The sequence below is a fragment of the Ochotona princeps genome, chromosome 4, assembly GCF_030435755.1.
Source record: "Ochotona princeps isolate mOchPri1 chromosome 4, mOchPri1.hap1, whole genome shotgun sequence".
NCBI classification, from domain to species: Eukaryota; Metazoa; Chordata; class Mammalia; order Lagomorpha; family Ochotonidae; genus Ochotona; species Ochotona princeps.
The window spans coordinates 53,801,609-53,873,697 of NC_080835.1; the positions used below are offsets into that span (position 1 = coordinate 53,801,609).

Below are 72,089 nucleotides of genomic sequence, written 5' to 3' on the forward strand. Positions count from 1 at the left end.
GCATATTGAAAGATGTATACCAAGAGTCTTCTATCCTATAACAAGACGATCTCACCATACATAGATGCGTGAGTGGCTCTTCTAAGAAAAACGATGAATCATAACATTGGTCAAAATACATTAAAGGATACCAAATTTGTTGTGACACATTTGGAAGCAAGCCTCAAAATGACACTTACACAAGTGATATTAAGTCCACACAGATATTATTTCTTGGCCTTGCCAACTAACACCTTGCTTTGAGTGTAAAATACCAAGCATTATACATTTTCCATGTAGAAATAGTCTGCCCTCCAGAAACTGAGTGTTAAAGGGTCTGTGTGCTTAACATATATCGCGTATTATAAATTTTGGTAATGGGAATCATCCAGAGAGCTAAATGAAGTAAATTCAATATTTCAAATAGCTTCTTCACCTGTTTGTTTCTTCCACATAAAACCTGTTAATCCCTGTTACTGAGCAATCTATAGCAGGTACTGAATTAGGTGGTATTGGAACAATTCCTGATTCCAGAGAGCTGGTAGTCTGGCGCTCTTTCTCGTTAAGGAGTGGCAGTGAGTTAAGAAGAAAAACTGGTCCAGAATGTGAGACTGCGTGGTAGAGTAAGTGGTTTGGTTAGTGTGATTTGGCAGTAATACCTCAGAGTCTCAGCTTCTAAAGGGCAGGGAATATCCAAGATGCATTCGTTCTTTATCATTCTCACACTGGAGTCTGCAAGTATCACAGGTAAAGGCAGTAACTGGGTGTGGTGGCCCTGGAGGAGAAAAGAGAGAGGCCACAATGACAAACTTGGTGTGCCTTTCTGGCAACACTAGCTACTGTGAAGAGTGAAGTATCATTTCTATATAAAAAATTTTATTTTATTTATTATGGATGCAAACTTTATTTGTAATGTAAGTTGGAACATGGAAATACATCATGTTCCTTTCTTCCTCCTCTGCCATGTTCTCTGGTTTAGAGTTCTGTTGGTATCCCACCTCAGAGGGCCAGTTCAAGTCCCAGACTCTCTGCTTCTAATCCAGCTTCCCGTTAATGTGTCTAGGAGGGCAGTAAAGGATTACCTAAATGCTTGGGCCCCTGTAACCACATAGAAGACCTGGATGGAGTTCCTTGTTCCTGGCTTCAGTCAGGCCCAACTCTGGCTATTCCAGTCACTTGGGGAGTGAATCAGCAGATTAAAGAGATGTCTCTCTTTGTCACTCTACCTCTCAAAATAATCTTTTGAGAAAGTTGAGAAGCAAACTAGATGTCTCATTCTGTTCCTGTCTTGGTCACTTCACTCATTCTTGTTGGTTCTCTTTTTAGATAGTGGAATAAACAAAGAAAGATGACAGGGAGTGTAACAGTATGGTGAAAATTTAAAGTAACCAACATTGTTGAACACTAATTTTGTTTCCAACAGGGATTTTAGTCATCAAAGAACCATGCTTTTCTTTGTTTTAGACTTCTTATGGTTATGGTAAGATGCTAAGATTTCATCAGATTCTGTAATTTGAGTGTCCAAAGTGCCACAAAACCTCAAATGAAATACTAGGTCAATCGATGTTCATCTTGGTTAGTATGACTCTTTCCTAATAAATTTCTAGATCAATTTAAGAAAGAAAAGCAATTTCAGAATTGTAAAAGGTCTTGATAAATTAACATACAGAAGTGCCCAAAAACAAAATAATGAAATTTCAAATTACTTCTTACAACATCTTACTGTCAATAAACATAATAACAGAAAGTCTGTAAACAAACACAGCTTATGTATAAGTTTAAAGCATTCTGAATGAACAGTTAAGATTTGAGGTAATAGGGCAAGAGCTTTTCACAGTACAAAATGTAGAAAGGTGTCTAGGAAAATAGGGAGGTAGAGAGAAGATACAAAACTAAATTGATCCAAGAGGAATTTGGATTTTTCAAGCATCACAAGCATCAGTGGAAATCATCCCCCCAAAAAAAACCAAACAAAAACACCATTTAGCAGCAGTTCATAGAACAAGTTTTCCATTAAACTCCAGCTAACATCTCTGTTGTGTCAATTCCAGAAGTAATTTGCTTAATAGGTTTATTCCTACATGAAGATATTCTAAGTATCCAATCTCTCAGAACAGCTGCTGAAGTTACTACATCTAAATAACATTTCCTACTTAATACAACAGCTTCAAATATCATTAATGCTATACATCCTTTAGGATGAACAAAACTGTGTTTAAGTCTCAACTTCCCAGGTTACATGAAAAATAATACTCAAGTAGGCCTTTGGCCTTTATACTTTTACTAAAAATATACAAAAAAATTTCTGAGCTAAATACTTCTAGATATGGAAAATCAAATGTTATTTTTAGTGCTCTTAATATCATTTTTGTTTCAACTCAAGTGTAAAAAAAAAATGTGTTGGAAGGAAGGAAACCTAGAAAGGCCAGTGAGGAGACAGGAATGTGGCCTAGTGGTTAAGATGTTCGGATCCCATGTTGGAGTGCCAGGGTTTGCCGATTACAGCTTCCTGATCATGTACACTTTAGGAGGCAGCAGTGTTGGCTCCAGGAATCATGTTCCTGCCTCCCACATGGGACCTGGGCTGCTTTCCAGCTCCTGTATTGGAGCGTTTGGGGAGTGAACCACAAGAGAACTCTGTCTCTCTCTGCCTCTTAAAAAAAAAAGTAACAACAAACATATTTAAGATTTTTATTCCCTTAATATAAAATATTTTATATAGAAGATTTTATGCTAATTCTCACCCAGAAGTCCTCTGAGTCTCGCCCTCACTACAGATGAAGAGCAGGGCACAGCACTTCATAACTCTGAGCCTCACATGAAGTCTAAATGAAGAACTTATCATCTGCTTAACTACTGCAGCACTAGTTTCTCTTCTTCGAGTTAAATGATCTTATTCCTTTAACTGTTTCTCAGAGGTCTTACTTTCTTATCTCTGTTTTAGTCTTTTGTGAAATTTCAATGGTCTCCTCTTTTATTTCTACTCTGTCTCCTTCCAGGTTTTCACATGTCTGACACAACACCGTGGCAGGGACTGACTCCATCAGAGGGCTGCTTTGCCTCATCTCCTAAAACCTGGTTTCTATTTGGTGATTGCTCATCAGGCAAATACAAGGCTTGGTGTCTGCTCAGCACAACAACAAACATGCAGGGAGACAACGTGAAACACGGTGTATTCTATCTTTAAGGTGCAGGGTTTGCTCTGCACAAGAAGCATCTCCTGTGTCATTTTATGGAGCTTGAGACCGTTTGTTCATTTCTACTGTTAATTTTCAATTTATGTTTTGATCTTGTTATACTAATTCTTCCCCCTTTCCCTAAAGCATCAGAAAATCCTAGTTTTGTTTTGCAAACTCAGAGAGAATGCACTTGTTTCCATGACAGTTTTCAAAGAGAGAAAAATAGTTACAGTGCCCAGGTCTGAGACTCCCATTGGCCAGCACTTTTGTCTTCCGGCTGGCTTGGGCTGTCACTGAATTGATCTCTTTGGGAGGTGTGTACTATGTCAGGTTCATGTTAAATATCATACTCAGACTCAAGAACTTAGCTAGAATCAAATAATTCCCTTAATCTATGTTCTTTCAGGAGGCTTTGTACATTTTTATTGATTCTTGATATTGAACTAAATTTCTGAGATAAGATTCCAAACTTTATTTCTTTGATTTAGATGACTAAAATGCTGAACTGTATTAAAGCCCTCAAAATAAACCTGTTCTTTTCATAATAGAATGACAGTTAAGATATGGCTTTAGTAGTTATGGATGGGCTCTAAAGTCACTCCAGTTTCATTTCATTTCTTCACTCACTGAAACACAACTACTAAAACCAAACATATTTTGCATACATATAACATTGTTCATATCACTTTGTAGAAAATACACCATTTTCCTAAATTACACTCTACATGCTGTAAATAAAACAAAGTTTACATTTTTAAATAAAACATTCTACACAGTTTTTTTTCTCCAGTGCAAAGCTTTTGAAGACAAACTTATTCACAAATATGGTACCCTACATTTAGCCAGCTGTTATCTACAGTCATACACGATTCAGTTATAAAAAAGTAAGAAGGAACAAATGAACAATAGTGGCAATACAAAAATTTGAAAGTCATATTTGGATGATATCAGCTCAAACAGCTGTAACAAGCATGATTTCATGAGTGCTCTCATCCATTCAAACTTCATGTTATTATTTTTAGGAAAGAAATTCTCTAATGCCAATGCAATCTCCTAAAGGCAATCTATTTACCAGGATTATGTCTAAGACCCAGTCAGGACTACCTCCAACCAGTGCACATGCGCATTCTACAAACCACACTGAAAGGGTAATTGTAAAGGTGACTGTACTCCTGGAAGTCTGGAATCTCCAAAGAGACACCTGCATCCAGTTACCAGCAGAGCTCCTATTTCCTGAAAGACCAGGAGGCAGGAGGAGATAGGGATAATCTTGAAGCTTTTGGATTTGTGAGAAAGACAGCTACCTTCGAGGCATGCTGTCTTATTACTGTGTGTGTTGAAGTGATATGATCAGGACCACCAAACCTACACATTGTAAATTCCTGTCACATGCTTTCTGTTTTGTGTCACTGCTAGCCCCTAATCACGTACTTGTTCACTGTCACGCAGCTTTTTGATTGTTTTACTATAAAAACCCCACGGTTATTTCATTCGGGGTGCTTCTTTCTTATGGCAGGAAGTTGCCCCTTGGAATAGACAACAAAATCATCTCACTCGCCTTGGAGTCTTGCTCGGATTCACTGAACCCCAACACCACACAGGGCAATACGTACTGTGAGGAAGTTTAACAGTATGTCTTTGTCTTTTCAACAGTCCAGAATCTACCCAGAGCAACTCTCCTAACAAAATGTTTCCCCATTGGGAAAAAAAAAAGACAAATAATATCCATGTAATCAGAAATCCTAGACACCAGCAAGAGGTTAGAATAAATGGGACCTTGGTTTACAGTTTTTAGTGTTTCAGGGTATTTAAAACATGGATATTTTCTTTCTTGGTAAAAGCAGCATTATTTCAGCAAATACAGAAATATACATACTTACAAAACTACAATTCCAAAAGTTCTACTGTCAAATTTAGGGCTTATTTCTTAGTTTAGGTTTTTCCCTTAAAGGTTACAACTGACACAGTTCTAATGTGAAGATTCTTAACCCCAGCTACCTTAAGTTCACTTCTTAAATTTTAGATCTTTTTTATAGCCACAAGATTTTAGAATCAGCACACCCACTGGATATGAAGGAAGCACCTATACAGTTTGGAAGATTGTCCTTGATTCTCCGAAAATGATGATTTATATGTAATACACTGTTTGTTACCAGACCCTGAGAAGGCACTGAGAAACTTGACAAGAGCAATGCCACTAGAAGTGTTGCCACTATTGTTTCATGTTCAGTAAACATGTCAAACACAGTAAGTCCACACTGCACCAAAGGCACCTCAAACAGGTGCTCAAACTACATGAAGTCTGCTCTAAGCTGGAAATGCTACATATGCTATTTTCAATACTCTAAGTTAGTAATTAATATCTGAGATGTAACAATGATACTTTTCTATTATATGATCTTGGAGCAGTTTCTTGCTAATATCATGGATTAATTCCCATAAGTAACCATATAATTATGTAACATTTAAGCTCTTTTTTTTTTAACCATGCTACACACAATTACAAGATATGAAACTAAGCTTAATCACACTTTAATAAGAAAACTCACTTTTATACTGTCATGTTTCTATTACAGGAAGAACAACATTACTGTAATACCTCTGATGTGATGACTTTGAAGACGATAAAAAAAATCTGAATCATTTATCTCTAGGTTATTTCATTTGAAATTTATGCAGCACATTTAGTCACTTAACCAAAAAGGCAGAACATAAAAGGAAAAAGATACTTGGTTGTGTGGGATAGAGAGATGACTAACTTGGGGTCCAACACAATGGGAGCGCTCAGCTGCGCTGCTCTGTATGCCAGGGCAAGGACAAGGTGCATGGCAGTGCCACTACACAGAACGCCAGGTCAGTCCATTCTTGCTGGGTTCAAGAAAATTCTCAATTAGTGCTTCAATGAGTTTCTTCAGTTCTTCTTCCAGTAAGGCTGGGTCACTGGGGAGAAAAGAGGAAGAGTTTTTAAAGTTATTATTCAAACAAATTTTAAGGCTATGAAAATAATCTTTACTTTTTGAAGAGGGCACATACCTGAGGAATGATTGTGCAATTGGTAACAAAAGAGAAATGTATTCTATTAAAGCACAGACTCAAAAAATCAGCTTCAGGGCCCGGTGGCGTGGCCTAGCGGCTGAGGTCCTCGCCTGGAACGCGCCGGGATCCCATATGAGCGCCGGTTCTAATCCCGGCGGCTCCACTTCCCATCCAGCTCCCTGCTTGTGGCCTGGGAAAGCAGTCGAGGACGGCCCAAGGCTTTGGGACCCTGCACCCGCATGGGAGACCTGGAGGAGGTTCCTGGTTCCCGGCATCGGATTGGCGCGCACCGGCCCGTTGTGGCTCACTTGGGGAGTGAATCATCGGATGGAAGATCTTCCTCTCTGTCTCTCCTCCTCTCTGTATATCTGACTTTGTAATCAAATAAATAAATCTTTAAAAAAAAAATGAATCACAAAGGAGACATAATAGTAGGAGTTGATAGGATTATGATAAGTCGGTGAGTTACAGTCATTCTAACAATCTCTCCTAGGGGCTGGTATTGTAGTGCAGTGGATTGGGCTGCTGTCTGTACTGCTGGCAACCCAAATGGGCACTGGTTCAAGTTCTGACTGCTCCTAATGCGTCTGGGAAGGCAGCAGAAGTTCCTGGCTCCTGGCTTTGGCATGGCCCAGCCCAGGCCTTTGTGGCCATTTGGGAAGTGAACTAATGGATGAAAGACTGTCTCTTCTCTCCTTATGTAAACAAATAAATCAAAAAAATAAATTCAAATAAATCAACCAATCTGGGAGACAGTGGTGACGGCTCAAGTAGCCTTCCAGAAGCCATGCACTCACAGGCATTTGCAGAGTGATGGAACTCTGTCTTTTTCCCTCCTTCAAGTAAATATTAAACATTAAAGAAAAATAATCATCCTTCGTTTTAAACCAAATCTAGCACTGTCCAATTTGGTTTACTCTAAATTCTGCTCTTAATGCCTTCAGGAGGTGCTTCTCTTTTCCCTACAGGAAATGAAACCTTAATGCAGATAGGAGAAACAAGCACACTGTACCTTTGTCAGGCTCTGAGGGACATTAAAAAATCCCCTTCTCCAGAATAGTGTCCAATGGAGACGGTATAGGAGATACCATCTTTACTAAGGTTAGGTAGTCTCTGAATACAGTTATTAGAGTGAAATTAATTTATTTTCATAGTTCATGCCCTTAAAAAAAATGAACTGGGATGATTATGTCAGATCATACTACGTGTAGAAGATCAATATCTGACAATAGGCCAAAGTTTCCGTTGATCATTTGTGTTCATCATATAATAGTTAAGGCTCAGAGTCTCCTCAAACTGACATTCATTACATTTTCATATCTAATTTCAACTCTGTGGTACTGTACATATATCAAGAATTTATATCTCAATAAAGCCTTTATGTGTCTATGTAAAAATCAATTCTCACCTCTGCTCAGGGGAGGCGCACATCTCTGCATAATACTTTATCTTTGGCTCTGTCCCACTCGTCCGAAGAGTAGCAACGCAGCCGTTTTGAAAGGTGAACGTAATCATCTGGCTGTTTTTGCTCACAGGCAACACCTAGGCAAAGTACAGTGATAGCTTAATTACATCCCTTCCCATGGTCAAGGCTACAGAACACAATCCACGGCTAGAGCGTTATCTAAGGGAGTCATATTCGTGTAATGTAGAAAGGTGGATGTCAGAGGCAGGGGAGCTGGTGCACAGACATAGCACTTCTGTTAGGTGAGAGGAAAAAGCTCCAGAGACCTTCTACACAACAATACAAATGTACATAGTAACTACTGAACTGTACTCAGAAAATAAGACGTAAATTTTATACTGTCCTTTTTTTTTTTTTTTAAAGATTTATTCATTTTATTACAGCCAGATATATACAGAGGAGAGATAGAGAGGAGGAGCTTCCGTCCGATGATTCACTCCCCAAGTGAGCCGCAACGGGCCGATGCGCGCCGATCCGAAGCCGGGAACCTGGAACCTCTTCCGGGTCTCCCACGCGGGTGCAGGGTCCCAATGCATTGGGCCGTCCTCAACTGCTTTCCCAGGCCACAAGCAGGGAGCTGGATGGGAAGTGGAGCTGCCGGGATTAGAACCGGCGCCCATATGGGATCCCGGGGCTTTCAAGGCGAGGACTTTTAGCCGCTAGGCCACGCCGCCGGGCCCAATATACTGTCCTTTTTTAAAGTAACAATTAAAGATGTTTGAAATTTAAAGAACTATTAAAATTCAAAACAAGATAACCCTCATAGTGGTCCACAAATACCCCATGAACTGGACTCCTGCCACAGCCCAGGCATTGGCTGATATCTGTGACATAATGCTCTCCAACTTAACAATAATGTTGAACAGGAAGTCCTGCTGCCATTTCATGGACTGGGTTCCCAGAGAGTGAATGATGTGCTCAGGACAATCATCTGAGTGGGAGAACAAGAAGCGGAGCCAGGTCTCTCGGCCCAAAGTCCAAACTGCCTCTGTATTTGCCAAGCACTTCGCAGTCTATCAAAGGTCTCCAAAGAGAAGGGTATGCCTTCCAGAAGCCATGCAAAAAAACCACACTGGGGTACAGAAAAGTTACATGCATTTTTACATGAATTTTTAAAAAAGAAATGATGTTTTACTGACATTGAATATGTCTGTTATCACTGGTACTATTCCTAGTCCTCACAACAAGCTGTTAAAGTATCTCAGGGGGGTTTGCTGGAGGCTTATTTTGACAGAGCGGTTGACACTGGCACTTCTTGCCAGGTGTTCTAAACTCTGGTCCTCTCCTTGAGACCACCGTCTTGGACAGCAACTACCGCACACCACTTAAGATAGAGACCTAAGGCACAGTAGGTTAAGCCTCCACTTGAGGCATTGGGATCCCTCATGGATGCCAGTTCATGTCCTGGCTATTCTATTTTTGATCCAGCTTCCTCTCTCCTTATGGCTTGGGAAAGCAGCTCAAGTCTTTGGATCTGAGCACATGTAGGTGACTCAGAAGAAGCTCCTGGGTCCTGGCTTCAGATTGACTCAGCTCTGGCTGTTGCAGTCACTTGGACAGTGAATAAGCATATTAAAGATCTGGCTCGCCTTCTCTTTGCAACTCTGCCTTTGAAATAAAATTAAACATATCATCAAAACAAAAAACAAGACAGACCTTCCTTCTCATTTCACACGCAGAATATCAACAAGTCCTGCTTATTCTGTCTTCTATTTACCTCAACTTTGTCCCATTCTCTTTATTCAGGCCACCATCATCTCTGAGACCAAGACTGACCCAGGGATCCACCTGCTCTTTCCACCTGGAAGCTTGTCCCTGGAAACCTATTCACCATCCAGGCAGACCTTCTCTCCTCTCACCCCATATACCAGCTGCAGACAACTACATGCAGTTCTCTGAAGAACTTCCGAAGATGCCTTCTATTCTCCAGAACCCGCAGCTACTGCTCACAATTACCTGAAAGACCCTCACTGCCTTGTGTGCCTGTGTAGCTTCTAATCATACCTGAGAACTCACTCAGGAAAGTCCTCTAGCCATCCATGAGCTCTCAGCATCAGAGTGGGGGTCCATCCCCTCATGCTCTCCCTAGACAACATTACACATCCCGGGGGGCACCGATCATTGTGCTAACCCATTGCTCTTCACTAGTCCATTTCCCCAAGGTGCCTTTGCCACTGCTGCAGTCCTCATGTGTGTGCGCCTGCAGCATGGAAGGGTTCTCCTACACAAACACACTGATGAGGGACAGGTTGGAAGGAGGAAAGGAGAGAACTCAAAGGAAGCCTATGGCATTTACTAAGTAACCTTGGTGATAACAGCATCTGCACTAATTGCTTTAAAAGAGAAGAACAATTGAAAAAACATTTTGAACAATGAGTATAATAAACTTTAAGGAGAATTAGGAGAGTAAAAATGGCACTATGCCATCCATAGTAGATTAAGCCTCTACCTGTGATGCCTACATACTGTATAGATACCAGTTTGAGTCCTGGCTGCTCCTCTTCTTCGTTTTTTTAAGATTTATTTTATTTTTATTGGAAAGTCAGATATAAAGAGAGGAGGAGAGAGAGAGAGAGGATGACTTTCTGTCCAATGGTTCACTCCCCAAGCGGCTGCAATGGCTGGAGCTGAACTGAGCCGAAGCCAGGAGCCTAGAGCCTCTTCCAGGTCTCCCACGTGGATGCAGGATCCCAAGGCTTTGGACTGTCCTCCACTGCTTTCCTAGGCCACAAGCAGGGAGCCGGATGGGAAGCGGGCCATTGGGATTAGAACCAGAGGCCACATAGGATCCCAGCTCATGCAAGGCATGCTAGGCTACTGTGCCGGGCCCGGCTGCTCTACTTCTGATCCAGTTCCTTGCTAATGTGCCTGGGAAAGCAGCAAAAGATGGCCCAAGTCCTTGGGCCCTTGCACCCATGTGGGAGACCTGGAGGAAGCTCTAGGCTCCTGGCTTTGGACTGGCCCAGGTCTGGCTGTTGTGGTCATTTGGGGAGTGAACCAAATGAAGTGGAAGGAAGATCTCTCTCTCTCTCAGTGTGTGTGTGTCTCCTTCTCTCTCTGTAAATCTGCCTTTCAAATAAATTTTTAAAAAAACATTACACGAAAGACTCAGCATAAAATTAGAGAGAGAAAGATTTGATTCTTCCTTTTAGATAATTTACAAACACAGAAACATATACCCAAATACATGTATGTATGAAGACACAGAATTTCAACTGGGAACTAATTTTTGTCAATTGTATCAGTGTAGGAAGTGCATCTTTCTCAAAATACACTGTATCTCTAGAATCTTGAGACAACATGAGAATGCTACTAGAGTTGTTTAGAGTTTGAAAACTCTAAACAAAAGACAGGTACTGAGTAGCACAGCGGTAAGAGGCCAGTTAAAACATCTGTAGCCTTTGTCACATGCCTGTGCCTGATGACCAACTTGAAACTGTAGACAGGTCCCTCCCCTTGCTTAACAGCAAGCTTCTCTTAGCTGCCTAAATCGTAACATCTTATAATTATCATTTGCCTACTGCTGCATGGTAACTTGCTATCCCACATGGTTGCCTTTGCTTAAGTCTGCCAAACTGCCCTTTATGGATCCCTGATGACAGTGGACAGAACTGGTGACATTTTAAAATGGAAACTGGAGCACTGTTCAGATAAATTCTGATTGGAGAGTTAAGAGTTCATGGTAAGGTTAAGTGATACACCCCTGACAACCTTTCAGCAGCCTTCCCTGAACACAAAGGCAAGGCCTTTTACTGTATTTGCTCAAAGGACTTTCCTTGCCCCTCTCCTCCAGTGTTCTGTCATAGGTTTACCCAGTCGCACCCCATTTACATTAACTGGATGCTTTCCCAAACATTCCCCTTTCCTGAACATGGAGATGGATTTGGATTTTGTTGTTTTAACCTACCCTGCATTGATTCATACCTGCACTAGTAAATCTCCTCTTTCTCAGAGGATACATATGGTGTTTCAGTAACAGCAGTGTATAATCAAGTAGGTGGGCCTGTTGCTTGACAGAATTCTGGCTCTGGACTCCGGCTTCTTGCTAGTGCAGATGCTGTGAGGTAGCAGGTGACAGCTCCAGCAGCTGTGCCTCTGCCACCCAGGTGGGAGACCTGGACTGAGTTCCTGCCTTCCAGCTTTGGCCTGGCCCAGCCTCACCATCACAGGCAGCTGATGAGTGAGCCAGGGGACGGGAATTTTCTTTCTCTCAAATTAAAAACAAAGAAATAGGAAAAATAACCCCTTGCAAACAGGAACTTAGAGGAGCTCGCTGGCTGGTGAGTCCACACAGTCGTTGGGAAGGCAGTATACTCGGAGAGGGCACTGAGCAGCATGCCCCACCTCAGCTCCCAAGGCCTTGCCCTACGAATCTCTTCCATTTAGCTTTTTCTAAATCATAATCTTTGGAATATGCTGGTAACATTTTGAGCCTCATAGGAAATATTTTCTGCCTCTCGGCTTCTTGATGTCATGAACCATTATTTGGGAAAGAAAAAACAGGTACTTACTGATTTCTTATTTGGCTGGCTGCTGTCAAACCCGGTGGTGATGTCCCGTACATACAAAATAGCAAATCTCCCACAGAATTTTGGATATTCTTTTGGAGAATCGAAATTGCGAAGCCTTTCAAATATACTTTTTATGGTAGGTGGATCATAACACAAAAAATATGAAGTTTTTGAAATATGATAACCATACCTGCAGAAATATTTAAAGTGGAAAAATCAGATTGCAGATAACTCTTTCGATAGTCATACCTATCAAAGATAAGCCTATGATAATATTCTGTGGAAAGTGACATAAGTTAAGAAAAATTCAGATAGCTGTAGTTTTAAAAAAAATGACTGATGATTCCTCCAAAACAAATTTAGAAAGCGAAAGATAGGACACAAGAATAAAAGAAAAATCCAGCATGTGAAATAACAGAACTTACTTTTCATAAACGTTAGTCAGCTGCTGTGTCAATGTGACATTCATGGTTTCCAGGTAAGACGCCATTTCAGCGACAACCACGGCAGCACTCACCCCATCCTTATCTAAAACCGAAGTTCCACACAGGAAGCCTGAGGGGGCAAAGCACTTTCAGAAAGTGGCACACTGGGGCCTGCCCATCAGCAACTTTACAAGTCCTCTCATCAAGCAGGGCCTGGAACAGCTTCGGGACAGATAAAAGCCAGCCAGGCTCAACTTCCAGGGAACCCCTTTCCTGCTCTGTCGAGAGATGCAGCTACACACTTACAAGTTCTCCGTAGCTTTTACAAGTCAAATGCAAATCCAGAAGTTAAAAATTCCTCTTTATAAAATTACCAGATAAAAAAGATGCTATCAAAGATTTTGATATTTACTACATACCAATAGACTCCTCAAATGCAAAAAGGACTTCTTTTCCGTTTTCCAAGAGGTCTTTTATCCTGCTTCCAATCCATTTAAAACCTGGTAATGTTTCCTGGAATGCAGAAAAAGCCACTCTAGTTATGGTGAGAGAATCCTATCACTATACGCACATACTACCCTTACGCTGATCTTCTGATATATTCTTTGATTCACAAAGATTTATGCTGTGGTCGACATACAGCCATAAAGTGCCATAAGCACACTTCCACTGCCACTATTGATCACCTGCTATTTATAGAGTACTGCTTTAAGTGATTAATACTGAATACAAGCCAATATTTCTAAGCGGTGATGCATCCAGTCACAAGGTCACATAAACACACACAATGGCCACCGACTACTGCCTCAGGACTGTAACCTGTGCTGTACATTATCATCTTTTTTACATGCTCACAATTTTGCTGAAATTCGGACTAGGGCATTAACATTTATTTGCCTAAGATTATGTTGCTTGAGAGACGAACTTGGCTGTCCATCATACAGCAGCTCAGACCCTGTCCTTCATGCTGTGATTACGCCCACCATCCTAAGAATGCTTATGAAGATTTTTGTCTTCTCCAGAAACTAAAAGCTTTCACAATTTTAGTGACGCACTTTCAATACTATCATGGAACCAACTGAACCTTTCTCTAACACTGTGCTCTAACATGGGAAAAAAACCCCACCAAAGTAGTCATTCAATCTGTGGTAATTAGTTTAGAAAATTTGTATTTGGTTACCTACAGTTCGCTTACAGATAAGCCTTATTTCAGAGTCCACAGAATGTGCATGAGTTACACACTAATTCTGGAGTTTATCATTTCCAAGTTTTTAGAACTGTTCTTTTTTCTCTTTTGTACTCATTATGCATTTTTGAAAAACTTTATTTATTTTACTTAAAAGTTAAGAGTTACACAGAGAGAGGTCTTTCATCCACTGGTTCACTCCCTAAATGGCCACAATGGTCAGAGCTGAGCTGATTCGCAGCTGGGAGCCAGAGGCTTCTTTCAAGTCTCCCACATTGGTGCAGGAACCCGAGAACTTGGGGTGTCTTTGCTGCTTTCTCAGGCCAATAGTAGGGAATTGGACAGGAAAGGGAGCAACCAGGACTTGAACTGGTGCTCATAAGGGATGCCAGCTACCACATGGGGAAGATTAGCTTGCTATGCCACTACACTGGCCCTTCACTATACAATATTCTTGCCAAAGACACAGGCAAGGAAAACAGACTTGAATAAATATTATCTTCTATTTTTAAAAGCCTAAGAGTGAAAGCTCTGTTTCATAAAGGGCATTTTCTTTTACTCAGCTAATCAGTGTTAAAATCTGTGGCTTGACTCAAAGATATATGTCCAAAAGTGATATTTTCACTGCTATTTGGCAATAATGGCAAAGAAAAAGCAACAGAACTTGCATTTGTCAAAATAGCTTAAAAAAAAAGGCTATTTGACTGTCCAAGGTTCACAAAAATTAATAATTTAGGCTGAAGGTAAATCACTAATTCAAGACACAGAATTTCTCAGTATTAATTTCTAAGACTGACACTTCTAAGTATACCTAGACAACAAAAAATTACATTCCCTACGACTGACCATATCAACAACGTCATGACCCATGTAAAGAGTAAAAAGTTGGAACCATTTCTCTTTCATCTCTAATTTTAACTGGTAATGCTCAATGCTAATATGGCTAGGGGTCGTTTTGCTCATGTTCTTAGGGAATGGCTCTTGTTTCAATTTATAGTTTTGTGGTGTCAAATCTAATTATTCTTGCTGTGAACTTTATCCTTTTGCATTTCCCGGTTATTAGTATCTTTTTCAGTAAATTCCTGTGATTCGTTAATTGGTCATCGTAAGAGACTGATTGCCTGAAAACACCTGAGGTTGTAAATGTCCCTGACGACACTGTTTTTGCTACATCTCATGAGTAATGATGTTCTAGTTCTTACTGTAATTTCTTTAGCGCCACATGGGTCATGCAGTAGCATCAATTTCTACAAGAAGGTTTTTCATTTTCTTTTTAATCACTGTAGCGACACATTGGTATTTTTGCAGCATGTTCACTAACTTAATATTGATGAAACTTTATATTTTTCTCCCAGTTGTGGACTGTGTTCACTGGCTTAAGAGGATGTATACTTAAGGGGATATGTAGGGGCCCAGTGGCGTAGCCTAGTGGCTAAAGTCCTCGCCTTGAATGCACCGGGATCCCATATGGGCGCCGGTTCTAATCCCGGCAGCTCCACTTCCCATCCAGCTCCCTGCTTGTGGCCTGGGAAAGCAGTTCAAGGACGGCCCAAACCTTTGGGATCCTGCACCCGCGTGGGAGACCTGGAAGAGGTTCCTGGTTCCCAGCATTGGATCGGCGCGCACCGGCCCACTGCGGCTCACTTGGGGAGTGAAACATTGGATGGAAGATCTTCCTCTCTGTCTCTCCTCCTCTCTGTATATCCGGCTTTCCAATAATAATAAATCTTTTTTTTAAAAAAAAGGGGGTATGTATAACAGAAGATTGATATAATAGCAGAGACTGTTATGTCGAGATGTGGAGACAAAGTACATTATGTCTCTATGCATCCAGACCAAAGATGGACTCTCAGTGGAACAGTTGAAAATATGTAGACAGTAGGAAGTTGGGCTCTCTGACACTGTCCATGCCTACAATGTTGGGAAACACTTCAATAACAACACGATGGACTTTTGACTGTTCACGAAGGACACCCTTGTAACACTAGAGGGGAAATCAATGGGGGGGATCAATGTGTTGGGGAGAGAACTTGCGGAGAGAGACAGGGGACAGAAAATCCCAGAGCCTATGGAACTGTATCACAAAGCAATACAAAATTGATTTTAAAAAGATATAGAATTTCTCAGTCTTTTTTTTTTTTAAGATTTTATTTATTTCTACTGGAAAGTCAGATACACAGAGAGGAGGAGAGACAGAGAGGAAGATCTTCTGTCTGATGATTCACCCTCCCAAGTCACCACAATGGCTGGAGCTGAGCCGATCCGAAGGCGAAGCCAGGAGCTCTTTCAGGTCTCCCACGTGGGTGAAGGGTCCCAATGCTCTGGACCATCCTCGACTGCTTTCCCAGGCCACAAGCAGGGAGCTGGATGGGAAGTGGAGCTGCCGGAAACAGAACCGGCGCCCATATGAACTCGGCTCGTTCAAGGCGAAGACCTTAACTGCTATGCCATTGACTTGCCCGAATTTCTCAGTCTTAATTTGCAATTTAGAATATACATCTTAAGACTATGCTTAAGGGCTGGTGCAATGGCTCAACTGGCTAATCTTCCACCTCCAAGTGCTGGCATGACATATGAGCACCAGTTCATGTCTGGCTGCTTCACTGCTTATCCAGCTCCCTGCTTGTGGACTGGAAAAGTAGCAGAAAATGGCCTAAGTCCTTTGGACCCTAAACCTACACTGGAGACTTGGAAGAAGCTCCTGGTTCCTGGCACTGAATTGGCTTAGCTCCAACTGTTGCAGCCATTTGGGGAATGAACCAGTGGGTGAAAGATCTTTTTCTCTGTAAAATCTGCCATTCCAATAAAGATAAATAAATACTAAGAAAAAAAAGATACTGCTTGAAAAGTCTAAGGAATTGATGATACCTGCAACTTTCTAGGGGTGGAGCCTATGTTACTACTAATGAGGTCACAAGGAACCAGATTTTCCCAGTGCCAGTATACTTTTAAAAGATTATCTCATCTTAGTACCAGCAATTTACACACTAAGTGAGTTGGGGTCAAGGTGCCTAAATTACTAAAAAGATTACACAAGCAGAATGGGAAAAATGTGAGAATTATAAATGAAATCAGTGAAAATTTCTGTGGCGGTATCTCCTTAGCCCATAATAAGAGATTTGGAAAAGTAGCACACAGGGGCCAGTACTGTGGGATAGCAGGCAAAGCTGCTGCCTACAACACCAACAACTCATATGGGTGCTGATTTGTGTCCAGGCTGCTCTACTTCCAATCTAGCGCCCTGTTAGTGGCATGAGAAAAGCATCAGAAAATGGTTCAAGTACTTGGGTCCCTGTTACCCATGGGAGAGACCTGGAAGAAGCTACTGGATTTGACCTGGTCCAGTCTTGGGCATTAAGGTCATTTGGGGAGTAAACCAGCAGATGGAAGACCTTTCTCTGTCTCTCCACCTCTTTCTGTAACTCTAAGAAAGAGATAAAGAGAGAAAGGAAGGAGGGAAGAAGGGATTAACAAGGAAAAAAAGAAAAGTAGTACACAAATAATTTGTCTTACTTCAAAATGAAATCCTTCTTTAAGTGCAATTGCCTTCAGGATTTTAGAAGAGACTGTAGTGGCTAACATGTAAACATTCTTCACGTTAGCATTCGTTGCTTTGTTTTTCTTCCAACAATCAAACATCCACCACCCAAACAAAGCCGCCAGCTCATTTCCTGTGAAAACCTTCCAATGACCGCTGTTGAGAGAATATAAATCTAAAGCAAATATTTTCCTGACTTATGGAAACAATTTGATCTGAGACATACAAAAACTCAAAAAGATATCATGCAGGCTTTTTGAGAAAAACAAAGACTACTGATTCTTTGCTAATGATGCAGGGATAGTCTTAGGGTGGGAAAGGGCACAGTATCTTCAGGAAAATCATTACATTACTGCTTTTATACTTCTATTTAACGAGATGAAAATTATAATAAGTGTTTAAGCTTTTCTACATTAAGGACATTGATGGGCACAAATACATAACAACCCAGAGCGTCAAAAAAACATATTTACTGCTAAAAACATTGGGATATTTTACTACTTTGAAAATTAATATTTTCAAATAACATACAAGTAAAGGCAAAATATTTACAGTACAAATGAAGTAATAAATTAAGAAAGATAACATTATATGAAGTGTGACCATAATTTCATTAAAAAAAAACCATTCGGTATATCTCTAAATATTTGAGTAAAAGATACAGGAAGAAAACACCAAAGGATCAACTTTGGTAGTTATCTTGGGGTGGTGGGTGGGCTTACAGAAGACTTATGCTCTTATAGTCTTCATGAGTTCAGGCTTCTAACCAAGTAACAGACGGAACTTACTTCTCCTGAAGTTCTGCTGCTGCTAGCCGGTCTGCATCGGGGTCCGTGGCTAGTACAATCCGGGCATTTTCTTTCTCTGCCAGTCTCAGGGAAAGTTCCTAAAACAGTGACCCAAAAGATTGGATTGTCCTGAAGAACATAAATTAGATGCTAAAATCCCCAAATATTGGTACTATTGTACCGATGTGAATTCTACCAGGCACATATTTTGGCTAAATGTATATTAATGATCCAAGAAAGGGATACTTACCATGAAGATTTTAAACAAAACACAACCTGTGGTTCTTACATAATTTAAAAGATGTAAATTGCAATGGTTTCAGACTCCCAGAGCCTCACCAAGGACTATCAGTATGAGCACCAAGGACTACATCCCTACTGCCAAGGAGACCACGGGGAAATGGAGTGCCTTCGGAGACCAAGAACTCTGAGGTCACCCACCTCCATCTGGATCTACCACATGGGATGGAAGAAGCCCAGTTCCTGCTTTGCAGGATCCAGGGTCATTGGAACGACAACCAGGATCCCTGAGCGGTCCGCAGAAACAGAAGAACAGTAAACTTCCTTCAGAACTAGGGAGAGGAGCTTCCTCTGGCCCTTGCCTGCTTCCAACTTTGGGTCCCCACCCTCTTTTGTAAGGACCATCAGGATCGCTCCAGAAACCTCTCATAACAAACAAATGAACAAACAAACTAGAATAGATAGACAGAGAACAACTAGGAAAGCTTAGAAACAGACAGGAAGCGGTCAGCCGGGATGCACTTATACCTCACTGGGTGGGACACAAAGATCAGTTACTCCTCTCTGGGGTGATAAAGATTTCTCTGCACACCCCTCCCAAAAACGTTCACCTAAACTGTTGACATATGTCCTGTTAAAGTTATAGAGTTAGACTACCCGAAAAACAACCAGGTTCAGCAAAATCATGCTTCAATGCTATAAAATGCTAAATACTAACATTAAAATAGACAAGAGACAGCTGAATAGCAATCTATAGCCATTTTAAGGTATATAGAACATAGCTGAATATAAACCAAAATTGAAATGTCTATGAGGAAGTCACAGGTTGTGGTTGAGAACCTGCATTTCCCTAGTAACATATTGGTTAATCAATACCATGTCAATTAATGCCATAATGTTGTAAATGGTTGTAAATATTATGTTGGGTTTTTTACCTGATTGGGATGATATTCTGCTGGTTCTACCTTCAGACCAGAGATGGTCTCACCAAGAAGCCATTGAACTTACCAGGACAATAAGATGCTGGACTTTATGATTGCTCAAAACCTCCAATGAAAGAATCTCAACTGAATTTGAACTATGGAAATGCAACACGGTGGAGCAATCCACCGTGGGGGGGGGGGGAGGAGAGTTTGGGGAGGGGCGGGGGGAATCCCAGTGCATAGAAAAATGTGTTACATAATGCAATGAAATTCATAATAAAAAAAATTGCAATGGTTTCTGCTTTCGTTAATAACCCTTAAATTGTCAATGAATTCCGACTATTCTGATTATTAATAAATGATAAATAAGTTAAAATATTAAAAGTTACCAGCACAGATTCTCCTTCCTCAGGATTTGGGCATTTAACAGTAGAAAACTCTGGATCAGGGTCTTTTTGTTCTGGAACTGGAATTGGAGGCTTGAAACCAAACACTTGAAAAGCCATCTGTACGTAGTCATGTCCCACTCCATGAAAAGAAGTATGCACAAATTTTAAGCTGTTTTTTGAGTTTAATTCCCTAAAAAGTAAAATTGTCAATCAGTACCAAAAAGCTTGCTACTTCTCACATAATTTAAAATATTTTAACTTTCAGAAAAGAAAAAAAAGGTGATTAAAGTCAGCAGCAAAGCCCTAAGGTATAAACTATGGGATATTAAATATTAAAAAATTGCTAATTGAGCTGCACTCTTTGTGGCCCAACTTCCCGACCTGCACAGTAACCCTCAATATACTGTGTTGCTGTGCTAAACAAGTCCCCACTCAATCACATCTGACTAAAACCATCACTAAAACTGCCTAATTTATCTCTTTCACTTCCAGCAGATCTCCTGTTTCTTTACTTTTCAAGTCCAGCTCACATACCAAGGTGTAAAATTTCATTCACCTTCCTGTATGCCACGCGTGTGAACCTTACCTTCCAATACTTCAACTCCTGATTACAGATATGTACACTTTCAGATATGAACCAACACAGTTAACTATTGCTAGAGCGAATCTCACAAAAGGACTAAAAAACTTCACTTTCACTGGACATACAACAGTGTAGCAACCTTCCACCCCACCCAAGGATTTATTTATTTATTTGAAAGGCAAAGTTACAGAGAGGAGGAGAAACAAGAGAACTCTTCCATTTGCTGGTTCACTCCCCCAAATGGCCTCAATGGCTGAGGCTGGGCCAGTCCCAAGCCAGGAGCCAAGAGCTTCTTACAGGTCTCTCACGTGGGTGCAAGGAACCAAGCACTTGGGCTATCCTCCACTGCACCACCAGCAATGGGCAGGGAGCTGTGTCAGAGGTGGAGCAGCTGAGACTCGAGCCAGCACTCACATGGGGATAGCAAGCAGCATGACCAGCTCTGCCACAATGCTATCCCCCCCTCACACTTTTTTTTAAATAAGACATCTATTTGAAAGGCAGACCAACAAAGAGGGAGAGACACGGAAACAAGGATCTTCCATCTCCTGGTCCACTTCCCAGCTACATGTAACAGCTAGGTCTGGAAACTCCATTCAGGTCTCTCACGTGAGCGTGAGGGACACAAGCATAAGAACTATTATCTGCTGTTTTCCCCAGTGCATTAGTGAGAAACTGGATTGGAAGTACTATTCAGCCAGGACTCAAATCTGCACTCTAATATGGAAGGCAAGTGTCTCCTGTGGTGCAGTCTTAACCCACTGCATCAGGACATTTGGACATTTGCCCTAGGCAATCCTAATTGTAGTAATTTACACACACACACACATGCACACAGACATGCACACTGATTTTCTATTTCTTCTGCATTTATTAATTGTATTTTCTTTAAAAATTAATTATCCTTTATCAGCTACTTGATTAATCTTGAAATTTCATTCATATAGAAAAGCCAAATTAAGAGTCATGCATTCATCACTTTTCAGAATGAAAATTCAGAATCAAATTTCAGGATGAACAATTTTTAGTTCCAATTCCCAACAGTGACTGATGAAGTGATTTTGTAGTATTACTACCAATCATAGACTTTTAAATGTTTAATGTTTTACTTTTAAGAGATGAATTCATTTGAAAACCAGAGAGAGAGATTTTCCATTGACTGGTTCACTTCCCAAATGGCTACAACAGCTAGGTCTGGGCCACATAGAAGCCAGGAGCCAAGAGCTGCATCCTGATCACACATGTGCACCTGGGCCATCTTCCACTGCCTTCCCAGACATATTAACAGGAAGTGAGATGGGAAGTGAAGTACCCAGGGCTTGAACTGGCATTCTAACAGGGGATACCAGTGTTGCAACAGCAGCTCAATCCACTGTGCTATAACACTAGCCTTAATGTTTAAATTTATCCAGTAATTTTTTAAAAATACACAACTGTCCAGCTCTGGTTTGATGGAAGCCATCTTCAAATTGGTTCCTATATTCTTTTCATAAAAAGATTTATTTTTATTTTCATTACAAAGTCAGATACACAGAGAGGAGGAGAGACAGAGAGGAAGATCTTCCGTCCAATGATTCACTCTCCAAGTGACCACAACGGCTGGTGCTGCATCGATCCGAAACCAGGAACCTAGAACCTCTTCCGGGTCTCCCACACAGATGCAGGGTCCCAAGGCTGTGGGCCATCATCCACTGCTTTCCCGGGCCACAAGCAGGGAGCTGGATGGGAAGTGGAGTTGCCGGGATTAGAACCGGCACCCATATGGGATCCCGGGGCCGTTCAAGGCGAGGACTTTAGCTGCTAGGCCATGCCGTCGGGCCCTCCTATATTCTTTTAGTAAGACCCTAGCTTCTTTATGTTTAAAAAAGCAGAGTAGGTCCGGCACCATAGCCTAGTGGCTAAAGTTCTCGCCTTGCACACATTGGAATCCCATATGGGATTCATATCCCCGCTGCTCTACTTCCCATCCGGCTCCCTGCTTGTGGCCTGGGAAAGCAGTTGAGGACAGTCCATAGCCTTGGGACCCTGCATCTGCGTGGGAGACCTGGAAGAGCTCCTGGTTCCTGGCTTTAGATCAGCTCAGCTCCAGCTACTGTGGCCACTTGGGGAGTGAACCAGCAGATGGAAGAAATCTGCCTCTACAAGAAAAAGAAATAAATCTTAAAAAAAAAAAAAAAAAAAGAAAAAGAAATTCAAGTGCATTTCTGCTCCAGTCCTGTAATCAACAATTTCTCTAAACAATTTTGTTCCTTTTAGCAGGAGGTGGTATTTAGAAATCACAATGTGAGCTTTCAGGGTATTCATAAACCTTTCTAGTAACAGAAGTAGTATTTTAGGAAAAAAATCATTAATTTACACTAATCTTTCAAGTTCAAATTAAGAATTATAATTTTAAGTTTATCTTTCTTGGTTTTATCTATACTTACTGCTTATACTGAAATCTTAGTCCCTATTAACATTAACATAATATTGATTTATTTCGCAACACAAATTTGTGTATATATGAGGATGCTTCAAAAAGTTAATAGAAAAACGAAGATGTGGGCTCGGCAGCGTGGCCTAGTGGCTGAGGTCCTCGCCTTGATCCCATATGGCCGCTGGTTCTAATCCCGGCAGCTCCACTTCCTCTCTATCTCTCCTCCTCTCAGTATATCTGACTTTGTAATAAAAATAAAATAAATCTTTAAAAAAAAAAAAAAAAAAAGAAAAACGAAGATGTTTATTTTAGTACAAAACAATTTTGAAAGCCGCTTATTTTCATAATATATATTTTCCACGAATCTTTGATGACCTCATAAATATCTGTAAAATCATATTAATATGACTTTACAAACAGAACTACCAACTACAACTTGAGATTTCTGACTCTTCTTCTTTTTCTTTCTTTCTTTTTTAATATTTAGTTATTTTTATTGGAAAGGCAGATTTACAGAGAGAAAGACCTTCCATCTGCTGGTTCACTCCCCAGATGGTCACAACAGCTAGAGCTGAGTCAATCTGAAGTCAGGAGCAAGCCAGGAGCTTCTTCAGGTCTCTCATGCAGGTGCAGGGTTCCAAAGCTTTAGGCCATTCTCTACTGCTTTCCCAGGCCACAAGCAGGGAGCTGGATCAAAAGTGGAGCAGCCAGGACATGAACTGGCGCCCACATGTGATGCCAGCATTTGCAAGGTGGGGATTTAGCCACTGAGCCATTGCACCGGTCCCTCCTCTATGATTCTTTATCCATAGGATATATCGTACAAATTACTATATTATGAATTCATATGAAATCTCTGTAACTATGGCATTATCTTAAATTAATTTGCTAATTTATTTCTGCTAATATAAATGAACAAAGATAGAAAAAATTAATTAACAGGAAGATCAAATGATTTCTAGGTTAACTACCACAAGCAGCATTTCGCTAGCATCATCATCATTCACTTCTCATATTGGAAAGACAAGCAAACAGCTGACACCAGTACACCACTGCCTGCAACGCCAGCATTCCATGATAACTGCTCTACTTTGGATCTAGTTCCCTTCTAATATTCCCAGGAAAGTACTGGAAGAGGATCCAAGGGCTTGGAACCCTGCCATCCACATGGAAGATTCGGATGGAGGTCCAGGCTTTGTCTTGGTTCTGCCCTTCTGATTATGGCTATTTGGGGAGTGAACAGGTAGGTAAATGATCTCTGCAGCCTTTCATGCAAACAAATCAATTAAAAAAAAAAAGCAAATAATTGATAGCTTGATGTGTATACTTCTGAAAATAAGCCAGGGGAAAAAAAAACTAAATTCCATTTTGTAGGACAGGGAAAATATGCACAGCAAGCTACAACTTCTTCTAGGAATACTGCTAGCTATTTATGGTTATGAAATAGTTATAGAAACAGTAAAGAAGAAACTTAACTGAAAAAATAGATACACTTAAGTGTAATTTAACAACTTTATCAAGATAAAATTCACAGGCCATCCAATTCACCCATTTAAAGTGTGTAATGCAGTAGTTTTTACTATATTTAAAGTTGTTGGGCCCGGCGCTGTGGCCTAGTGGCTAAAGTCCTCGCCTTGAACGCCCCAGGATCCCATATGGGTGCCGGTTCTAATCCCGGCAGCTCCACTTCCCATCCAGCTCCCTGCTTGTGGCCTGGGAAAGCAGTTGAGGACAGCCCAAAGCCTTGGGACCCTGCACCCACGTGGGAAACTTGGAAGAGGTTCCAGGTTCCTGGTTTCGGATCGGTGTGCACCGGCCCGTTGCGGCTCACTTGGGGAGTGAATCATTGGACGGAAGATCTTCCTCTCTGTCTCTCCTCTCTGTATATCTGACATTGTAATAAAAATAAATAAATCTTTTTTAAAAAAAAGTTGTTAGTCTATTACCATAATCAATTTTAGAACTCTCTCTTCTTTCCCTGAAGAAACTTTGTACCCCATAACCAACTCCTCCAACTTTCCTCCTAGCCACAGCAACCAGTACAGATGTGCCAATTCTGGCTGGTTCACACAGACCTCAGTGCTTGTATAGACTGACTTCTTCCACTTACAATAATGTTTTCAAGGTAATCATTTTATAATATCTATCAGTATTTAATTTCTTTTTACTGCTAAATATTTCCCAGTATGGATATACCACATTTCATTTTTATATTTATTAGTTAGTGGGTACTTGGATTATTTTCACTGTCTATTACAGAGTAATCTTTGGTTATAATTTTACTATAATGAACAGACTACACATTTTCACCTATTTTCTTTCCTCATTTGCTCACATCATTCTAAGATAATTCTATCCTACATTCCCACTGGATACCTGTAAAAGCAGATCTTCTTTAGATCTTCCATGTATCTCCTGCAAATCTCCTGCAGAGGATCTCTCTTCAGTGGGCTGGTGTCCACTAAGTTATCATTCCAGGAACCGTTCCAGGGTTCTACACATTCTTCTATGCATTTCAGAATTTCTTTATCATGAGGAGATGTGATCTGAGCACCAGTTTCCCAATAAACCTAGATGACAGGAAAATATGGCCATTATTTCTAAAATGCTACTCAGACCTTTTCTCAGTGACAGTAGGGATTCTTGGTTTTGTGATTACCTAATGCAAAAAATATCAGTATGGGACTAATTTAATAACCAATGAAAGATATCAACAATAACAGTTCCGTTGGGGTTCTTAAATAAAATGATCATGTATTACAAATTTTAATAAGATTTATTTTTTATTATTGTTTTTTTATTGAGGAGGATCTTCCGTCTGTTGACTCACTTCCCAAGTGGCTGCAATGACCGGAGCTGAGTCAATTTGAAGCCAGGAACTCAGAGTCCCTTCAGTCTCCCATGTGGGTTCAGGGTCCCAAGGCTTTGGACTGTCCTTGACTGCTTTCCCAGATCACAAGCAAAGAGCTGGATGGGAACCAGCACCCACATGGGATCCTGGTACGTGCAAAGCAAGAATTTTAGCCGCTAGGCTACTGCACCGGGCCCGACATTTATTTTAATAACACATTACGACAACATTATAAAATTGTGTAGTAACCAATCAGACTCTTAAATCTGTGGCTGTATACTTATGATAAACTAAGAAATCATAGAATTATCCATAAAAACCTGTTGCTATTATACTCAACATGACAAGGAGTCCCCTTATGTACTTATAGAAGAAATCCTTTTTCTATTATAAATTAAAATTTAATTTATATCATATCAAACAAATTTGCATTAGGAAAGAATTTGCATTTTAATGGTCTATATCAATTGCAGTGAGATATCAAGATGCAAGAAAACATCATTCTAATAATTCACAGGCTCTCAGAGTTGGACAGGTCTCTGCTTACAGAATGTCTGTGTTGGTTTTTACCATGTCCTTGACATGGATTTCCTCTAGTGAGTATTCCAAATGAAGGAGACAATACATCCGAACATGCACTACGTACTGAGCTCTGTGCCAAGCAATGTGTACAGTAGACAACTTAAAAATTCTTGTTCTGTAAACACCAATTGCTAATAAAATAGTAAAACATTATTATAATGCATAGTGCATAGTTTAAGAATACATACATTGTTCAGTTCATAAGGCAAGAGGAAAAACTGTTCAGTAGAAGGACAAAAGAGAATTAAAACCCAAGTGATAATCTGGTGGGACTGATCTGTGGTTGTCTTTGGTTTGAGATGCTCGTGTGCAACACAGATAGTTGCAGTTGAGACCTCCTAATGACTGCAGAATCCTTGAAGTACTTCAGTCGTAGGAGCTAAAGTACTGCCACTTCTACAGAGAGACGGCAGGAGAATATATATCTTTCTTCTTAGGTTCTAGGTAGTTCTTTTTTAATTTCAAATCCTATATGTGATACAAACTGATAAATTAACACCAAAAGTGTTCCCAGCTAGTGAAACCCTTGAGGTTCTGGCAGAAATATAACCAACAAACAAAACTGCACCATCAGAGGGACACACCATCTGAGCAGGACCCTGAAAGATAAAGGCAAGCTAGCCGGCCAGATTTGGGAAGGAGCAGCCTGAGCAGAGGAAATTCCAATTACAAAGGCACAGAGGTGGGAAGCAGTTTGGTATGCAGGAGCAGCAATGTGACTGCAGTGTGCTGAGCAAGGAAGGGAAGGAAGGAAGCAGAAAGACGTGTGCTGAGACTGCACTAAGCCCAGAAATGAGCTTGGGCTTCACCTAAAGAATGAGAATGAGAAGTTATTGAAGACCTTTAAGTAGGGGAGTAATACACTTGAAAAAATGATCTGTACCTGCTATGGAGAACAGATCGTACGACAGAACAATGAAGGCAGAGAGAGATCAGCTAGGATTCCAGGGTTCAGGCAGAAGACAATAGTGAAAAAGGTAAACTTCTTCATCATCATTTTAGATGTACAATTTGTGAAACTTGCTAATAGATTTAACGTTAGGGGAAGAGACCAATCAAAAATGATTTTTAGTTTTGGTTTGAGTGGGTGGTAATATTTATTGACCCAGATGAGACTATTGGGTGAGGACCACATCTGGGTATGTATGTGGCAGGTTGTAGGGAAATCAAGACTTCCGTTAAGTAGGCAATTGGATACAGGAGTCTGGTGATCAGAGATGAGCTCTGAGTGACTATCCTTGATAGCTGACCCTCATTCCTTATAACTTTCACTTCCTTGGTTTTTATGTCAGCCTCCTCTGATCTTTCTTGTATCTACAGCTTCTCTTCTTCCTCTCTCCATTATAATTGATCTCTTTTCTTTTAGCTCTGTGCTATCTCTGGCTACTCATCCAAATACTCTTATATTCTCTAATATGTGTAGTGACCCATAAATGCTGACCCGATTTCTTTCCTGAGTTAAATATCCTACTGTCCATAGGACCCATGGATGTTTCAAATTTAAGATAAAAGTACTTCAAAAAGCTCATGAAAAATGAAATTTAAAGATTATTTTGGTACAAATTTTTTGAAACCCATGTACAGGTTTTTATAATACGCATTTCCATGAACTTTTTGAAGATACCTTATGTATCTGGGGTGGGTATTTGGCACAGTGGTTAAGACCTGTTGTAAGACATTCACATTTCATACCAGAGTACCTGGATTTGAATCCTGATTCCCTTTTTGGTTCCAGCCTCCTGCTAATCCTAGCAGGCAATAAGTAATGGCTCAATTCCCTGAGTCTATGTCCCCAATGTGGGAGAACGTGGAATGAGCTCCAGGCTCCTAGCTTTGTCTGTCTAGCTTCAGCTGCTATGGGTATTTGGAGGTAAGTCAGTTTCTCTCTCCTTATGTCTGCCTTCCAAAAACTAAATTACTCAATATAAACTAAGATGGAAAATCAACTGATCATGGCTCTTCCTTATCTCTGTGAATGATAATTCACCTGGCAAAACCCCAAATCCTTGACTTGTATTTAGTTCTGTTTTTCCCATTAAGACAGAACCCAGTGCTTGAAGTCCTCCCAAATAAGAAGAAAAACATGGAAAATTTGGACTCATCACCCAGAAGCCGCAAACACTGGTTCAGCCCTGCGCTGTGTTTGCTCCTCCAGAGCCACATTCTACCCTCTGCTTTTGCCACAGAGATTGACACATCAAATGGATCCTGCGGCCAATCGGAAGCCCTGGCCGGGGAAGAGCAGAGTGAGGTCAGAGTACTATTCCTCTGGCTCACTTTCTACAAACTTCCATTCATTCTTCATGCTCTGGTACCATACAGTTTTATTTCTGAGATGGCACAGCAGGTAGATATGGGATGAAATGGAATAGCAGTGAAAAATCACTGACGAGAATTTGGTAACTGAACATACTGAAAATAGGAAAATATACTTAGCATATATTACTTGAATAAATAAGAACTATAAGCAAGGGTCATGAGTCCAGGTTTACCTTATATCCATTGTCTTCCTTACGGTTGTGAGATGCGGTAATCATCACACCTGCAACTGCTTTGAGTTCTTGGACTGCATATGGCTGAAAAACACGACACCAGGATTCCATTGAGCTTCCTAGCAACTCAAACATCTGATATGAGATTAACTGTTTAAATAATAGGAAAGACACTAGGGTGTAAATGATCTAACACCTAATTAATTTTGGATTCACTGGGTGAAGTTCATTTGTAAATGATAGTGTCCAGCAATCATCCTGTTATGAGATCAAATCGCTTTCAACCTCTTTTTTTTTTTTTTAAGATTTATTTTTATCGGAAAGGCAGATATACAGAGAGGAAGATTTTCTGTCTGATGATTCATTCGCCAAGTGACCGCAATGGCCGGAGCTGAGCAGATACGAAGCCAGTGACTGGAAACTGCTCCGGGTCTCCCACGCGGGTGCAGGGTCCCAAGGCTGTGGGCCATCATCCACTGCTTTCCCAGGCCACAAGCAGGGATCTGGATGGGAAGTGGCGCTACCGGAATTAGAACCGACGCCCATATGAGATCCCGGCGCATTCAAGGCGAGGACTTTAGCTGCTAGGCTACCGCGCTGGGTCCTCACCCTCTAATCTTCTTTGGTTCAGTCCATTAACATTTTTTTTCCTTTTCAACATTTAACTAACACCTGTTAAATGCCAGGTACTCCACCAGAAATGAGTGGCAAATATGGTCATAAAATGTTTTAGAAAGTATCTCATCCATTATATTTTCCACTGATGTTTAGCCAACATTATACTTATCAAGACTGAAAGCTACAGAACACAGGTCTACTGTCTTCCGATAGGCTAATTTGTAGCCTTTATATACAGACGCACCTTACCATCTTCTATTCCAAATTAATTACCACGATGGATTTCCCCCTTTTCTTTATTGTAGCTATAATTTGTCGATCTTACTTTTACCTTCAAATCTGTTTCTCTCCTGCCCCATCGCAAGTAGGTAAATGATCAAAGCAATTTACTACTTTACTATGAGATTGGCTCAAAATCCATGTTTAATGAGAATCTGACTGCTAGCAAAAAAAGAAAAAACTTCATATTCAAGGAACCCTAAGAGATATTTTGTCATATTGCAAGTACATAGAATAAAATGTCGGCAGCTGCCACAGTTCAGAGAAGTGTACAACAGTTTGCCAAGACAGAAAAAAATGCTTGCTCATACTGTGTATTACATGACACAAAGCAAGTACCATTCACACTCTTGATACAAAGAAATAAAATACTTTAGTTTTCAATGTTTCTAATATTTTAAATTACTAAACAAATATTATTTTCACCATTTTCCCCTCTATAGAGAAAGATTCATGTGCATTTTTTTTATCCCAATAAGGCTCCTTTTAATGTTTTGGAAAAAGAGTTTAAAAGTTACAAAACAACTGTAATTGTTCCCCTGGATCACTGAGATCATTTTGCCTGGTTTTATCTGCACATGAATCCTAACAGCTCTGCACCACCACACTAAGCCAGGGCAGCGGGTAGTTCCTAATCTTAATTATAACTTCCACAATGCATGCACTGCATTTGAAACAATGGTGATTTGTGGACCTTTTTTATTCCTAATTTTATTAAATTGGGGTTCAGATATATGGCTTCATAATCAGTTCTCCAACATCTGCTAAGGTTTCCTTTGTGACTCTGCTTAATAATGAATGCATAGCCTGCTGCCACCGAATCCAGGGTAGACACATACCAGATCTAGCCTATTAACAAAGTCTTCAAATCTATCCGTAATCATATTTGTCTGCCTGATTAATCAATTCCTGAAAGAAAAGCATTAAAGTGTCCCATCATGACTGTGAACTTGTCAACTTTTATAAAGTTCTTAATAGATTCAACAAATGTTTGTTGACTGCAAATAAACTCAAAGCAAAATTTGTTTCCTTCCTTCAGTCCCTTAAGTCATTCAATACAGAACTATATTCATGGCTGACTTTGGGGAGTTTTCAAGAACAGTAAATCGATCACAAATACAACATACTTACTACAAAAGGTGTAGGGACATATCTGGAGAAAAGGTACACAGGAACATCTTTAGCCAGTAGGACTGCAGCAGTGAGCTTAGCAAGCCTAAAACAAGAGAGGTTTCACTTAGACCCCAGCTTCTCAAGCTTACAAAAACTCAATCTTCCATCAGAGTAACTTTCATACCATAATTATTCTGAATATACAATAGCTTCATAAATCAAATTCTAAAAATTTAACTATTTCATGTTCTAAACTTAAAACTAAGTAAATATGCTTTTCATTATAAAGAGCTTAACAATGAATGGAATTGAAATTTCAAATTCCACTTCTTCCCTCACTCACCTTTCAATGGCATTTACCAAGAAATACAATATAATGACCTACCGATTAAAAAAACCATAAAATCCAATTTAATTAGGACTACAATGAATATAAGTAACACAATTACTTCTGCCTGGAGTCTTCATGAAGGTAATAAAATTGTAATACAAACGAGGATAATTTATGGACTCTGAACATTTGAAACTTCTGTTTCTTTCTATAACATCTAAAGTTTATCTTTGAGATTTTTTTCTTCTATTTTTCATCTTGAAAATATGCATTGGCAAATGTTCACATTCCTACTTGATAATCTCCCATTTTAGAAACCCTATCACTGAGCCAAAAAATCTTTTTCCATGTTTTATTCCACATTCATCTCATCTTGGAAAACATTACCACTGTACCTCTGGCTGCTGCAGCTGCTGGTTACTTGACCCCGAGTGTCATACCCAACCACAAAGCCTCTCTGCTTGAAATCGGAGAAACATCTTTCAAGATATTTGTACATCCCCTGAAGCAGAGAGAAACACAAAGATTAGTCTCTGATGAATGCTTCCATTGGATATGGACTGAAATCTCTGACCTTCATGTTTGCCGTGTAGCTTATTGATTCCTGGGGGGCTGACTTAAACATCCATGTTTACTAAAGTGGGCACAAGGCTATTCAAGCCACAAATGTGAGATAATAAACAGTTTCTGGATTTTCAGACATATTTAATACTGTAAAAAAAATCAACTTCATCACCATTAAACACAACACAATACAGAAAACATTAGGAACAAAGGAGTGCATTTGAGAATTTGAAAAAAAATATATATTAAAAGCCAGTAAAAGCTGTGTCTTGCCTCACGGCTCCTGACAGCAGGATTTTGACCATCTTAGGCCCTTGCTAAATTCTGACTGAAGCTAACCAAAGGATATGACCTATTTATGACACAAACGTTTTTAATCAGCCACAGTTCTTAACGAGAGTATTTCTTAAAATATCTGGTCTATCTGTAATTCCCTCACTTTAAAATCTCTGAATAAAATAAACAATCTCATAGACTAGGAAAGTTTGCAGTCAAGGGAGAAAAAAATTTTAAAAATTTCATATCAAATTTATAACAATAACAAATCTTATGAATGACCTGTTAATTTTAATAAACAATTTGATTTTTAAAAACACTTCAAATTGTTATAGCCCTTTCAAATTTTTAAAATTATCTATCCATTTTTATTGCAAAGTCAGATGCACAGAGAGGAAGAGAGACACAGAGAAAGATCTTCCATCCAATGATCCACTCCCCAAGCGATCACAATGGCTGGATCTGCATCGATCCAAAGCCATGAGCCAGGAGCTGCTCCGGGTCTCCCACATGGGCTCAGGAACACAAGGCCTTTGGCCATCCTCAACTGCTCCCAGGCCACAAGCAGGGAACAGGATGAGAAGTGGGGCTGCCAGGATTAGAATCGGCACTCATGGGATCCTGGCACATTCAAGGCAAAGACTTTAGCCACTAGGCCAATGTGCCGGGCCCTCAAAAAAAAACATTTTTTTGAAGGTGAGACATTTAACCTTTACAAATACTCTGAGACTAAATGGAAAAACATTTTTGTTTTGTTCTATTTCAATATCTCTTCCAAACAAGACAAAATAATATTATAATTCCTTTTAAGAATTTGATTGATTTGAAAGGTAGGTTTATTCTTTTCCCAAATGGCATGACAACCAGAAATGCGCTAGGCCTCGGCCAGGAGTATGGGACCTCATCTGAGTCTCCCAACTAGGGAGTTGGGGCCCAAGCACTAGGTCTGTCTTCTACTGACTTTCCAGGCATTTTTAGCAGGGAGCTGGAAGGAAAAGTAAAGCAGCCAGGATTCAAACCATAACACTTGAAAGACGTCAAAGCATTAGGCAGGGGCCTAATCTACTATGCCACAATGCCAGACCACGAGGTTCCTTGTAATGACTTGCCCAGGGCCATTCAACTAAAAATGAATTATACTGAATTTCAATTATTGAAGTTCTACTATACAGAAATCACTGCTAAGTAAACAGAAGCACCAATCAAGGCCTCAGCGACTCCCAATACATAAACCTCTCAAGTACACTAGTATTTTTTTTTTACAACATTCTCCTCTGAGTTGGGGAGAGGGAATAAAATATCTCAAACTGGCTATTTTCACCAGTTTATTTCTAATGATACTATCCTAAAATCTCATAGAAGTGCATACTTCTCTCTGTTGTGAGAATCTATCATACCTTCCTATATCTGGAGTGCGAAAAACACTGCGGGCTTAAGACTCACTTTGCTTGGCTTTTCTATAGTCACACAATAAAGACCCAATTCATAAAAATTTGTATTTCCATAGAATTTGATTCTCAAATACCTCCTCTGCCCCTTTTTTTTGAAGTGAAGGGATTTCACATCTCACACTTCAAAGGAAAACTTACAAATTATGTATGCGTGTGTGTGTATATGACTGAACTATCCCTGTGTGAGGAAATGAAAGGAGATGGGGAAGAGTAGCAAAGGTAACATGTGTCCTACCAAGTCATCCAGCCCCCGAGTTAGCTGTAGGCTATAGAGAATTCTCTCAGCACAATGACTCACTATTAGGCAGTATTAATTAGAATTAAGCCCCCCAAGCAATTCTCTAACCCAGAATTACTTTTAGATTATGTCAAATGGATTACTGGCCTCAAACATTTAGTTTATTGAAGCCATGGAGACAATTCACTGGCAAGACAAGCAATTTGTTTCTAGAATAAGTTGCATCAAAATGAGAAATAAAACAAATGGTATCATATACAACTGTCTTAAGGAACTCTCATACAGATGTAGCAAACCAAATTTGACGGAAATGCTTTCAATTTTATTTTCCAAATATTCTGTATAACCTTCATGAATTGGCCATGTGCCAAAACAATCATCTTCCTTTCATTCAGATTTGTTTCTCTGAATCACTGGATATGCTGATATCTATTTCTCGGTTTCAAATGCAAATTAACATTGTCAAGAAGTTAATAATGGACAATCAAAATATCTTAATTGGAAAGTTAACCTGCAATCTTGAATATTCATCAATAGCTTTAAATGTAAGTCTTGGGTAAGACCAAAAGTTAGAATTTAGTCTACAACCATTCAGTTACTGGGGGATATATATAAAAAACTCATGAACAAATAGAATTAAAAGTTAAGCTTATTTGGTAAAAAAAAAAATTCTGAAATCATATATAATAAACATTTTGAATTCATATATGATATACATTTGCATAAACATTTTGAAGAGTAGTCACATGCAAGGATTTCAAAATTTCTGTGTACCTAAACAAATTTATTTTTCTTCCCCATAAATTTAAAAGGTAGAAAAAATTTTTAAGAACTCAATCCAGGTCTTTGAGAGGACTGAGCCAGGAACTCAATCCAGGTCTCACACATGGTGGCAGGACTTCAGTTCCTTGAGCTGTCACTACTACATTCGCAGGAGGCTAGAGTGAGCAGCCATAGGTGGTAAACTGAACTCACTACGATAGGAGACTTGAGCATCTTAAACACTAGGCTGATACCCAGCCCTAAATTTATTTTTTAATTCCATTTCCCACAAACTATTTGAAGTTTTTTCATAATACTTAATGAGAGAATCTTCATCAATTTCTATAGTGTTTAAAAGGATCTATTTAATTTTCTTATTCAAAATTGAATAGGAAAAAGCATACCTGCAACACTTTAGAATACTTACTTGCGTTGACTGTATTACTGTAAGGTCATTAATATAGCAAAACCCTGCTCCCATGGCAGAACGAAGTCCTGCAGTCCCAAAAGTCATTCGGCCACAAAGACGATCTCGCAGTTCCTTGTTCATCCCATTCCGTAACAGATTTTCAATTTGCTCTTTTGTTTTGGGATTCTATTTTTTAAAAAATTAGTTTGTTAATTCAATCAGGATCATAAGCAGAGTCCAAATATCAAGCCCTCTGAAGACTGAATTATGCATATATACCAAGGTTCTGTATTCACAATAAATTCTGTAATGCTATTTATTAATAAAAACAAGATCTGACATTTACAAAGTCCCCAAAGGCCAAGCCTTATTTGAGGGTGATTTTTTTTTTTTAAAGATTTTATTTTTATTACAAAGTCAGATATACAGAGAGGAGGAGAGACAGAGAGGAAGATCTTCCGTCCGATGATTCACTCCCCAAGTGAGCCGCAACGGCCAGTGCGCGCCGATCCGATGGCGGGAACCAGGAACCTCTTCTGGGTCTCCCACACGGGTGTAGTGTCCCAATGTATTGGGCCGTCCTCGACTGCTTTCCCAGGCCACAAGCAGGGAGCTGGATGGGAAGTGGAGCTGCCGGGATTAGAATCGGCACCCATATGGGATCCCGGGGCATTGAAGGCGAGGACTTTAGCCGCTAGCCCACGCTGCCGGGCCCGAGGGTGATTTATGTATCTGTGATTTTTTATAGAATTAGTGCTATTTCCAAGATTCTAAACAAGATGATAGATTCAAAGGCTGAGGGTATAAAACAAACCTCTTAATCGAAAGTTATAATTAAGTTAGACTCTACTTTGAATTTTTAAAATATATGGAAGCTAGTAAATAAATACCACCCAAATGTGCTTACTATCTACTTAACCTTTACAATTCAAAACAATTAAGATCAGTCTTACTACTCCATAAAATCACACACAAACATTACATTTATTTATAGGACAGTTGATTATAAAAATGCCTTCACTGTTACACATGATCTTAGTTAAAGATGAGAATAAATTTCAACCCAGTAGCCGTCCTTGTGGCACACGTGTTAAGCCGCCACCTGTGATGCTGGCATCCCACATGGGTACCAGTTCAAGTCCACTGCTCTACTTCAGATCCAGCTCACTGCTAATCTGTCTGGTAAAACAGCACAGAATGGCCTAAGTGCTTGGGCACCTGCCACCTACATGGGAGACCCAGATGGAGTTCCAGGTTCCCAGCTTTGGCCTGGCCCAGCACCCATGGTTGCAGTTACTTGGGGAGTGAACCAGCCGGTGGAAGAGCTCTCTCTGTCTTTCAAGTAAACAGATCTTTAAAAAGAAAGGTCCACTGTCACTGAGCTAGTACATAAGGTTTAAACAGGATTTGAACTGGATGGGATTGACCTATACCTGTACCATTTCACCATAAACAAGAGCAACAGCTGTGTTGGGTAGGCTAATAATGCTTCTAATAATAATCTTACTCTATTTTCAAAACAAAATTATATTCCTTTCTATTACAGTTGTATAAATAAATAAATGATCCACCGGATATAAATACCATGAGGATACCGAGTATATTTCTTGATATTTACTTGCATAGCTCCAGAGTAGGACCTAAAAATTCCCTACTACAAACATCACAACCAGTAATGGCCAAATTCCAGGTACACAAAAATTTAAAATAGGTAAAAACTCACAATGTGTTAGTCATACTAAATAGTAAATTTATATGGTAAAAAGAGTTACATGATTATAATGACAAGTATTTGAAATCTTCAATGCAGTTTTTTTTCCACTAGTTAGTAGTAAAACATTCAATCAGATGTTGATGTTACAAACTTTCAAGAGTATAACTTAAAAAGCTCTTTTGGAGTTTGACCTAGGAGCTTGGGTGGAGGCAACTTCTAGCAGCGTTGGGACTGTTGGGGATACCAGAGCTAATGTGTGGGTTGGTTTTTGGAAGGGGGCAGACTGGGCAAGGCTGAGCAAACCTTAGCTCACCAGCAAGTGAGCTAAGTGCAAATGCAGAAACTACCAAGTGTAGAAACCAGGCTAGAGAGCAGGTCATCCTGGGCTAGGCTGTCACACTTACCAGTTTGCATGAGCCAGGGATGGGAGTAGACGGAGCAGGGCTAGGTTTCAGCACCCGCCAGAGTTAGAACTGGGGGCTGGCCAGGTCAGGCCAAGCTACAGCACCCAAAGGCAAAAGGCCATGACAGGTGAGGGACTATGCCAAGATGGGTCAGAGCAAACACTGTCAGGCACCAGATCTGTAGCTGGGAACAGACCTGGTTAGGGAGCTAAGGGGACACCTTGGCTGGGCTGTGGTTCCCACTGGTGAGCATGGGGGCCAGAGAGGGGGCTGCATTATGATCTGGATATGGCTGCAGTGTCCCTTGGCACAAATGTGGACTGGGTCTGGGGTGTGCCGGACTGGGCTAGCCTCTAGCATCCACTGGTGCTCGTGAGAACCAGGGTGGGTATAGGACAGGCTAGGCTGGGTCTTTGCTTATGCTGAGCCAGGTGTGAGCTGTGCCTGGGTGTGGACCAAGCTTGGCTAGGCTGTAACACCCAACAATAAAAATGAGAATGGGTGAAGGCTGGTCAAGAAAGGCCACTGTTTCTGCTAGGACAGGAGGTAGACTAAGTAGGGCTGGCTCATGGACCTACTGATAGGGGTGAGATCTAGCACTGGGAGAGGTTCTGATGGAGGAGCTTGGGAAACTTCTCTGTCAGGACACAATCCCTGCAGGTAAATGCAAAAACCATGATAGGGAGCAGTCCAGACCAGGCCAGGGAATAGTACCCACCAGCACACATTTGGCTCAGGTTGGGGGGGGCAAATGAGGCTGGGCCAGTTCACATCACCCGCTAGCAAATTTGAGCACCAGAATGGAGTGTGGGTCAGGCTGCATTGAGTCACCATACATGCCAGTTCATATGAGGGTCAGGACTGGGGGCCAGTTGGGCTGGGCTAGGTTGTAGTCCCCACCAGCAGGAGCTGAAATTGCGAATGGGCCAGGCCCAACCAGACTACAGAATCAACTAGCAAATGCTGAGGTGAGACAGGCCATGCCAGACAGGGCCACAGCACCCAACCAGCACAAGTGGGACCCATGGGGGAATGAAGTGAAGCTGGTAGGAGGTGCTATGTGGAGGTCCCCTGCTGGACCACCACTCCCACTAGACAAAGTGAGTTGGGATGGGAGCGGGCCAGGCCGGGCAGGGCTACAACACCTATTGGCCTCATGTGAGGATATGGCAATACATTAGAGCCTGCTGAGGACACCCAGTACCATGACAGAGGACAGTCTACGGCCATACCACCCTGAACGAGCCTGATCTCGTCTGATCTCGGAAGCTAAGCAGGGTCGGGCCTGGTTAGTACTTGGATGGGAGACCATGACAGAGGACAGAAAAAATTGATGAACTACTCCAGCCAAGGGTTGGCAGTCAGTATCTGGGTAAATGGAGACTCTAGTGTAGATTATGTCAATCAGTGGATTCTGGAGCGATTTCATCATGTTTGGAGTTGCAAGATAGGCAATAATTCAGAATTGTTGAACTACCAAACCCTCTTGAGTAGGACCCTTAGAGCATGCCCCACATCAGGGACCCTGGGGTAGTAGTGGGTGCAGAGATATTTGTAGGCTGGGTGTGGCTTCTCTGTTGGCCCCCTTACCCACCCCCCCCCAGATACAGGAAGGAAAAAAAATAGAATGTGGAAATAATGATCTCACCCACCTTCTTGTAGTCCTTGACACCTATCACCCTAATCAACTATCATCAAAAATAAATAGAACTAATTTAAAAGGCTCTTTTACATAGCCATAATTATTGTATATTTTCAGATGATAAAATTATATTTATATTTTGTTGTTAATATCTTTTCATTATGATTTTTATAAACTATACTACATGAGGATCCTAGAGAAGTAGAAGCAGATTATTTTTTAAAACATTTTTTCATGTAAAACAGGTTGTTAAATGAAAAGGAAAGCAGAAGAATATACAAAGTGTTTTTGATGGTAGAAGAAGAGGTATGTGGTTGCAAGCTTTCAGCCTGTTAGTGAAGCCACAGATTGGGACATCCACATCCATGTCACAGTACCTACGTTCGAGGCCTGGTTCCACTCCCAATTCAATCTTCCTGCTAAGACACATTTTGAAAGACAGCACGTGCCAGTAGCTTGGTCCCTACCACCCATGTAGGTACCAATCTGGATTAAGCTTCTGGCCATAGCCGTTAAGTTGAACTAAGGATAAACCAGTAGATGGGCGCTTGCTCTCTTTCACTCTCCCCCTCATCTCTGGTCTAGCTACTTCTCTTTTAAATAAATGAAAAAAGTTTAAAAAAGAGAGAATGTGTATTTTTATGTATCATTCAGAAATACACTACACAAAAAATGAGACTAAAATAGTGATTATCTCAAAGAGAAGATCAAGAATAAGATCTGAGGATCTGAAACACGACACGTCTTTATTTTCCATCTTTATTTGGACATTTTAAAGTATATACTACTTTTTATGGTAAAAACTAGCTAGGGATTCCTAATGACAGAAAAGCCACTACTTGTGTCTGTGTATACTCTTTTTATTTCATAAATGCCTCTTTTCTTACTCACAGAAAGCTATTAATAAGATCTGAATCCTTAAAACATACTAGAGCTAATCACTTAGAAAATAAATGTATTTGACTGAATTATATTTGCTCTTGACTAGCAAATCTTAGAATTCTTTTTTTAATCTATTTATCTCTGTGAAAGGCTGAGCAGCAGAGAGGTGGAACGGAGAAAGAATGAGAATGAGAGACAGAGAGACAGAGAGAGATCCACATGCCACCCACTGGTTCACTAACCAAAGGCTACAACAGCCAGGTCAGGGCCAGGTCAAAGACAGGAGCCAAGAACTCCATTTCTGTCTCCCACAGGAGTGGCAGCAACCCAAATTCTTGGATCATCTTCTGCTGTCTTCCCAGGTGCATTGGCAGGAAGCCAGATCAGAAGCAGAGTAGCTGGGCACTCTAATATACTGGTGTCTCAAACAATGACTCAATCTGCTATGCCACAACACCAGGCCCTATCTTAGAATCCTAATAATTTTAGTATCCTAAAAAGGTTCCATTAAATCCAAAGATAGTTAAATGACTACTTCATTTTCCATTCTTTGCCAGGAATAAAATGAATTGTTTAGCTTGAAATTGGTATGTTAAAGAAAAGCATTAAAAACATGCATTATTTTCAAATTTTACCTGTGTACCAAAAACATTTTTAGGTTCTAATCCTATGTATTGCTACAACTTTACATGCTGAAATGAAGAAAATAAAGTGTCTTCTTACATAATATTCCCGGAGTCTAATTTTTCTATATTGGAGAATGCAAGGCACAAATCAAAGAAAAAACTGAGTTTTAAAAATTTATTTATTTTTACTTACAGGGCAGAGTTCGAGAGAAAAAGAGAGACAGAGAGGTCTTCCATCCACTAGTTCACTTCCTGAGTGGCCACAATGGCTGGAGCTGAGCTGATTCCTACTTGTTTTATACATTTAATATTTTTATAATTCTTCTACAATTTGCATCAACTCCACTACTTTAGTATTAAACAAGGTAGTTTAAAAACAATCCAGGACCCAACACAGTAGCCTAATGGCTATAAAGTCCTCGCCTTGCACTCCTGGGATGCCATATGGGCCCTGGTTCACATCCTGGCTGTTCCAATTCCCATCCAGCTTCCTGCTTGTGGCCTGAGAAAGCAGTCGAGGATGGCCCAAGGCATTGGGACTATGCACCCATGTGGGAGGGAGACCTGGAAGAAGTTCTTGGCTCCTGGCTTCGGATCAGCTCAACTCTGGCCACTGCAGCCACTTGGGGAGTGAATCATCGGACAGAAGATCTTCCTCTCTGTCTCTCCTCCTCTCTGTATATCTGACTTTCCAATAAAAATAAGTAAATCTTAAAAAAAATCCAAAATGTAAATTTCATTGTACAGAATATTAGAACAGATCTTAAAGAACATAATGTATATTAATAATCCCAAATCTGAATACATTTGTTTATCTAAAGGAGAACCAATATAAAGATTGATTTCAGTAATGTATATATACCTAAAATTGCAAAACTATAAACATCTTTAAATGCTACTGATAGATTTGAGTCAAATAATAAATATCAGTTTGATGTAAAGATAGAGAACAAAACTGCCAAGTTTATTATAAACAGAAGTTAAAATAGGAAACTGCACTCTGAAAAGCTGAAGAGAGAACACAGCTGACATTTACTTCTGAGGGTCAGCCAGACTGAAGATCCAAGCCCAGAGTCCTAGAGCATGGTAGCTTTTCCAACAAGCTTTGTTATAAGTGCAAATTAAATTCATGCTAAAAATCAGGTTTAAAAATATAAATGGCCATACTTGTTATATAAAGTGAGTTTAGCTGAATAATTGCTTAATGAACCAAAACTCATATCCAGGAAATGAAAATCCTAACTACCAACCCAAAACAGAAAATAAGCTTTCAAATATATCACACTGTTAATATATAGGTACAACTGATATACCAAGATCAGTACAAAGAATAAACCTAAAACATTATTTTATCTCAAAACTTGAGCCTATTGTTAAAAAAAAAAAAACAACTTTTCAACAAGCACATATATTGGGCTGAATTTTGCTGTTTAACAACACAGTCATATTTGTTTGTTAAACTTTAAATAAAAACATTTTCACAAAATAATTTTTTTCCAGATATCCTAGCACATTATACATTTTTTAACAAAAGAGTGATCCAGTTAGCCAACCATGTCAGTAGATTATTGCAGAGTGATGTAGATAAGACTTTAATTCCAGAAGGCTTGGTCCTGATCTTGAGTCTGCTGTTGGTTAGGTAACCCTAAACAAGTCACTTGACCTCCTCCCAGCCCTTAGATTCCTTATACGTATGATGATTTCTGATCACTTCTACATTCCTTCAGGTTTTACCAGTGATCATAGTGAGAAGGACATGCTAAATTCAAGGACTCTAGTCAATAGCATCGCTTACTAATCTCTTACTAATTTTATGCTCTTGAATAGAAAATTTCATTCTAGTAGCCTTAGTAATAAAATGTGTGTGTAGTGTAGTGCTCTACCCTTCTTCTAGGGCATGTGGCTATCCTCCCTTGGAGCTGATAAGACCATGTGACAGACTCCTCATTAAACAGTAAGAAAGGAAGAGAGGTGTACCACTTCCAGACCTAGTTCAAAAACTTTCCCCATTTGATCTTCTTTTCACCCATCCACTTACTCAACAGAGAAGACTCCTATTAGGTTGGGCAGAGCCAAGCCGGCACTCCCTCCCAGGAATGTTTGGTATGCCAAACCACCCTAACCTTGTCTCTGCGCTGGAGGTCAACATCACCCATGATGCTACAGGTCACAAGCATGAACAAACCAAGCACCTGCTACCTTCTGTCATTCCCCATGCCTAAGATGTGTAAAAGCCCAGGGTTGCATACCCTGGGTGGGTATTTCCTTCACATGGTTACCCAGCCACGTGGAAGTGGTCCCAGGCAATCTCCTGCCAGGGAGCAGTTGGTCAGACTCTTTCCCTAACTGGTAAAACTCCACCTGAACTAACAGCCTCATTCTCTCTCTCTCATTCTCAATTGCTTCTAACCTATTAACTCGAAGAACCTGGAACAGCACATCACAACAAGACGGAATAAACATTTTGTGGAGCAAAATTCTCCCTCCTTTATTTCCTATCTAATGGATTAATAATGGCCTGCAATATAAACAAAACAAATTTTGTTGTTTTTAGTGGACAATGTCCCTGCTGTTAAAAAGCTCAAGATCTAATTAGGCATAAAGATAAGAAAGGGAAAATCACACAAAACATGAGAAGTCACTTCCGGGTGCCACAAGAGAACACAGGGTAATTCCCTAACCCAGAAAGAATTGAACATTACTGTTATTTTATTGTTGCCTTACATTGTATTAAGGATATACAGCCTCTAAGAACCTTATATAGCATAACATTTATGTATAGCTTATTAGCATCTATATTTGAAAAATTTATACATTTTAATTTTATGTGTTTTCTAGTATTGAAATAATATTAAGTATTTGCAACTGTTTAGAAGAGAGTCCAAGATGGCTAAACAGAAAGGCCCCATAAACGGACCATGTTTCCTAGAGACAGACTGAGGGAAACTTCAGCAAAGAAGTTAGGGAAATTCTAAATAGCACAAAGACTCCAAAAGCCAACAAAAAGGAGTGAAGCACTCAGCAGCTCATACCCTGACTGACTGTAGGATGCAATCTTTCCAGGGAAAAGTAAGCAAATCTCCTCCATACCCTATCACAGTCAGTCAGCCCTAACTACAGAAGAATTCCACAATCCTCACTGGCTCTAAATTCACTATAGAAAACTTAAGTTTGAGCAACTAATTTGTTTCCAAAAGGGGACTGACATTGCATCCCTGCACACTCTGTAGAAAAGGGAACTCACATTGCCTCCCTGTGCACTCTGTGGAAACTCTATGACTGCATTACAGGGTGAAGAGTGTAGCTGGTTCTCTGGGCAATCCCGTTGTCTGGTTTCAGAGGCTCAAAATTCCCTGAGCACTTGGGGTGGGTCAATGCAGAGGGTTCCATGCTCACACTGAGGACAGACCCTTCGTGGCGTTCATGCACTGTGTGGGTAGGGCGTATAGTCACTGTGGGCCCAACTCAGGCATTCATCACCTTGACAGAGAGGACAGGAGGCTGTGATTGTGAAAGTTGGCATGATCATATCTTCCCCTCTACTGACAACAGAGGAGATCAACCATACTAAAGTCAGGTGTCATCTGGACTCTTGTTCTACCCTCAAGCACAGAAAGGAGCTGCTCCTTTCGGCACTCCCACTGAAAAGATAAACACCACCTGAGGAGGAAAACATGGGTTTCCCCAAATGCCTAAAAACAAATGTAGAAATGTAAGAAACATGAACAAAGAAGACAGTATGACCCTCCAAAAGGAACACAACGGCTTTTCAATATTAAAAAGTGAAGACAAAGAGACTGGTCAAATGCCTGAAAAGGAACTCCACAGACTGATCATTCGCTAACTCAAAAACACAGAGGAGCAAATATGTGAGTTAAAGAAATCTATATAGGATTGGGAGATAGAGGTATTGGAGAGAAATAAAATTGAAATACTAGAAATGAAAAATTCCATATATAAAAAGAAAAAGTGGAAAATCTTGACAACATACGTGGTGAGGCAAAAAAAAAGAATATCCAAAGCATAAGATAAATCTATGAAAATATCACAGAAAAAAAATTTTAAAAAGAAAAAAAACTTTAAAAACAGAATATATTCTGAAATACTTATGAGACACTATCAAGTAACCTAACATATGTGTCTTAAGTGTTTCTGAAAATGTGGAAAGAGGTGGATTAGAAAGCCAATTCAGTGAAATAATAACAGAAAATTTCCCTAATGTGGAGAAAGATAAGACCATCAAAGTACAAGAAGCAAACAGAACTCCTAATGACCAGAAAAGCTTCATCATGAGATATTACAGTCAAATTTTCAAAGGTAAAGCCTAAAGAGAAGATTCTAGAATGTGCATGAGAGAAATACCAGATTATCTTCAGAAGTTCTCCAATTAAACTTACAACTGATTTTACACCAGAAATCCTAAGAGGAGAGAATGCAGAAATATAGTACAAGTCTCAAAAGAAAAAACTGTTAGTCCAGAATATTGTACCCTGCAAAACTCTCAATTTTAAATGAAGGTGAAGGCCTTTCAAAACAAAAGAAAGCAAAAGAATATTTCCCCACTTGCCTGGCTACTTGAGGATGTGCTACATACCAGTAAAAGTACAAAGAAAATCCAAAACAAATAATAGGAATATTTATGGAAAATGGTAGAACCAAGTCATTATTTACCAAAAATAAAACACTGGACCCATCGCAAGGGCCTAGTGGTTGACGTCCTGCCTGGCATGCGCCAGGATCCCAGATGGGCTCCAGTTCATAGCCTGGCTGCTCAACTTCCCATTCAGCTCCCTGCTTGCGGCTGGGGAAAGCAGAAGTAGACAGCCCAAAGCCTTGGGACCCTGCACCCATTTGGAAGACCCAGAAGAAGTTCCTGGCTGCTGGCTTCGGATTGGCTCAGCTCTGGCTGTTTTAGCCACTTGGGGAGTGAAACAGCGAATGAAAGATCTTTTTCTTTGTCTTTCCTCCTCTCTGTAAATCTGACTTTCCAATAAACACAAATAAATTTTTAAAAATATATATACTTGAAGATAAAGGGCCTAAATTCTTCAATTAAAAAGATACAGATGGGCCCGGCGGCGTGGCCTAGTGGCTAAGATCCTCACCTTGAGAGCCCCAGGATCCCATATGGGTGCCGGTTCTAATCCCGGCAGCTCCACTTCCCTTCCAGCTCCCTGCTTGTGGCCTGGGAAAGCAGTCGAGGACGGTCCAATGCATTGGGACACTGCACCCGCATGGGAGACCCAGAAGAGGTTCCTGGTTCCTGGCTTCGGATCGGCGCGCACCGGCCCGTTGCGGCTCACTTGGAGAGTGAATCATCGGAGGGAAGATCTTCCTCTCTGTCTCTCCTCCTCTCTGTATATCTGACTTTGTAATAAAAATAAATCTTAAAAAAAAAAAAAAGATACAGACTAGCCCAATGAATTAAAAGGCAAGACTGTTTATTTGTAGCCTACAAGAGATACACCCTGGCCCAGCTCAGTAGCCTAGGGGCTAAAATTCTCACCTAGCATGTGCCAGGATCCCATATGGATACCAGTTCTAATCCCGGCAGCCCTGCTTCCCATCCAGCTCCCTGTTTGTGGCCTGGGAAAGCAGTAGAGGATGGCCCAAAGCCTTGGGACCCTGCACCTGTGTGGGAGGCCCGGATGAAGCTCCAGGCTCCTGGCTAGCTCCGGCTGGTAGTGGCCACTTGGGGAGTGAATCAGTGGACAGAAGATCTTCCTCTCTCTCCTCCTCTCTGTATATTTTTCAATTAATAAATAAATAAATCTTTAAAAAAATACCCCAACAACAAAAATACAGACAAAGTGAAAGGATGAAAGATGCTAAAATAAAGCAAAAAGGAGCAGGAATAGCCATGCTAGTATCAGAGCAAGTAGACTTGAACACAGAAACTATTCAAAGTGACCAGGAAGGACATTATGTAATAAGGAATCAACTCAACAAGAAGGTGTGGCTATTGTTACTGTATATGTACCCAATGCCAGAACACCAGCCTATTTTTTTTAAAAATGCTAATAGATCTAAAGGGAGATAGCCTCCAATTGAATAATAATAGGAGATGCAAATACCCTGCTTTCATCAATAAACAGATCAATCAGACAACATGTCAACAAAGAAAAGCCCAAGACAGAAGGGCTTTATTGCTGAATTTTACCATACTTTTTAAGAACTAGCTCTACTTCTTCTGGGGCCCAGCACTGTAGATTTTGATTAGTTGAAAATGAAAATGCCTTTGTATGGGACACAGAACTCTGCCTTTATAAAACGATAGTCTTCTTGCTCTTTCAGGCATTATTTATGGCCATTTTCATGTTTTGTTTGGCAAGACACAGAGCTCATTGTATCACCGAGTGTAAAAGATACAAGGCAGAACTGGCAATACTATCTTGCTTATTGTTCCGCTTCCATTGTCCACCAGCATAAATCATTTTCTTCATTAACTCCCAACACCAGAGGGCAGCAGCCTTGGCACTAATTAGCAGTAAGGCAGACAGCAATTCATTAATGAAAACTACTCCTTCAGTAGTAGCTGCATCACTTTACTAATCAATCTTTTATGAGGTGGATGTGAGGGGATATTTTTTTAAAACCAGGATTGACTGTAAATAAGGTAAAAATTATGAAATAAGTTATCCATGCTAGTTTTCCAAAAGGACAGAGAAAAAGCAAGCTAGTTTATATTATCCACAGAAAGACACGAAAATCTGAGTTCATGGAACATAATAATACTTATATTCTTTTGTTAATTCACAGGTAAAATCTGGAAGAATCGGATCATGATAAATTCCTTTGTATTAGACTCTCCACTTCCCGATTTTTTTTTTTTAATGAGAGGACAAGGGGAGATAGGGAAAATAACTCTACATCAAAGATAAAAGAAAACTTGTAAACACTGAACAAAAATATTTCATGAAACAAAAAATAGGGCAAAGAAGGCCCCAAATCACAAGCGTAAGTTGCCAGTCTATTTTGAAAACTGTCAGGTAGGAAATGAAAGGCTTTGAAACATGAACCCGGGGCAGTGGTTGTCACTGACTCTTACACTCTGTAACCATGGTGCCTGGTTCAAGTTCTGCTTTGTTCCTAATCCCAGCTTCCTGCTAATGCAAACACTGGGAAGCACCAGTTGAAAGTAGCTGGGTTTTCTTTCCATTCACAAGGAAGACATGGATTGAGTTTCAGGTGCCTGGCTTTGGCCTGGCTCAGCCCTGGCCACTGTGGGCATCTGGAGAGCGCAGCAGTAGGCGGCAGTGCATTCCGTCCATCTGTCTCTCCCCATTTGCCTCTCAATACAGAACTGTCTTCAAAATGATAAATTTAGGGGAAGGGAAGCACAATAAACAAAAACTTGACATGTGTTAATAACATTTACTCCTTGTTCTGTAATCAAAATGAAATCTTGTCTACATGAGAATGAACTATGAGGACATTCTGCTAAAAGAATCAAACCAGTCACAGCAAGACAAACACTGCATAATTCCACCAGCATGAGGTGGTCAAACACAGAAAGCAGAAATGATGCTTGCCAGCACCTGGATGGGGGAGGAAATCAAGAGTTGCTTAATGTACTTGGAGCTTCAGTTTAGCAAGGTGGAAGGTTCTGGAGAGCTTAAAAACACCTGTAATCTCTACACTTCACAATATTAGGGGCTTTTTACCATAAGTTAAAACAATTCAATCTTGTGGTTTAGTTTCGGGTAAATCCTCAAAACTGACAATCAAGTAAGTACTAGGTTAAGATCATCTAAATATTGTACACTACAAACACCAGTAGAGAGAAAATAAAATGTTCTTTTCCTTGAGCATACTTTGCTTCACCTGAAGATGAGTCAAACTGATTTCTTTCCCCTAAGCTCCTATCAGTGAATGGCTCAAAATCATGCCCATCTTAGTTTGCTTCATTTTTGGCCAATTTATTCAGTTTCTTTTTTTTTTTAAAGATTTATTTATTTTTATCGCAAAGTCAGATATACAGAGCAGAGACAGAGAGAAAGATCTTCCATCCGATGATTCACTCCCCAAGTGACTGCAATTGCCAGAGCTGAGCCAATCTGAAGCCAGGAGCTCTTCCGGGTCTCCCATGCATGTGCAGGGTCCCAAGGCTTTCAGCCGTCCTCGACAGGCCACAAACAGGGAGCTGGATGGGAAGTGGGGCCGCCGGGATTAGAACCAGCGCCCATATGGGATGCTGGCACATTCAAGGTGAGGACTTTAGCCGCTAGGCCACGGCGCCGGGCCCAACTTATTCAGTTTCTACCTTCCTTCCATTCCTCCCTGGCCTTTTTCTTCCCCTTCCTATCTTATTTATTCAACTGCATTGCTTCTTGCTTCTCTTTCACAAGAAAAAAAATTTTGATACAATTTAGTTGGCAGTGGGCTCTCCCCTCCCCAAATTCCCTCCCCTCCCTCTGTTCTCCTCTCTAAAATCATGTGTGTCCATCGTGAAAGAAAATGTTTTTTTATGCTGTTATCAGAAATAACATAGCATCATCACTCACAACTTCGAGCTTGTTAGTACTTGTAACATAGATCTTGAATTCTATCTCAAAAAAAAAGTTAAGATCTATTTTATTTATTTGAAAAGCAGAGTGACAGAGAGAGAGAGACAAACACATGTTTGTCTGCTGGTTCACGCCCCAACATGTTGCCATACTGATGGGCCATACTGATGCCATCTTCCTCTGCTTTCCCAGGTACATTAACTGGGAGCTGGATTCGAAACAGAGAAGCCTCAACTCAAACTGGCACTGCAATATGGGATGCCAGCATAACAAGTGATACCTCAACACTGGCCCTTCAAGACTTACTTCCTTGAGCCCAACATGCAGCTAATGCACTGTTATCAATAATGTCTTTCTACTGGATTACTGGCATAGTTATTTCCTTTCAACTTCCCTCATATTTCCTAATTTCTTTTGCTACTTTCTGAACCTCTTTTTAAAAATGCTTTCAACTGCATTTGGCAGAGGCAAGTCATATTCACTTTTCTTTTTTTCTTTTTAATTTCCTAGAGCACATTATTGCTTTCTGTTTGTAGCATTTGTTTTATCTATGTATCTTTATTTAATTAATGGAATAACTGTCTAAATTTAGTATAAACTTTTTAAGCTCTTTTGTTCCACGTTTATCTTTTTTTCTGATTCTACTGCTTTACTCTTCATGCAGCCTGTGTTCTTTGTGGAACTGGATCCTTAGTTACTGCTTCCACATATTTTTTTCTGGGAAGCTCATCAGAATTTTCTTTTTTTATTTATGAAAATAGAAGAAAAAGTCAAACATTCAGATATATATGTACTGAATTTCTTGGTCGCAGGGAAAATACTGTTGCCAAGGAAACCAAAGCAACTGTTGGACAGCAAAACCAGCTCTCAAAAAAAAAAAAAAAATCTATGGCAATTTATTCTGTAGAATAATACAGCCTATTCCAGCTTCACAAGACAACAAAATGCTTTTAGTGAGGTCAGCGAAACTTGGTTTATGGTGTTACAAAAGTTGATTAACCATTTAGTTTATAGGTCTTCTACTGGAATGAGAAGAGATTAAAGTCAGATAACCTAGGGTCTAGTCTCAGTTCTACTATTTAAAACCTGTATGTCACTGAGTAAGTTCTTTTCCTTTTCTGAGCTTAAGTTTCCTTATCTACAGTGTTGCTATAAATATAAGACTTAGACCACTTTACAAAGGTTGAAACAACACACAAGAAAACTGAAATGATAAGTACTAACAGTTTATAAAATTAAAAAATTATATATACTCTGTAGGGTTCACCGATTAAATATCAAATTAAGTGAAATATTATAAAAATGTGAACAAAAAGCATTATGTAAACTAGTATAAAAATTAAATTCAGACAGATAGTAGGGTCAAGGCCTGGTCCAGACTCTATGACTGGGCAATTTCTACAACGTGAAATTGGACTACACAGGCTACATGGGTATACTTTCCAGTTATACAATAAAAACTTAAAATGGAATTCATTCATCATCTTTTCTTGTTTAAAAAGTGGGCTACATTTTGCTTGAAAAGACTACTGTTAGGGGCCAGTGTTACAGTGCAGTTCATTAAGCTGCCACTTACAAAGTCTGCATCCTATGTTAGAGTATCAGTGCAAATTCTGGCTGCTGGACTTCTAATCTAGCTTCTTGCTAACGTGCCTGGGAAAGGAGCAGATGGTCCAAGTACTTGGGCCTCTGCCACCCACAAGGAGACCTGGAGGACTTCTTGGCTCCTGGCCTCAGCCTGGCGCAGCCTTGACTACTGTTGCCATTTGAGGAATGAACCAGCAGATGGAAGATCTTTCCCTCTGCCTCAAATATACAGATGTTTGAAAATATTTGGTTTAAATTGGAGTTTCTTGTTTTCTCCTCCCATTACCAGGCTTTTCATTTTACACGCTACCCTTTACTTTGTTCTCTGTTACTTACTATTTCTTCAAATGCCATGACCAATGCTTGCCTCTGCATTGTTGTCCTCTCAGAGAAACTTCAACACTGTTGCTGCTCCAGCATCTGGGCAGCTCTGCCCCTCGTTCAAGCCCTGCTCTTTCCTTACCCATCCACCTAAACTTGGTCAGTGATTAACACCTTGCTTTAAAAAAGGTAAAATATAGTGGATCAGAAACAGGGCATAATTCTCATGTTAAAGAGAATTTTGATATAACACATAAACACACTGAAAGAAAGAATTAGGAAGGAAGTTAGCGCCTTCGTCAGCCCTAGTGCACACAAGCAGGGAGAGCTGTGGCACTCTCTGTACCCTGCCTGGAGGAGGAACGCCTGTATCCATGGACATGTTGGGTCCCCGTGGCAGAACTCGTCAATTTTCCAACAGAAAGCTACCCTGGAAAGAAATCACAAGGGATATCCCAGGATGACCCAATATGCCAGTTCTCCGTTGTGTTGCCTTCTTTTCAACACTTACAAGGTTACTACAGACATACTGTCTTTGTTAAGATTTATTTAATTGAACAGCAGAGTTACAGGATAGGAGACACAGTTGAGAGAAAATCTTCCAATTGATCTCAGAACAATTTATTACTTGCTATCATCTCCAAAACTACTAACTTTACCTTTGCTAGGTTGGCATACTTCTGGTTTCTTATGTAATTCCTCACTACATTTTTAAAAAGGTTTATTTTTGTTGGAAAGGCAGATTTACAAAGAAAGAAGGAGAGACAGAGATAGTCCATCCGCTGATTCACTCCCCAGATGGCAGAAACAGCCGGAGCTGGGCTGGTCCAAAGCTAAGAGCCAGGAGCATCTTCTGGGTCTCCCATGCGAGTGTAGGGGCCCAAGGACTTGGGCCATCCTCTGCTTCTTTGCCAGGACATAAGCAGGAAGCTAAATCAGAAATGGAGCAGCTGGGACACAAACCAGCCACCCATATGGAATGCCAACACTAACAGACAGATGATTAGTGTGCTACTCCACCACGTCAGCATTGTGAAATCAATTTACAACATGTTACATGCTTTATCCAAGTAAGAATCAGCAGGATGTGAAAGATTCCTTTTTCACTAAACAGGCATTAATCAGATGTTTAAAATTAGTCCCTCAGGGCAGACATTCTTATACTAGAGTGGGCAAAGCCGCAGTCTGCAATGCTGGCATCCCATACGGGTGCTTGATCAAGTTTGGGGTGTTCCATTAGCTTCTTGCTAACACCCCTGGCAAAGCAGTGAAAGCTGGCACAAATGCTTAGGCCCCACACCCATGTGGTACATCAGAAGACTCTCTGGGCTCCTCCTGGCTTTGGCATGGCACAATCTTGACCATTGCAGCCATTTGTGGAGTGAACCAGGAGATGGAATATCTGTCTCTCTTTCTCTTTCAAAAAAAAAAAATAAAACTTTTTAAAAAACAAAACCCCTCAGAGTCTGTTACAAGAGATCATGGCTTTTCAACATGATTTCTGCCCTCTAAATTTTAGTATCAATTTGTGAAGGGAGATGAAACTTTGTTTCCCAATTAAATTTATCTTCTCCCACCTAGAGAAGAACCAACAAAGATAGAAAGCATGTATTATTTTATTAATATTGCTTAGATTCCTCTTCTTTTTCTGTTTTTGTCTGATTTTTTTAAAAGAAGTATTTATTTTTATTGCAAAGTCAGATATACAGAGAGGAGGGGAGACGGAGAAGATCTTCTGTCCGATGGTTCACTCCCCAAGCGGCTGCAATGGCTAGAGCTGAGCCAATCTGAAGCCAGGAACCTGGAGCCTCTTCCAGGTCTCCCACGTGGGTGCAGGGTCCCAAAGCCTTGGGCCATCCTCAACTGCTTTCCCAGGCCACAAGCAAGGAGCTGGATGGGAAGTGGGGCTGCTGGGATTAGCACCAGCACCCATATGGGATCCTGGCGCGTTCAAGGTGAGGACTTTAACCACTACGCTATCGCGCTAGGCCCCAGAGTTATTTGTTTTTATTTGAAAGGCACAGGTACAGAAAGACAGAAGGAGAGAGTGAGAGAGATCTTCCACCTGCTAGTTCACTTCCCACATGACCTCAACAATTGAACTGAGCTGGTCTGAAGCCAAGGGCTAGAATCCTCTTCCAGGTCTCCCACCAGGCCCAAAAATTTGGGCCCATCCTCCACTACTTTCCCTGGCAGAGAGGTGGATTGGAGGTAGAGCCGCTGGGACTCAAACCAGCGCTCATTTGGGATGCTGGTGTTACAGGTGGAGGCTTAGCCTGGTATATCATGGTGTCTGCCCCAAGATTTCTCTTCTAAATGCACATACTATTTGCTTTCTATATTATACTTGAGTTTTAATTTTTTCTTCTATGTTCTTTACCATCTTTATTGCTTCTTTCTTTCTGCCACAGGTTTTTAGCTAGTCTCTAATATTTGGAGGGCACTTTAAATATAAATCAAAAAACTTTTCTATTTCAGTGAAAGCTTTCATTCTTTTTATTTGTCCCCTCTCTTCTCAAAACATCTTCCTTGCCATCCCCTCCCACAGGTTGTTCCTATTTTAAATTCCTATGAGAACTAACTTTCTATAAACTGTTTAATTGCCATGAAAACTATTCTAGTGCTATTATATATATATATGATGTACAATGTGCACTTTAAAGAAGATATTTCATCCGAACCTTGGCAGAGCATGATTAACAAATATTCACTTAGGGATGGTCATGTGCTACAGTGGTTGAGAGCGAGCATAGGACATCCTCATCCCATGAGTGGAGTACCTGCATCCAAGTCCCTTTTCTAATTCCAGCTTTCTGCTAACGCACACTCAGGAAGGCAGCAGGTGATGGCTCAGCACTTGGGTCCCTGACACCCACCAGGGAGACCAGGACTGAGTCTGACTTTAGTCTGACCCAGCCTCAGCTACTGTAGGCATTTGGGTAGTAAACCAAAGGATGGAGGATTTCTGTCTCTCTGCCTTTTCAAATATAACAAAAATGAATATTCATTCATTCAACCAACACTTGAAAAAAGATTCAACTGGGAGACTTGCTAGAAAAAGTTCAGTCAAAACCAAGACCTAAGAAGAAAAGGATTCACGCCACTCCTAGTGGGAGCCACAGACCAGCAAACAGCATCACTACCACCTGGACACTCAGGCCCCAACTGAGAGCACCTGAATCAGAACCTGCACCTTAAGCACCTCAGAGGATCTGCAAGCACTTGATGGTTTAAGCAGCAGCAGCTTGTAGGCCCTGTATGATAAGCTATTGGCTAAATACTTGCCTTGCACTGTACCAGGATCCCATATCTGTGCTGGTGTGTGTCCCAGCTGCTCCACCTCCCATCCAGCTCCCTGCGTGTGGCCTGGAAAAGCAGTGTGGAGACAGCCCAGAGCCTTGGGACCTGCCACCCGTGTTGGAGATCCAGAAAAAGAAACTCCTGGCTGTGAATTAGCTCATATGCGACCATTGCAGCCACCTGGGGAGTGAACCAGCAGAAGCTCCTTCCCTTCATCTCTCCTTCTCTCTGGAAATCCTGCCTTTCCAATTAAAAAGAAAAAAAGACAAGAAAAGACACAAGCTTGGATTCCAGAGGAAGAATGACAATATCCAAGATGAGCATGACCAAATAACATGAGGCACCCCCAGGCTTGTAGAGGAGGAGAACCCTGTACAGCTCCTGCAGCACCCAGAACATTACTCAGTGCTCAGCGTTGCTGGCTGAATCAATGAACCACTAAGCAAAATGAAAACTTTCCCAGAAAGCTAATCCTTTGGGAAATTCCTTTGTACATTTCAATACTACCACTGGACCTTCTTCACTCAGTATTGCTAACACTATTTCAAATGCGCCATCTTCTTTTGCTTTACCAAACACATTTTAGGCGTCTGACCCAGGAGAAACTGGAATGATCTTTCATCTGTGGCAGCCACTTTCACAAGCAAAAGAGAGCTGTATTTCAATCCTGGCTTTCCTGAACCCAGCCCACATGCTTGTCCAGGGCTTCATCACCACAACAACTTGGAAGAGGTGGGAGGACACAGGAGGAAATGGAGAAGGCAGAAAGGGAAGCAGGCTCACAGGAAACCTGGAAAACACGACTCTGTCTTTGTATGGCTTCTCTTCCAGAAAAGAACTGCCAGGAAGGAAGCGAAAGACGCAGCAAGAGAACCTGGCCTTGCTCAAGAGCAGAAGATGCTATCAGCCAAGACCAGGGAGTGGTAAAGGATCTCAGACTACCTAGCGACAGCAGGTGGAAACACACATCAAACTCGAGCCACAGCGGGTAGCGGTTAGAAACGTCCAACCCCCGGTACCAGAAACCACTTACAGGTTTGCACAGAAAAGTCGAGGCATACTGGGGAAAGGAAATAGTTCCAGGAAGGGCATAACTTGCGATGGTAAAAAAAAAAATACTTTTTTTTTTTTTGAGGGAGATAATAGTGCACTTGGAGGGGGTGAACGGGGAGGGAGGTTGCAACTGAGTGCCCTGCGAGAAAGGAAGCTACAGCGGTTCCTGCCCAGCCCTGAAGCCAGAGAGAGGGAGGCGGCCCAGGCAGAGATGGGTGGACACGCCCGGTTCCGGGGTCCCCAGTCGGGAGGCCCCGTCCCGAACCATCTCCAAAACCCGCGGAGCACAGGCAGGCACTCGGAAAGGGCGGACTGTACAGGGGGGACCACGCGGGAAAGCGGGGGCGGGAGGCGGATGCTGCAGGAACAGGTACCCACCTTATCCCAACGGAGCCACTGCCCGATGGCCGTGTCTAGCTGCGGGTCCCCAGTGTTGTAGGGAGCGTGGAGCAGGTTGGAGTTCAGGTCCCCCTCGGCGTTTTCAGCCATGGCAACGAGGCTGCGGGCCTGAGGGGTCGACGAAGTCACCACTTGGGAGTTGGGGGGTGGCGCCTGGGTGCCGCTCACCAGGGTCCGGCTGCCCCCTCCTCACTGAAGGGCATCGGAGACCGACTGCAGGGTGTGGGCGCCCGCTCCTAGCGCAGCTTTCGGGAACCGGGAGGGATACGGCAGCCGGTCTCCTCAGTCGACCGGGTCCGGGTCTCCGGGCGACCTGACTGAGGCGGTCGCGCGGCGGGAGAACAACAACAGTCCCAGATGTCTGGGTACCGGCTGCCTCTGCCGCCGCCTAGGCCCCGCCCCCGGCCCGGTGGACGCCGCCCCTTCCCGCCCCTGCCGGTGTAAGCTATCTGAGGGGACGAAGCGCTGGCCCGAGAGCGCGCTCCCGGCACCGCCGCTGGGCTGGGGAAGCGGGGGGTGCACGGCTCTTTATTTATTTATTTACTCTTCTCCAAGCGGCTGGTATTCGTTACCATCCCTCCCAACTCGCAGGCGTCTCCTTGCCTCAATCGGCCTCCACGGCCACCACCACGAGCCGCCTCAGCCATACCCTGTACATGGCTCCCTGAGGCGCGCACACGCGCAGGCCCCAGCTTCGCCTCCGGGCACACGCCTGGCGCGCCGAGGTGGGGGCGGAGCCTAGATCGCGGGCTGCCCGCGCACTGCACCAAGGGAGTTGTAGTTCTTTCCTTTTCCATAAGCTCTGCAGAGAGAGTCTCCAGCACTACGACTCCCAGCAGCCCCGCACAATTCCTTTCCTGGCAGAAAAAAAAAAGCACTACCTAGAGGCAGTTCCTTGCAGACCCGCCCTGTTCTTGTGAGCGTGCTGTGTGGCCCTGGCATCCAATTAAATTGAAAAAGGAATACAACTGGAGTCCATGCAGTGACTTATGGTTTACAAGTCACTCATTCTATGGCTTCAGTCATTCTGTGGGGAAGATGGAAATCATTCCTTCCAATTTTACACTCACGGAGGGAAATGGACTTTTTTTTTTTTCTGAGAGGCTGGGTTCTTAAGTGATGGAACTAGCGTTCTAACCTCTTCAGTTCTCCTCTGGTAATTGTCTTTCCTCTGCTGCTGCAGTTGGCGAGGGACTAGTGAGAACAACATGACTAAAAGATTCTTTCACTGAAATATGAGTAAAAATGCGTGTCGTTAAGATAAAAAAATGCAGTCAGACTACAAAGAAATTGGTTCTCCCGGTGGAAATAATCTTCCATTTCTTACCCTCTTCTCTCCCAAGGGATGCTCACCTTTCAAGTTCCTAAGGAGGTCTGGAAAATGCTGAGAAGGACTTACCTGTCAGCTACCCAGCTGTTCTTAGTTTGGGAAGAAGTTACAGCCGCTATGATTTTGACCAATGACCTTGTAAGTCTTCGCCTAGCTGGTCTTGTAAGGATTCTTGCAAAGAAGGCATAACAATATTTACAGAAGTTTAATAAATGTCTTTTGGGTGCTTTGAAGGTCACAAGTAAAAAACAAATTCAAAGTATCATTGTTTTTCCCTTCTAGTGTCATTAATCATAGTGAAATCTAAACTACCGAGATATAAAAGGGCTATGGTGCAAATACCTGAAAAATAATGAGCCATAGTTGGGAGTTGCAGTTTTTGCTAAGTAAATGTTTCATTTATGAAGTCAATAGGTTCCCTGAATCACAAAACATGGGGAACAGCATGTGTGTTGGAGAAAATTCTATCTCCCAGCGTCATCACTGTTATTGTCAATAAGAAGTGTTAATTAAATATTTACTGCATGCTAAGCATTATTCTAGAAGTTGAAGTTACAAGAATATAGTTGTTCATTTCAGGAAATAAAAGTCTGGAAAACAGATATATGCAAGGAAAAATAGCCTGTGATAAATACCAAATGTTTGCCTCCAACAAATGTTAATGACTTTAAGTCTGAGATAGTTAATAAAAAGTAACATTCCAGAAGAAACTGCAATAGGATTTGAAGAGGAACAAGCTGAAACAAAAAGGGTATTCTAAACTCATGCAGACTGGTGTTTCAGAAATACCATTAGGACTCTTTAAATGTATAATCGAGGGCTTGGTGCGGTAGCAGTGGCTAAAATGCTTGCCTTACACACACCAGGATCCCATATGGGCTTTGATTCGTGTCCCAGCCACACCGCTTCACATCTAACTCCCTGCTTTTGGCCTGGAGAAGTAGTTGAGGACGGCTCAAGACCTTGAGACTCTGTACCCATGTGGGAGATCCTGAGGAAGCTCCTGGCTCCTGGCTTTGGATCAACTCAGCTCCATTGTGGCCACTTGGGGAGTGAGGGAAGATCTTCCTCTTTGTAGATCTCTGTATATCTGACTATTCAATGAAAATAAATAAATAAATCTTTTTCAAAGAGTAAAACATGAGTATATATTGCTGTTATCTGTAAGATGTATAGTCTTACATTGCTAATTTGACAGGATATATTCTGAGAAATGCATTGTTGTCTGATGTTACAGATTGGATAACAGTTTGAACACCTGTCCCCAAAGGTCCTTGTGTTGGAAGCTGATGTTGATCATTAATATTCATGAGTCAAGGATGAACTTTGGATCTAACTGTGGCATCTAGAAGGTAAGGTCAAAAGGAAGCCTTTAGGGCATTGAGGACTTGATCTTGAAAGGTCATTCACGCCAGGCAGTTGCTATTCACACTGTTTGGCCCTGCTGTTTCCCACTGCTACTTGGGTCACCATGTGTTTGTCCTTCCACCATCTTCCAGTCTCATCCAAATTTCTAAACCAATTGGAACTGCCTTATCTTAGACTGCACACCTCCAAACTACAAACCTAAATCAACCTTCTGTCTTCCTCAAAAGCTCTTTTCAGATAATGCAGTTAGAACAATGAGAAGCTGACTGACAGTTATTACATAAACATCTTTAAAATATACTTCCATAAGCTAAGATAGCTCTGTCATGAGGCACTATAATATTTCTAAAAGTTATAAAAGACAAGTCTCAGATCTTTATGAAATATTCACTTCTTTATTATTGGAAATTTAGTTAAAATACTCAAAGCTGGTATTCTATGAGAAAGTAGGAAGAAATTAAATTTTATCAGCATCAGAGAACTTTTTTCTCCATCTGAGGTTTATGGAATATGTTTTGGAAAACAGGCAATCTGTTCATCAGGGTTTCTGTTCACATCTGCATTGTTCAGATACTCAGAGGTCATGGACACTGGAAGTCTGACAACTTTTTCTTACTTAAAATATACATTCACAAGCCATTGCCAGCAAACTAAGTTGAGTCTATGAATCCCAAGCCTTTATCCAGATTTGTACATGCTCAGCTCCTCCAAAATGTTGCTCCTTCTTTTCAAGCCTCCCCAAGCAGAGATCAGGGCGTCTCTCTTTCAACACCTCCCTTGTTTACAGCTGAATAATACTCCGGTGTGTGGGTACTGCATTCCAATGTAGGCTCCATGCTGCGATTTTTTTTAATTTCCATTATATTTTCCATTTCTAGAACTCTCTTAAATTCTTTTGAAACTTTGGCTTAGCACTATTCCTGATTTTATTTTCTCTGCTAATATCTTCCAGTATATCTTTAAAAACAAATTTAGGGCCCAGTGTGGTAGCCTAGCAGCTGAAGTTCTCACCTTGCATGCACCAGGATCCCGTATGGACACTGGTTCGTATCCTGGTGGTCCCACTTCCCATCCAGCTCCCTGCTTATGGCCTGAGAAAGCAGTAAAAGATGAACCAAAGCCTTGGGAGCCTGCACCCATGTGGGAGACCCAGGAGAGCTCCTGGATCCTGGCTTCACATAGGCTCAGCTCAGGCCATTGCAGCCACTTGGGGAGTGAAGCAACAGACAAAAGATCTTCCTGTCTCTCCTCCTCTCTGTATATCTGCCTTTCCAATAAAAATAAAATAAATCTTTAAAAAAAAATTATGGCCAGTGGGGCTGGCATTTCAGACTAATCTTCCACTTGAGTTGCTGACATCCCATAGAGCCTCTAGTTTGTGTCCCAGCTGCCCCACTTCGAATCCAGCTCCCTATTATGGCTTGGGAAAGCAGTGGAGAAATGGCTCAGTTACTTGGATCCCTGTATCCACATGGGAGACCTGGAGGAAGCTCTAGGCTTCTGGCTTTGGATCAGCTCAGCTCCAGCCATTGTGACCATTTAGGAAGTGGGTAGAAGATCTCTCTCTCTTTCTCTCTGCAAATCTGCCTTTCAAATGAAAATAAATAAATTATAAAAATGTATAAACATAGCTCAATAACTGAATTTTTGTGTTTTTTTTTAAACTTACTATTTTGGCCTGATCTTGCTCATAGTTAGCTTTTCTGTGAGCGTTGTATGCATGTATTTGGATATTGTATTTGAGAAGTCATCTGTGGGAATAAATTTAGACTTGCAATGAAAGATCTTTTCCCTGGAGAGGATTTTTTGAATGCCTGGGAGTTCAGCTACTTTAAGGATTGAAATCCTCTGGTGCTCTGGTTACCCTAAATGAGTTGTGATTTCATATAAGATTTTTTTTTCCTATCTAGCTTATCCTCCCTCTGAATGTGCAGCACTTTGGGGGTGCCAACATGCTGTGAGAAGTCTCCTGTTAGACTCCACCTTGTGTAGACCTCAGGCTTGGTTTTCTGTCTCTCTTACCCATGAGTTTTAAAAATTAAGGTTCAGAAGTTTCAAGATTAGCAAATGCTCTCAAGTCAAAAATTGTTTTTGCAGTTACCTCCCTGAAGTAATACTTTCCCTTCATGTTTCCCGATAATTTCTAGCTTGTTGTCCCCATTCCCCTTCTCCTGTTTAACAAAAGGTTAAAAGACTAAGTTACTGAGGGCCTATGGATGAAAGTCCTCGCCTTGAATGCGCCAGGATCCCATATGGGCGCCAGTTCTAATCCCTGCAGCCCCACTTCCCATCCAGCTCCCTGCTTGTGGCCTGGGAAAGCAGTCGAGGACATTCCAAAGCCTTGGGACCCTGCACCTGTGTGGGAGACCTGGAGGAGGCTCCTGGCTCCTGGCTCCAGATTGGTGCAGCACTGGCCATTGTGGTCACTTGGGGAGTGAATCATTGGATGGAAGATCTTCCTCTCTCTTCTTCTTTCTAGATATCTGACTTTGTAATAAAAACAAAATAAATCTTTAAAAAAAAGACTAAGTTACTGGATCGTCTTGTTTCTCTGTTTCGCCTCCTTTCCATATATCTGATGTTCCAATATTTAAGTGTTCATAGTACAACCAATATTTTCACATCTACAATCTGCAGGTACCTTTCTAGGTATTCTGTATTCAGAGGTAAAGAAGACAGAAAGCTTTGGTGTCATCCCTATGAAGCCTAGAAATGTAATGGAAACAAATAGTGCATCACCAAAATATGCTGTGAGAAGTATTTTGATGGTAGTTGTCCATTATACTGGGGGATTTTAGAGGAGGAGCAATTAATGCTTACTAGCTCTTGGTGTGATTCTTGGAAGAAGACATCACTAAGTCCTGAAGTCAAGTAGCCTAAGTCTTCCAGCTTTGTTTCTGTGTTTCAAGATTTTGGGGATTTTCTAGGTCTCCTCCATTTCCATATAAATTTTAGGATAATATTATTCATTCCTATAAATAAAATCCTACTAGATTTATATTGAAATTGTGGTATGTCGGTGGTTTGGCACATTGGGCTAAGTTATTGTCTGTAGTGCCAGCATTCCATATAGGCACTGGTTCAAGTCCACTATTGCTCCACTTCTGATCCAACTTCCTGCTAACGTATGTGAGAAAGCAGCAGAAAGCTAACCCATACCTTTGGGCCTCTGCCACACACATGGGTGAACCAAGATCTCAGAAATGGCCCCTTAATCATTTAATTGTCAACGAAAGTACCGATGCTGGGGCCGGTGCAATAACTTCATTGGCTAATCTTCCACTTCCAAGCACTGGCATCCCATATAGATGCTGGCTTGTGTTCCAGCTGCTCTGCTTCCCATCCAGCTCTCTGCTTATGGCCTAGAAAAGCTGTAGAGAATGGTCCAAAACCTTGGGACCCTATACCTACGTGAGAGACCCAAAAGAAGCTCTTGGCTCCTGACTTCGGATTGGCTGTTGTGGCCATTTGGGTAGTGGATCAGAAGATGGAAGATCTTTGTCTCTGTCTCTCTCTCTGTAAATTTGCCTTCCCAATAAAAGTTAAAAGTACTCATGCAATCCAATGAGAAATGGAAAAAATCTCTCCAATACATGATGTTGCAACAACTGAGAATACCCTATCTCGCAGAGAGTGGGGCGCAGGAATCCACCTCAGTTCCTTCCACACACCAAAAATTGATGAAATCAACTTAAACCTATCATACACTTCTGGAAAAAAAAAGCTAAAGCTCAAGAGATTTCAGAAGAAAACAAAAAGTAAGATATCTTTGCAACTTGGGAACAGGTAAAGCTTCCTTAGAGAAATCATGAATCACAAAAGACAAAACTGGGCCCAAGTTTACTCTATTGTTAACATCTTGCATTAGTGTGCTACATCTGTTTCAACTGATCAATCAACAGATCTGTTATTTTCAGCTACAATACATAGTTTCTGTTAAACTTCATTCTTTGTGTTGGGCATTCTATGGGTTTTGACAAATCCTTAATAACACATTTGCCATGCAGTATCAAGCAGGCTACTTTAACTGCCCTAAAAACCGTGCTGCATTACTTATTCACCCTCCTTCCTCCCATCCCTTGAAATCCACAGGTCTTTATACTGTCTCCAGAGCTTCGATTGTCATACACCTGAAATCATATAACATGCAGCCATTTAAGACTGGCTTTTACATAAGAAAGTGTATTTAAGGTTATTTCTTTTTTTGTTAAGATTTTAAAACTTTTTATTGGAAAGTCAGATATACAGAGAGGAGGAGAGACAGAGAGGAAGATCTGCCCGTTGACAACTCCCCAATTGGCTACAACGGCCAAAGCTGTGCTGATCCAAAGCCAGGAGCCCAGAGCCTCTTCTGGGTCTCCCACACAGGTGCAAGGTCCCAAGACTTTGGTCCGTCCTCGACTGCTTTCCCAGGCAAACAAGCAGGGAGCTGGATGGGAAGTGGGGACATTGGGATTAGAACCAGTGCCTCTATGGAATCCTGGTGTGTACAAGGTGAGGACTTTAGCCACTGGGCTACTGTGCCAGGCCCATAGGTTATTTCTTTTTTTAAAACGCTGCAAAATAGTCCATATTCAGGTTTTGCAATGGGTTATTCATTTATCAGCTGAAGGACACCTTGTTTGATTCTAAGTTGTGGTAATTATGAGACAGCCTCTATAAACTAAAGGAAATTTTTTTTTTAAAGATTTATTATTATTGGAAAGCCAGATATACAGAGAGGAGAAGAGACAAAGAGGAAGATCTTCCATCTGATGATTCACTCCCCAAGTCAGCCGCAACGGGCCGGGGCGCGCCAATCCGATGCCAGACACCTGGAACCTCTTCCGGGTCTCCCACATGGGTGCAGTGTCCCAAAGCTTTGGGCCGTCCTCGACTGCTTTCCCAGGCCACAAGCAGGGAGCTGGATGGGAAGTGGAGCTGCCAGGATTAGAACCGGCGCTGATATAGGATCTTGGTGTGCTCAAAGCGAGGACCCTACCCGCTAGGCCACGCCGCCGGGCCCTTGGCTGCCCATTCTTTTGAAACACATTTTCTCCCAATCTGTAACTGACTAGATTATTTAATTTCCAGGGCCGGCGGCGTGGCCTAGCGGCTAAAGTCCTCGCCTTGAAAGCCTTGGGATCCCATATCGGCGCCAGTTCTAATCCTGGTGGCTCCACTTCCCATCCAGCTCCCTGCTTGTGGCCTGGGAAAGCAGTCGAGGACGGCCCGAGGCTTTGGGACCCTGCACCCGCATGGGAGACCTGGAAGAGGGTCCAGGTTCCCGGCATCGGATCGGCGCAGCACCGGCCCGTTGTGGCTCACTTGGGGAGTGAATCATCGGACGGAGGATCTTTTTGTCTGTCTCTCCTCCTCTCTGTATATCTGGCTTTGTAATAAAATGGATACATCTTTAAAAAAAAGAAATTAGATGATAAGATTCAAAATAATGTATCTGTGTATTAGAAAAAATGAAATTTTTGTACAATACTGTAATTATGCTTAATACCACTGAGCTGTACACCTTAAGATAGTTAAATGGCAAATTTTACATGTGTTTTCAAGTGTCTATTTTCTTAGATGCAGCAGATTCTTTTTTTTTATTGATTACATTGCATTATGTGACACAGTTTTATAGGCACTAGGATTCCCCCCACCAATCCCCAAACCCTCCCCCCAAGGCGGATTCCTCCACCTTGTTGCATTACCACAGTTCAAATTCAGTTGAGATTCTTTCATTGCAAGCATTTACCAAGCATAGAGTCCAGCATCTTATTATCCAGATAAGTTCAACAGTTTCTTGGGGAGACCATCTCTGGTCTGAAGGTTGAGCTGGCAGAGTATCATCCCGATCAATTAATAGCTCCGACATAACATCAGTAACAATTTATAACATTATGGAATTAATTGACATGGTATTGAGTAACCATTATGTTAAAAGAAAAAAAATTGGGGGGCTGCAGGAGAGAGCATCTTGCTCGGATCCCGATCCCAGCAAACATGTGCTCATGCTGAGCTGGACCCGGGCGGCCAGTGTGCCATTTGGCGCCAGGCTGTGCCTTGTTGCCGCCCGGCCATGGAGCTCTGGGGTATTGGTTGTCTGAATCATTGCTTAGGTAGCTCCATGCTGACCGCACTGTTTCTGGGATCTGAGTCAATCATAAAGATTCCCTATGTCAGTAACTCTTCCTTTGAAGAACATCTAATCACTTAACAATGCTGAGCTGTAAATTGGTAATGGAACGGAATGTACTGGGCAGGACTGAGCAAACCTTAGCCTACAAGCAAAACTAGAAACCAGCATGCAGCACAGGTCATGCCGAGCTAGGCTCTTGCACCTACTGGTCCTCAGAGCAACCACGGGGAGGTGCGCGATTTACGGCTAGGAACAGGCCCAAATGGGGAGGTAAGGGGACACCCTAACTGGGTTGAGGTTCCCACCAAGGGGTGCGTGTGCTGGAATGGGGGCTGCGTTCTATCTAGGAAACAGTCGTAGTCACCCAAGGCACTAGTGTGAGCTGCTGATTGGATGCACCAGGCCAGTTCAGACCCCAACACCATCTGGTGTCATGGAGAACCAGGGTAGACGTAGGACTGACTAGGCTGGGTCTCAACCCCCTACTAAGTCATGTGTGAGCTGTATGTGGGTATGGACGAGCCATGGCTGGGCTGAAACATCCAACAACAAGAACCAGAATGGGGTGAAAGCCAGCCAGGAAAAGCCACTGTTCCTGCTAGGACAGGAGGTGAACTGAGTAGGGTTGGCTCAAGGACCCCCTGGTATGCACAAATCTGGCATTGGGAGGGGTTCTGATGGAGGAGCCTGGGCAATTCCTCTGGCAGGACACAGTCCCTGCAGGTTAGCACAAAAAGCATGGTAGGAAACAGCCCAGAATAGGCCATGGAAAGTTTCCCACTCGCACACATTCGGCATGGGTCAGGGGCAGACCAGGCTGAATCAGTTCATGTCATCCACTGGCAAATCCGATCACCAGAACAGAGTATGGGTTGAGCTGGGTTTGGTCATGACAAAACCAGTACACATTATGGAATGCCAGGGCATGGTTGCCTGTACTGGATTTGACAGCAGCACCCAACCAGCACACGTGAGATCCAGGAAGGGAGGGACAGAGCTGGCAGGGGGATTGAGGGGCTGATCCCCTCGCCGGACAGCTACTCCCACTGGAGAGCGTGGGCTGGGATGGGGACAGACCAGACTAAGCAGGGCTACAACACCTGTGTGCTGCATGTGGACTAGATCAGGGAAAAGCCAGGCTAGGCTGATTATTCCTGCTGGTGCAAGCATAAATTGGAGTGGGTGAAGGATTTTTGGGCTTAGCCGCAGCATCAGCTGGCACTGGGGACTAATTCTGTCAAGTCAAACCACAGAACCACCTAAAGAGTGCATAAACTGGGACTGAGAGAGACCTGGGAGGGAAAAAGTGGGTTCCCCCCTCTTGGGTCACTACTCCCGCGGGAGAGCATGAAAACTAGGATAGGGGCTGGGGTGGCTAGACAGAGAGGCACTCAACAACATCCATGAGGGCTGGATGGTTGAGTTGGTTAGATGGAACTAAGCTTTAATACCCATTGACAAGTACAAGAGCCAAATGGGATGGGGGACAGACTGGTCTACTGCTACACATACTGGCAAATCAGGGTAGGGGGCGGGCCTGGTAGGGGTTATTGTGGGGGTTATTGTGCAGCCCCGACTAGGCTGCAGCTCCTACTGGTTGATGTAAGGGCTGAGTATGTGCTGGACAGAACCAGACTGGACTGCAACACCCATTGGTTCCAGTGCAACTCGGGACTGAAAACAGAACCAACCCAGCAATTGCAACCACCAGCTGATCGGGGTGATGGACTGTGCCGGGCCCTGTGCTTGCTAGAACATACAAGAATCTAGTCTGGGAATACCTCACAGTTTCTTTGGAGATCTCCCCAGTCGAACTGCTGGACTCAGAACTCTAACCAAGAAAAGACAGAAGACAGAACAGGTCAATCATTCATCTCAGCTGTATGTTGTTGGCAGCGAAATATGGGGCGAACATAGACTTTATGATGGACCATATCAATCAGTGGACGACCTCATCGAGCGAAACTGGCAGCGATTCATAACTGGAGAACTATTAAAACCACTTGAGCAAATAGCTCAGAGCATGCCCCACATCTGGGACTTGGGGTGGGCGGGAAACCGGGTGTGGCTTCTCCCTCAATATTCCCCTTTACCTCGGACACATGATGGAAACAATATGGACATAATAGTATTACCCACTTCCCTATACCCTCTGAACCTTTTTGTTTGTTTGTTTTAACCGTAATTAACTATGTAAACATTGTCAACAACAATACAATAAAAAATAGAGGAAAAAAAAGAAAAAAAAAGAAAAAGAAAAAAATGCAAGTTCTGAACCACATCCTGTGACTTCTTCATTGACATTTCAATTATTAGTTTATATACAACCGGGTTCTATACACCTTAAAATGGCTATAGATTACTATTCAGCTGTCTCATGTCTATTTTCATTTTAGTGTTTAGCAGTTTATAGCGTTGACGCATGATTTTGCTGAACCTGGCTGTTTTTCGGGTAGTCTAACTCTATAACTCTAACAAGACATATGTCAACAGTTTAGTGAACAATTTTAGGAGGGGTGTGCAGAGAAATCTTCAATACCCTAGTGAGGAGTAACTAATCTTTGTGTCCCACCCAGTGAAGTATAAGTGAATCCACGGATGCAGCAGATTCTTAAAGATGGAAGTGGTTGATGTCTACACTGGAGAAAGGCAGGGGAGGCGCTAGTTTCAGGCCCCCTGAGACCCAGCATGAAGACTTGGTCTCCACCTTTCAGGACTACAGACAGCTCCAGGCACACATCCTCCCACCCAAAGGCCCTGAAAGGAAGGCAATGATTTCTCTCTCTGCTTAAGCAGACACAAATTTCAGGGAAAGATGGATCCAGCCTGGGCCATGAGGTCACTACCCCCATGGCCGTGGATAAGAAGGTGACACGAAAGCCTTTCTCCAGGAACCACCAGAATGGATGGGGAAAGGAACTGCCCCTTCCCACTCAACCAAGGAGAAACAGGGCGCTGGTCCTACATGACAGGAGAGAAGCAGGCTGCAGGGAAAATATATGCCTTCGATAATAATTTGGCTTTTCTTCCTTGACTTTACACGCTTTTTTTTTTTTTACTATCTATTAGATTTATATATTTATTTATTCAGCAATCTTCTGGGCCCTGGAGGCAGAGAAGTGAACAAACCAAACTCCCTTACTGTTGTAGTCTGAATGGTTTCCTGCTTATAAACAGTGTTTTCCAACTCTGCAATATGTCACTGTGACCACTACCAATATAGAAAAATGTAGAGGACCCAGCATGATAGCCTAGTGGCTAAATCCTTGCCTTGCATCAGCTGGGATCCTATATGGGTGCCGGTTCATATCCTGGCTGCTCCACTTCCCTTATAGCTCCCTGCTTGTGGCCTGGGAATACAATAGAGGAAGGCCCAAAGCCTTGGGACCCTGCACTGCATGGGAAACCCAAAAGAGGCTCCTGGATCCTGACTTCATATTAGCACAGCTCTAGTCATTGCGGCCACTTGGGGAGTGAACTCACGAATGGAAGATCTTTCTCCCTGTCTTTCCTCTCTGTATATCTGCCGTCCCAATAAAGATAAATAAATCAATCTTTAAAAAGAGATAAGTGTTGAATAAATCTGATACATTTGAAACTTTAAAAATAGGGATCAGCATGATGGCATAGTGGATAAAATCGCCTGTGATGCCAGCACCTCACAAGGACTCTGGTTTGAGTCCCAGCTGTTCCACTTCCAATCTAGCTCCCTGCTAATGTATCTGGGAAAGTAGCGGTAGGTGGCCCAATTTCCTGGGCCCTCGCACCCACATGGTAGACCTGGAAGAGGCTCCTGGCTCCTGGCTTTGGTCTGACTCAGCTCTGGCCCCTGTGGCCATTTGGGGAGTTAACCAGAGTATGACAGATCAGTTTCTCTCTCTCTCTAACTGTACTTTTCAAATAAACAAATCTTTTTTTTAATTGTTTAAAGTAGCCTTATACTTTAATTGATGTATTAATATTCTTTTCTTCCATTTTCTCCTCTTACTTTTTTCTAAAATTATTTTTTTCTTTATACATTCCAACTTCTTTTTTTTTTTAAAGATTTATTCATTTTATTACAGCCAGATATACACAGAGGAGGAGAGACAGAGAGGAAGATCTTCCGTCCGATGATTCACTCCCCAAGTGAGCCGCAACGGGCCGATGCGCGCCAATCCGATGCCAGACACCTGGAACCTCTTCCGGGTCTCCCATGCGGGTGCAGTGTCCCAATGCATTGGGCCGTCTTCAACTGCTTTCCCAGGCCACAAGCAGGGAGCTGGATGGGAAGTGGAGCTGCCGGGATTAGAACCGGCGCCGATATGGGATCCCGGGGCTTTCAAGGCGAGGACTTTAGCCACTAGGCCACACTGCCGGGCCCTAAAATTATTTTTTGAAATAGGTTTCTCTCTTTGCAAAGGGTTGATTCATTGATTATTTTTTGTTTATATCAAATGAATAAAAAGTTTCCATAACTTCTGCCATTATGTATTATTTCCACAATATCTGTTTTTCCCCTGGAGTGGATTTTGTTAAGTCTGTATTTAAGACTGGTTGTCTGCTTTGGAATGTGGAAGGACAGAGAGAGAAAGAGATTGTGCCAGAGAGTGGTATTTTTAATCTGCTGGTTCACTCCCCAAACAGCCTCATTAGCTACGGGTGGACCAGGCTGAAGCCAGGAGTCAGGAACTCAATCTTGGTTTCCACAGAGGTAGCAGGAATTCAAATAACAGAGATTTTACCTACTGTTTCCCAGGAACATTGACAGACACCTGAATTGGAAAGTGAACAGCCAGGTCTCAAACCAGCACTACCAATGAGATGTGGGCAGTGCAGATGGCAGTTTAGCCATCTGTACCATCATCTCTGCAGCAAGCTCAATCTATTTTTTTTAGAAACAAATTATAAAGAAAAACATAAGGCGGGAGAAGAATATGTTTTAAAAGAGATTTAGGAATCATGCCAACTAAATGCAATTGGTAGATCTTGTGTGATTTTGCTTTGGACAAATACACCATTGAACAAAATTATGAGACAACATGGGAAATATGAACAGAACACTGGCATGATACTGAATTATATTAACTAGCAACTATTCGTTTTAAGGTATGATAATGTATTCTGTTACATACATGTTAAAGATTTATTTACTTGAAAGGCAGAGTGAGAGAGAGAGAGAAACTGAGATAAAGACATCTTTCATTTGTTTGCTCACTCCCCAAATGGCCAAACATCTAGGGCTACATCGGGCCAAATCCATGGGCCAGAAACCCCAGTCAGATCTCCCACGTGGGTACAGGGGCCTAGGTACTTGGTCCATCCTTCTGCTGCTTTCCCAGGTGCATTAGGAGGGAGCTTGATCAGAAGTGGAGCAGCCAGGATTTGAACTGACGTCTTCATAGGATGTCATCATTGCAGACAGTAGCTTAACCCTGTTTCACAATCATCATTATATTTTTAAGGCTTCTTGTCTTTTAGAAATCTTTGCTAAAATATTTCCTAATGAAATAATATGTGTATTTACTTGAATGTAATTCAGAAGTAGGAAAAATGAGTGTGGATACAGATTGAAACAAATTTGACTTTAAGTTGATATTTGTGGAACTAAGTGACAGGTAAAATGGGATTTTATTGTACTAGTTTCTGTATTTTGATTATCTCAAATCTTTCCATATATAAACAATATAGATAAAGCCTGTAAAGATTTAATTTTCTAAACAAAACCAAATGCAATCTTATTTACAATGGGTAAGTGTAACCATTGTCAGTTTTATTCTGGTGGTAATTATTTCTATCAGTAATTATTTCTATTACAAATTGACTAGAAAACTGATTATTTGTATTTGCTTCTTAGCTGTCCAATAGCATATTGTGAAAAATTCCATTAGGATGCCTTAGTCACGAGTTGTAATATGCCTTAACTCAATTGGCTGCAACTATTAGCGAATGCCCTATTTCCTGTAACAAGTTCCATACTGGGGGCCACTCCAGGACTGATTCATTTAGTAGCTCAGAACTCTGCCGTCAGTCTCAATACATCAATCACCCTGGCCTCATGCTGCAAGAGGGCTACCTCATTCTGAGCTCTCACGTCTGAACCTAACGATATTCAAGAGCAGAAAGACGGGCTGTGTTCTTTCTCTCTCTCTCAACATGTGAAGCCTTCTGCAGAGGTTCTTAGCAGCTTCTTATGTCCAACTAATTACCACATTAGACTTTTAATTAATCCCTGCCAACGTGAATGATAAATCAACATTCCCTCCTGTAGAGCGAAAATGTAGAGAGCGAGCCTTGAGAAGGCAAGGGGAACCAACTTGAAAGCGGAGCTCTGCTAGCATGAAAACAGGAAGACATGTCACATGGAGAAGCTCCAAGAACATCCTCCCTACGGGAAGCAGAGCAGCAAGGAAAACAAAGAGAGTAATATACCAAAGGGAAGGGACGGGGCAGGCAGGGAGACAGGCTGGAGCTGATGGAGGTTCAGTTCATTCTCAGCTCTGATATTTGAGTGCATGAACTTTTTTTTTTCAGTTCTTTTTTTTTTAATTTATTCATTAATTACATTGTATTATGTGACACAGTTTCATAGATACTGGGACTCTCTTGAACTTTTATATTAGTGGAAATAATGATGGGTTTGAAGCCTAGCCTAAGACCGAGTCTCTGTGTGCTTATTGATTACTCAGAGAAATTGTTTCTTTCTTTGTTTTCAATCAGGATAAAGCACAGAACAGAGCTCTGTGTGGTGCACCTACTTTTATTTAAGAAGTTTTTATTTATCAAGCACTAGAATATTATTTGCCTGAAGTGAGAACATTTCATAATTCATTTGTGAGTCAACTGGAAGCTTTTTTGTTTTATTTTGTTTTTAAAGTAAAGTCTAAAGTCTGAGGCAATTAAGTAGCCTTAAAGGTTGGCAACAAGCTTCTTTAAAACAGGTTGAACCAGTCCCCTCCCCCCTCCCCTTCCCTCTAAACTAAGCATGTTAAAGCTAACCACAAAGACTACAGTTTATTTACTACATGCATTCAAGATCAAAGAAGTAAAATGAACATAGCAAGTCACCTGGGGATAGCTCAAATGTTGGATCCAGCCTGGTTATACGACTTTTATCTTTGTAGCTGGCTTTTGGTTACCATGACAACTGGAAGGCTCAGGGAGAGCAAAGATTGTTTTGATGGTGAGAGTGACAGCAGCAGGAATATTGGGATAGATGTGGAAACACGGGGTGGCTGAGCTGATTCATCCACAGGAACGATGAGAGCTGTGTGGCTATGTGTACATTGAGCATTTCATTTAAAAAATGCATCTATTTGAAAGGCAGAGCTAGAGAGAGAGAAAATCTTATACCAGCTGTTTCTTTTCCCAAACGCCCACAATGACTGGTGCCGGACCAGGCTGAAACCAGGAGCCTGAAACTCCACCCAGAGATCTCCCACATGGGTGGTAGTGGTCCATCTTCCCTTTGAGCCCGTCTTTCCATGCACATTATGGTGCCATATTGCAAGTGGATTAGTTGAGATTTGAACTGGTGTTCTGATATGGGAGGATGCCAGGCTAGCCGGGGTAGGCTTTGCCTACTGCGCCACAATGGCGGCCCCATGCTGAACATTCTGTGGTATTTTGTAGGGAAGACAACATACTGACTTGATGGGTCCTATCTGAAACACGAAAACTAGCAGAAGTCCCAACTCACAGAACAAGGTGGGTGTTAAAGAGACTTTGTCTCCCACCTGGATATAGGTACTGACAACTGGCAAGCTGAGAATCACTTAGAAGAGGGGGTTGAGGCCTAAGTTGGAAGTGGCCCTATTTGGTACATGCTGATCGAGATGGACCCTCCCATAGGGTATGCCCCTCTGAGTAGTTTATTGTGTCCAGTCCTGCCCTGGTCATAGTCATCACTTGGAACCTGGCTGCTGCAGGTAGTTTCGGAGTAGATTCCGGTTTCTCTCCAGCATAGATGCGGGATCATTTTTCACTATGTATTCTTTAATTTTAAAAAGTTTAGCATTTATATATTGTTCGTTAATTTTCACTTTTTATTTGAAAGGGACAAAGAAAAACCTTCAGTCACAAAGTCTACTCCCCAAATGCTGGCAGTAGCTGGGACTGGACCAGGCTAAAGCCGGGAGCCTGGAACTGCACACACATCTCCTGCGTGGAAGGAGTCATCTCCTGCTCCCTTCCCAGTGAACACATTAGCAGGAAGCTGGAATCAGAAGCGGAGCT

General features: G+C 41.6%; 1 protein-coding gene across 1 annotated transcript; it reads right to left on the reverse strand.

The window, feature by feature from the left end:
- Window positions 1-5,674: 5,674 nt before the first annotated feature.
- On the reverse strand, window positions 5,675-55,730 carry PGM2L1 (phosphoglucomutase 2 like 1). Its single transcript, XM_004589895.4, has 14 exons — window positions 55,039-55,730; window positions 34,643-34,810; window positions 31,320-31,426; window positions 30,612-30,696; window positions 28,584-28,667; window positions 25,035-25,228; window positions 19,660-19,849; window positions 18,108-18,205; window positions 17,295-17,475; window positions 13,015-13,108; window positions 12,596-12,725; window positions 12,171-12,360; window positions 7,603-7,736; window positions 5,675-6,098 (listed from the first exon to the last, which is right to left on the reverse strand). The coding sequence occupies exons 1-14, from the start codon at window positions 55,147-55,149 to the stop codon at window positions 5,996-5,998; spliced, it is 1,869 nt and encodes a 622-aa protein (XP_004589952.1). The 5' UTR covers window positions 55,150-55,730; the 3' UTR covers window positions 5,675-5,995.
- Between the last annotated feature and the right edge of the window lie 16,359 nt (window positions 55,731-72,089).

Bases quoted from the DNA above. Each gene is read 5' to 3' on its own strand.
- PGM2L1 (XM_004589895.4), bottom strand. From the start codon at position 55,149: ATGGCTGAAAACGCCGAGGGGGACCTGAACTCCAACCTGCTCCACGCT. The intron at 25,229-28,583 runs GTAAACCTGGAC...CCTGTCATCTAG, and splicing joins AGGAAGACAATGGATATAAG to GTTTATTGGGAAACTGGTGC. The intron at 12,361-12,595 runs GTAAGTTCTGTT...ATATTTCTGCAG, and splicing joins CTGACTAACGTTTATGAAAA to GTATGGTTATCATATTTCAA.